Source organism: Coffea arabica, chromosome 7c (assembly GCF_036785885.1).
Source record: "Coffea arabica cultivar ET-39 chromosome 7c, Coffea Arabica ET-39 HiFi, whole genome shotgun sequence".
Taxonomy (NCBI): Eukaryota; Viridiplantae; Streptophyta; class Magnoliopsida; order Gentianales; family Rubiaceae; genus Coffea; species Coffea arabica.
Genome location: NC_092322.1, coordinates 16863855 through 16924522, shown reverse-complemented (window position 1 = coordinate 16924522; position 60668 = coordinate 16863855). Strand labels below are relative to the sequence as shown.

General features: G+C 34.3%; 3 protein-coding genes and 1 non-coding gene across 7 annotated transcripts; 3 read left to right on the top strand and 1 right to left on the bottom strand.

Moving 5' to 3' along the window:
• The first annotated feature begins 9504 nt into the window (after window positions 1-9504).
• On the top strand, window positions 9505-9611 carry LOC113700257 (small nucleolar RNA R71). Its single transcript, XR_003450600.1, has one exon. It is a non-coding gene; the product is annotated as a small nucleolar RNA R71 (small nucleolar RNA).
• A 20603-nt stretch (window positions 9612-30214) lies between these two features.
• On the top strand, window positions 30215-31765 carry LOC113699664 (zinc finger BED domain-containing protein RICESLEEPER 2-like). The gene is made up of 3 exons (XM_027220030.2): window positions 30215-30400; window positions 30507-31604; window positions 31697-31765. Exons 1-3 carry the CDS (start codon window positions 30215-30217, stop codon window positions 31763-31765), a joined length of 1353 nt encoding a protein of 450 aa, XP_027075831.2.
• A 7074-nt stretch (window positions 31766-38839) lies between these two features.
• On the top strand, window positions 38840-46536 carry LOC113697784 (7-deoxyloganetic acid glucosyltransferase-like). Of its 2 annotated transcripts, none has more exons than XR_011817929.1 (2): window positions 38840-39642; window positions 44311-44694. XR_011817929.1 is itself a non-coding variant. In XM_072058298.1 (2 exons), the coding sequence occupies exons 1-2, from the start codon at window positions 39120-39122 to the stop codon at window positions 45921-45923; spliced, it is 528 nt and encodes a 175-aa protein (XP_071914399.1). In that variant the 5' UTR covers window positions 38850-39119; the 3' UTR covers window positions 45924-46536. The 2 variants fall into 2 exon arrangements, 1 of the variants encoding a protein (XP_071914399.1); XM_072058298.1 differs by lacking the exon at window positions 44311-44694 and adding an exon at window positions 45919-46536 and having other exon boundaries at window positions 38850-39642.
• Window positions 45564-55202, bottom strand: LOC113697827 (protein HESO1-like). Of its 3 annotated transcripts, XM_027217416.2 has the most exons (9): window positions 54924-55202; window positions 53927-54115; window positions 53636-53812; window positions 51055-51239; window positions 49974-50069; window positions 49347-49392; window positions 47793-47899; window positions 46750-46851; window positions 45564-46666 (listed from the first exon to the last, which is right to left on the bottom strand). In XM_027217416.2, exons 1-9 carry the CDS (start codon window positions 54940-54942, stop codon window positions 45980-45982), a joined length of 1608 nt encoding a protein of 535 aa, XP_027073217.1. In that variant the 5' UTR covers window positions 54943-55202; the 3' UTR covers window positions 45564-45979. The 3 variants fall into 3 exon arrangements, with proteins under 3 accessions (XP_027073217.1, XP_071914397.1, XP_071914398.1); XM_072058296.1 differs by lacking the exon at window positions 53927-54115; XM_072058297.1 differs by lacking the exon at window positions 54924-55202 and having other exon boundaries at window positions 53636-53829; window positions 53927-54059.
• Between the last annotated feature and the right edge of the window lie 5466 nt (window positions 55203-60668).

The following is a 60668-nucleotide window of genomic DNA, read 5'->3' as shown; positions in this document are numbered from 1 at the left end:
TTAGTAGTACCAAAAATAATATCATCCACATATATTTGTACAAATAAAAGATCATTTAAACTTTGTTTAGTGAAAAGAGTGGTATCCACAATACCTCTTTTAAAAACATTCACAACCAAAAAAACTATCCACTTTTTAAAATCATTCTCAATCAAGAGATTTGAATTTTTGAGAGTTAGCATTATTTCTAACTATTCACATGTATTTTATGTCTTTTCTCATGTTTTTTTTCACATAACAATTACTTTTTATGTGACCTTTTTGACAACAAAAACTACACATAAACAATGAGTTATTTACATAAACAGGTTTAATAAATCTTATTTATTTTCTCTTATAAACAACAAAATCATTTATATCAGAATTTATCTTCTTCTCATAAGAGCCAAGATGAGACTTTGATCAATTCTCTTGAAAACAGTTTTATTTTTTTTTATGCTAGAGAAACTCATTTGAATTGTCTATTTTTCTTTTCAAATCACCTTGTTCCTCTTTGAATATTTCACAAAGTTTTGTTTTTCTATCAAACTCATTTTATAGATCAATCTTATCCTTTTTCAAACAATTATTTTCAGTTTTCAGCTTTTTATGTTCTTGAAAAAGACGTGCATTGTTTTGAAGAAAAAATTAATTTTGTGTTTTAATTTCTTATTTCTATCATAAGATTCTTTCAAAATATCATGCAATTTTTCAATGAAAGATTTAAGATCATCATCAGTTTCATCATCAGATTCAAATTGAGGGTTAGAAGTTGTTAATTCATTATCTCCAATAGCCATAAAAGTCAATTGAACAGATTCTTCTTCATCTTCAATTTCACCATCGAAGTTGCACTCATTCCAAATGAATTGGAAGTTGTTAAATCTTGATTTTCTTTCTTATTTCTTCTTCTTCATTGGACACTCACTCATATAGTGTCCAAATTGGTCGCATTCATAACATTTGTTATCTTACTTTCTGTTGGCCTCTAGTTTTCCATTGTTTCTTGCAAAATTGAATTGATTGGAATTTGAATTGTTAGGTTCTCCTTTTCTGAATCTTTTTTTATTGAGAATTCTCTTGAAACTTCTTGTGATGAGAACAAGATCATTGTCATCAACCTCCACATCTTCTCCATCCAAGAAAGTTGAGTCATCTTCATCTTGAGAAACTTTTAGAGCAATGCTTCTTCTTACCTTTGCATCCTCTTCTTCTTGCACCTTAGTCTTAAGTTTCAACTCATAAAATGTTAGAGAGCTAATAAGAGATTCAATAGACATTGAATTTAAATTTTTTGTCTCTTCAATAGCAGCCACCTTACTCTCCCAATCTTTAGACAAAGCATTCTCTTCTAAGGTGTATTCCTTATCCAAAATCTCTAAATGCTTAATAAGATCATTAAATCTACAATACATTTTATCAATATTTTCATAATATTCCATCTTAAATGACTCATATTTAGTAATTAAGATAGATTTCTTTTATTCTCTAACATTCTCACTACTTTCACGAATTTTTCTCAATTTGTCCCAAATTTCTTTACCTGACTTACAACTTTTGACTCTAATAGATTCATTTGAGTCTAAAGTACTATATAACACATTCATAACTTTTGCATTTAAGGTGAGATGCTTTCTATCCTCTACAGTCAATTCAATCCTTGTTTTTTGTTTAGGTTTATGAGTGTTTTCATCTACTATGGGCTTTCATTAACCATAAATCACAATTCAATATCAATCGATTGCAAGAAAATAATCATTTTTTCTTTCCAACTCATATAATTTGACCTATTAAATATAGAAAGTCTAATCAGAGATTGTCCTTAAAAAATATGGCATTATTGATTGTCATTTTTACTCCAAAGTCGCTTGAGTTTAATTTCTAGGAGACCAAGTTCTAACACCAATTATAAGGATCGAAGACAACCTAAGAGGGGGTGAATTACGTAGATTAAAAAATTAATCAAGTTAAAGATGCTTTTTGCTCAATATGAAATTTACCCTCTTTTTTAAGTGATCACACAATGAATCAATCAATGAATGAATAATATCACTTGAGAGAAGTAGAAGAGATAAACAATTTAAGAATCACAACATAACAATAAATAAATAAGAAGAAAGGAATTGCAAACAAATTGACTACCAAGTTTCTCTTGAGCTTGAAGATCAATTCAAATAAACTTCTTCAAGTTCATGAAATACAACCAATCTTGTGTACAAAGGAAGGCTCACTTCCTTCTTACCCCAAGGTTTACTCGGTCAAATTAGGAAGTTTTACTATCTTTCAGGACAACTCTCACAGAGTTACACTATTAAAATATTTACTCGTAAATGAAAAACTTACAATGAATTTCACACTACCAAGACTACAAATCTTTTTTGGAGAGTGTTTTCTCACTAAAACTACTCTATATCTTTTGTATCTTCAGTGTGCAAAAGTTATTTGAAGATTCTGACCATACTCTATTTATATGAGATCAAGAAAGTGCTTCATTAATACTTTCAACGGATAGAAAGTAGTTGAAGAGTCAACTAGCCACTGGGAGTATCGGACATCCGGTACAACCGTTGTTTGCGTCCGATAGCAGATAGAGAGTTTGAAATATTCTATCGGACGTCTGATGCTTCCGTCTGATAGCAGAAAAAGGGTTTGAAGGATTCTATCGGACATCCGATGCTTGCGTCTAATAGCAAACAGAGTTTGAAAGATTATCTCAATTCTATCGGACGTCCGGTATTGTCTTTGTGAGCGTCCGACAGCTTTCGTCTTCCTTTTCTTCTTTCAAATGTTCTTGTTCTTTGAATCAAATTACTTCAAGAGTGAAAGGATTTCTTATAAGAGATATTAGTACTATTCATTTGTTTTGTAAACATTAAAAGACAGGGATCAAAATCAACAAAACTTTTCAAAGTTTTTTAAATGCACACCTCAAATACCCAAACACATAAAAGAAATTGTTTTCCTTCTTTTGTTTTCTTCTTTCCTACACCTCAGTCTATTACCACCTCCACCATTGGGCACCGCTTGCAACCACCTCTACTAGTGCAGGCAACTCTTTTTTTTTTCTTTCTTTCTTCCCTCTCTCCCTCTCTCTTCTTCTCACTCTTTCCTCTTTCTCACTTTCTCTCTCTTCATCTTCTCTTTTTTCCATTCTGTTCCCCCATCTCCCGAACTCTTCCCCTTCCTTGCTGGTCATGCGAACAGTGTTGGAGTGACAGGAGAAGGAGGGAGGAGGAGGAGGAAGGGGAGAGGAGAGGAGGAAAAGGGATGAATGGATGAGAAAGAAGGAGGGGGAGGCAAAAAAGAAAAAAAAATGGGAGAGTGGTTTCAGCGCTAGTGGGAGAAGTAGGGTGGTGGCAATGGAAAGAGGGGTGAATGAGGGAGGAAGAAGAAAGGAAAAAGAAAAAGAAAAGGAAAAAGAAAGGAAAAGGGAAAGAAAAGAAAATTTGTTTTCCCAGTTCTCAAATATATAAAAAATTTTCTACTGATTCTACAATACATTACAATAAAGTTGTTGTAAAACTAATAAAATGAACTACTATAATAGAAATTGAAATATTAGAGAAAGAAGTAGAAAAATGGAGAATGATTTTCTTATTATTCTAACTAATCAAAAAGTGCACTCAAGAGGTGCCAAGGTACCTCTATATATAGGTATTACAAAATTAAAAGTATATCAATTCTATTAAACATTTATTACTACAAGAACATGAATAATCATATGAAACGGTTCATCCAATACATGAATAGCTCTCATGGATTGAAACCGTTCATCCAATGTAATTCCTTTATATAATGTAGCAATGAATTATGAATTACTCCCTTTGGAATCAATAAATTATGAATTAATTATCTGAAGAATAAAATGGACATCCACACTTTTAGTTGTTTCATAACAGTTTTGTATAAATACCCAAAAAATACACCTTCCAAATAGACCTAAAGTCATGTAGTGCTCAACTACCGAGCTATTTGTTATCTTATTTTCATGTTTGATTTTCTATTATTTTTCAATTTGAATTGATTGATAATGTTAGACTTCAATTTTCAAAGTTTGTTTGCCATTTTTGGTCTAACAAATTAAACTTATAGTAATTGAAATAAAAATTAAACCCAAAATACTAGTTGCCTTTGAGAATTTGATGAACATCATTCCTTTAAAATAATTAGGACAAATATATGAATAAGTAATTAAGCAAGAGCTACTAATGTAGTGTTAAATGAATGGAAGTATGGGGCATGAGAGATAAGTTGCAGAGGAAAACAAAGTACGTGGATTTAAGTGTTAGTAACTCCAAGATCGCAAATGCACGTGAATCTGATTGAAGTGAGCAACTTGCTTTTGGCAAGGTAGCCGCTAGAATGGATTTTAATTTCCACTTTGATAAGGGTGACAAGTTTTCGAAAAATATTGAATTACCAACCAAACTTGAAATCAATTTCAAAAATTTTTTTGGGTTAAAAAGGATAATTTCATTTCAATATCTGAACTGATAGCAGGTAAGTAAATTAAAACATAATACAGATATATAGATCTGAAAATCAACTTATACAAGACCCAAAAAGCAATAAACTTGATCATAATATTGAAACTTCGAGAAACTCCAAGAGTACTTTCCATCAGATAAATATTACTAGAACCCAATACATCTGTGTCCATGTCTTCCAACAGTCAGATGTGATAAAAATTGCTCAAGCCCAAACAAAAAAATTAGATCAAATACATTGGAAATAGGTAATTCGAATTTCCATTGGTAATTCTAGTTTTCTAAAATACAAAGGTTTGAATTAGGATCAAATATTGTATTCATATTTCTTAAATTGAACTTATTGATTGACGATTTCCTACAAGCGCATAGGGTCGATTGTAGTAATAATTTACTTGGAGTATTCCAGGATCAAACCCACATGGACGAGTTAATTTTCTTTTTTAGTTATTCTAAAATAACAAAGTTTAAATTCAAGGAGTGGTTTTTTCTAACTAAACAATAAATGAATAATCAATTTAAATAGAGTAGTGGTGAGAAAACAATAGATGCGAGCCTAAGGTTTCACGTTTTAATCTACACTTTGAATTAATTATTCAGTTAATTTCTTAATAAACCATGAACACATCACATAATTGTATTTTAGATTATTTCTCAATACATCTAAAGTATGCCTAATTAAATCCCATGTCTCTCTTGAGATAGCAAGTATTCAATTAAACCCTTTAAAAATCTTGGTGATATAAGCACGTGATATATATCCTAACATACTCTCGTGATTATGCTAAGTATGTTTATCTATCTAGTGCACAACTGTATCTCCTTTCTCAATTCAATACAAACTCTAAGAGCATGTCTATGATGGCCAAGCATAAACACATAATTAAAATCAAGATAGACAAATCATAGCAAAAATCAAGAAATTAAACTAGAAAAATTAATCAAATTCCTTTATAAAAACCCTAACCCTAGAAACAATTTAGTTCAATATGATTTGAAAATTAAAACCATGAATTCAAAGAGCTACTATAAAAATAAGAAAAAGAGTAAGAAAACTTCACAGTTACTTGCTCTAATCTTCTCCTTGTACGCTTCTTTATTCGCTCCATTTGATCTTGATCTCTCAAGAATGAACAATGGAAAGATGTTAAAACTAACCTAGACTAATGTTTTCCACCCCTAAAAACGTCCTAGATAGCTTCTATTTATAGTTTCTCAAGTAGTTTCCAAAACAGGGTAGGATTGGGCTTATTGGAGCTAAAAAATGACAATTTCATGCATTTTCTAGATGAACACCAGTGCAAACATTGGCCTAAACTCCGGCTTCGATGTTCTATTAGGTGACTTGACCAGAAAAACTCCGGCGTGAACATTGGCGCAAGTTATTGAAGATTTGCGAATGGATTACTTTGGATCAATATGCAGATAAACTTCAATGCCAAAAATCTCCATTAAAGACGCTGAATTAGCTCTTGCTCAACATAAAAGTTGTAGCTTTTGAATCAGCTTTCCAACGCCTCAAGAATCATGTCATTTGGAGGTATAGATACTGAGATATGCCTAAAATACTGAAACTTGTTCGTAAGAGCATTGCAGCGTAACTATACTTCAATAATTTGAACTTTTGACTATGAAAACGTGAGAACCAAACTTTGATTTTTATAACTTTGAATTAAGAATCATCTCAATCCGATTTGTGTAGCTCAAGTTACCGCCAAAATACTGAAACTTATCAATCCTATGAAACCTCTTTCACTTCATGCTTTGTTCTTCCATTGCATCTCCACGCCCCATTTTTTGTTCATTTTCTCTCTAGTTAAGCTTTTGACTTATTAGAACAATATAAGAGCAAAATCAAGTAGTTTCTATTCAAAATCAAGTTAAACTAATATAGTTAATTGGCAACTTATACATATAAACGTAATACAAAAAACGCCGTATCAAACTTCCCCACACTTAATTCATGCTTGTACTCAAGCACAAGAACAAACCTATTAACTACAAACAATTACTATATTCAAGACTATTATTATTAAAGCAACCATTCTAAACAAGTGTCGAATATCAATAGTGAAAACGAAAGGGGCGCTTATTCGAACTTTTAATGCCATAAACCCTTTCAACTCTACCTAACTAAATTAGGAATATAAACTATTTAACAAGCATTTCCTTGCAAATGGTTCAACTATTAATCCAAATCTCAAACATATAACCACATGGATCCACAGGTTATTATTATAATATTTTCCTTCCTTTTTTTTCTTTTCTTTATTTTTCTCTTTTTTTTTCAATTTTCTCCCACACTTAAACCTTTTCACATTTTAACAAGGAGAATACACTTAATTCTTAGCCGTTTAAGCCTTTTGAGCAAACTCTAACATCTCCCAAATGAAAGAACCTGGTTACTCAACTTTCGCTGCTAAAGAATCACACACTCATAGCTATAGTCATTTTTTAATGCGAAAGTCAACACTTTAGGTGAAGACCTTCGGTTACTAGGCAATGACAACCAGCCGAGTATAGTTCAAATTAATAAAATAAGAATATGAGCACAAATAAAAACACAAAACCTTGCTTAATATCCCAATAATATGTAGAATTAAGATTAATAATTAGGCCAAATTCACAAGAAAAATGCTAGAAAAATATTTACAAAGTCTAGAAAAATTAGTCAAAATTTGAAAAAGTCTCAAAATACCAAATATTTATCAAAAAAGCACGGTAAAGCAACATCATTTAACACTTAACACATTCATACAAATAAACTTTAATAATAATAATAATACTTGAAATATAAGCCATTGCCAATAAGGGAATCAACAACAAAATTTTGAAAAAATTTAGCCCAAAAATTTAAAAATTTCACTTCACCCATTTACTCCTCCCCACACTTAAGACAACATTGTCTTTAATATTGAGGATAAAATAAAGAAAGAATAACAAGAAAAGAGATGAAAGTAAAACTCCCTTGATAACAATTGGAGTGCCAAAAACCAAGTGGGGTGAGAGAAGTTGTCCGTTACCATCCAATAGTCAAGCTCAGGAAGCCATCCTGCCAACCTAAATGAACAAGAGAACACTATAAATAAGGGTTAAACACATCACCTAATAACCCAAACTAGAAAGCAATAAAATTGTAAGGAAATAAACACCACCATTAATCCCAAAAATAAGGAAAATATTAAATGAAAATAAAAAGAAATTCAGGTTGCTTGTCAAGAAGCACTAAGTTTTATATCTTCAGCCGGACAAGGCTAGTTAAGCTCAAGGAGGATAAAAAGTTTTAGCCTGTCTCATTGCTTCCACATTAAACTTTGGAAGGCTCCCAAGGTATGGCTAAGGAAACAACTTAGTTTCTTCCTCCACAGCTATATCGCGCTTCCGTACCTCACAATAAGCATACTTGCGAAGATCCTGCAGGAGTGCAAGTACTAGATTTTGTTCCATGCTCAAAACATTTATGGCCTTCATATTTTCATCCTCACCCGAAGCAATGACATCTTCTAATGGATCAAATAATGACTCATGAATATACACTTCATTAGAAATAGTATTAATAACATCAAGATGATAACAAGACTAATCATATGAGAAACACTTTATTGTTTCAAAAACTTTAAACTCTTGTGCATCTTTATCCACTCTTAAACTAAGTTTCCCTCCAGGAACATCAATAAGAGCGCCCCTCCCGTGGCTAAGAATCTTCTACCAGGCATCTAATATCTTCCTTCATATCCAAGACGAGAAAATCTGCAGGAAAATAAAATTTACCAACTTTTATAAGCATGTCCTCTACAATACTAACAGAATATCGAATTGAACGATCTGCCAGTTGTAGAGTCACTGTTGTATGTGTGAGCTGAGCAAATTTTAATTCCCTAAAAAAGGACAAAGGCTATATTAACTCTGGAACCAAGGTCACACAAGCACCTTTCGACTAAAATATTCTCAAAATAACATAGAACTGTGAAACTCCTTGGATCCTTCATTTTGACAGGAAGATGATTTTGAAGTACTGCACTACACTCCTCGGTAAGTGAAACTCTTGCAAATGCCTCTAATTTCTTCATCTTCTGCATAATTTCCTTCACAATTTTGCATAGAAGGGCATATTTGCAATAGTTTCGGTAGCTGGAATATCCACGTGTAGCTTTTATAACCTTTCTAAAAATCTTTGATAAGGACTCTTCAACCATTGAGGAAAGGGAATGGGTGGCACATAAGCTTTAACCTCAGGCACCTTAATGGATTGATTTCAACTCGAAATTCTTTGCCCAAACTATGTATCTCCTCTTGAGTTTCGGCTCTCTTGTCATCTACTACACCTTCCTTCTTGAGTATATTTTTCGGGTCATCAATAGGATCAACTAACACCTTTTCCGAAGAAAGGGCTAATGCCATAGTGAACTCCATATGAGTCACCACTATATTATTGTGCAATCCCCTCTGCTCCCTTTGAATCAATGCCATAGATAATTAGTCTACTTGCTTCTCAAGTTTATGAATAGATACTTGTTGCGGTTGAGCCAATTGATCCTTTTTCTGCATATACTGCAACATTATCTCTTCCATACTGGGATTTCTTTCTTGTGTAGGTAGAGGTTGACCTTGAGGCCCCTATTGGTGATTGAAAGACTCTAGTGGTGGAGCAAGTCCAACTCTTGGAGCCTTCCATGAGAGATTAGGGTGATTGTTCCATCCAAAACTATATGCGCTAGAGTCATGACCTTCTTGGACACCATAAGCTCCATATGAATATAGGTCTTGTGGTTGAGTTATACAATGTGATAACACTTGTACTTGATGATTCAACTCAGTAACTTGTGAACCCAATTCCGCTAACGTACTTATCTCATGAACAACTACTATTCTACCTTGAACTGTCTTTTGTTGTGAATTGCTAGAGAGCAACTCATATATTGCAATCGATTTTTCGGGGATTTTACCTCCAATATATTCTTCAGCTGCAATGTCCACCATAATTTGTGTTGTAAATGTCAAGTCGTCATAAAAGAATTATACCTGCAATGTCAAAGGATATTGATGATGAGGACATTGAGCAATTAATAGCTTGAACCGCTCCCAGGCTTCATGAATCGGTTCCCTTTCCATTTAAGCAAATGTGCAACTCTTATTCCTAAAATCAAGTGTCATCTGAGGTGAATAGTACTTTGTCATGAAAAATTACAAACATCTTTCCATGTTCTCAAAGACCCCTCTGGCGAATTCATGGTTGTTGAATTTGCAATATGGGAAGCACCTCATTTGAAGATCATCCTCGGTAATCCCATGCAAAGGAAAAGTTTGTACCACCTAATAGAATTCACGAATAAAGGAGAGAGGAACATCATTAGAAAGACCATGAGAAGATGGAAACATGGTGAAGTGAATGGTCTTTAACTCATAATTTCTAGCCTCTTCACTTAGCCGAATACAATAAGGAGGTGCTGTAATTATTGGGCATTGGATGTCTTTCAAACGAAATCCTACATTATTTCTAGTATCTACTGCCAACTCGAACTTGTTTGAATTTCTTGATTTATTGAACTCCAAGGAAATAGATGTCTACAAAATAGCAAAGAAAATACAAACAAAAGATTAAGAGTGTGTACAAATAATAACTAAAGTATGCAAATTAATTGTCGTCCTCGGCAACGGTGCCAAAAACTTGATCGATGATTTCATGCAAACGCACAGGGTCGATCATAGAAATAATTTACCTGGAATATTCTAGGGTTGAACCCATATGGACAGGTTAATTTTCTACTTTAATGATTCTAAAATAACAAAATTTAAATTCAAGGAGTGGTTTTTTCTAACTAAACAATAAAGGAATAATTAAGTTCAAATAGAGTAGTTGTGAGAAAACAACAGACACAAGTCTAGGGTTTCACATTTTAATCCAGAATTTGAATCAATTATCTAGTTAATTTCTTGACAAATCATGAATGCATCACACAATTGTATTTTAGATTATCTCTCGATACATCTAAAGTGTGTCTAATTAAATCCTACGTCTCTCTTGAGATCGCAAATATTCAATTAAATCCTTTAAAAATCTTGGTAATTCAAGCATGTCATACAAATTCTAACCTACTCTTATGATTAAGTTAAGTATGTTTATCTATCTAGTGCATGGCTACATCTCATTTCTCAATTTAATATAAACCCTAAGAGCATATCTATGGTGGCCAAGCATAAACACGTAATTAAAATCAAGATAGATAAATCATAGCAAAAAAGCAAGAAATTAAACTAAAAAATTAATCAAATTCCTTCATAAGAACTCTAATCCTAGAAACAATTTAGTTCAACATGATTTGGAAATTAAAACCATGAATTCAAAGGGTTGCTACAAAGATAAGAAAAAGAGTAAGAAAACTTCTCAGTTGCTTGCTCCAATCTTCTCATTGTGCGCTCCTTTATTCGCCTCCATTTGATCTTGATCTCTCAAGAATAAACTATGGAAAGATGTTAAAACTAACATAGACTAATGTTTTCCACCCCTGAAAAACGTCCTAAATAGTTCCTATTTATAGTTTCTTAAGTAGTATCTACAACGAGGTAGGATTGGGCTTATTGGAGCTAAAAAACAACAATTTCGTGCATTTTCCAGATGAACACCGGTGCAAACACTGGCCTAAATTTTGGCTCCGGTCTTCCATCGAATGACTTGACCAGAAAAACTCTGGAACATTGGCACAAGCTATTGAAGATCTGCAGACGGATGGATCGCTTCAGATCCGCACACAAATCCATTTTAAGGCCAAAAATCTCCATAAAAGAGGCCGAATCAGCTCTTGTTCAAAACATGAAAGTTGTATCTCTTTGAATAAGCTTTCCAACGCCTCAAAAATCCTGTCACTTAGAGGTCTGGATACTGAGATATGCTTGACTATGAAAACATGAGAACCAAACTTTGATGTCTTAGAGCATTCTCTAAGCTTCAAACTGAATTAAGAATCATCTCAATCTGATTTATGTAGCTCAAGTTATTGCCAAAATACTGAGACTTGTTAATCCGATCAAACCTCTTTCTCTTCATGCTTTGTTCTTCTATTGCTTCTCCGTGGTCCATTTTCTCTTCAATTGATTTTTTCACCTATTAGAACAATACAAGTGCAAAACCAAGTAGCTTTTATTCAAAATAGAGTTCAAATAATATAGTTAACTAGCAACTTAAACTTATAAACATAATACAAATACGCCCTATCACTTATTGAGTTCGATTTCAACTTTTGATATTTATTAGTAATAAGTCATGTGCTTTATATGTGATTACAATATCGTAAAAGATATTATTCTTTAGATATTGAAAATATTTTTGTGGAATTTTTTATCATGAATACCATATTATAGTTTTTTTGGTTCATTATTTTATTTAGACAGTTAATTTTAAAAATTTTATTAAATAGAAAGAGACAAAAAGGATACCAATATAGTTAACATATCTCTTAACCAAATTGTAATGCCCGGTGCAACCCAATGAGTACAAACAATTTCACAATGATGCACAAAGATATATCAAATTTAAGCACAATAAAGAAAACTTAATTAAAGAGAAAAGATAAGAAATGCAAACCAAATATCAATCCAATAGTCTCTTCAATTGATGGCGATGCTAACCAAGATGTACAAGTGAAGGTTCACTCCTTCCTCACCCCAAATACTCTTTGGTTGAGCCAAGGAGTTTTACAACAATTCTAGTTAACCCTCAACAACCTACACTTGAAAGATCACTCACCCAATTAAGAACTATTTTATACAAATGAGGCAACCTTCACCAAGGTTTTACCACTCCAAGTGATAGGTTCACCTTCACCAAGGTTTTCACTTGAGCAACCTCACAACCCAACTTTCCCAACCCCTTATACAACCAACAAAGAATCTTTCTACTCAAAAATCTCACTTGTAAGCTTGTATTTTGTGTTGGCAAAAGTCTCTTGTCTTCTTGTGCTTTGGGGTGTTTATAGAAGGTGAGAAATGGCTTCAAAAGGCTCTCCAACGGTCAAATATTAAATGCTGTCAAAACTAGCCGTTGGCCTGTCGGACGTCCGAACCCTGCGTCCGAACGTAGGCAGAGAGTCATCAAATCTTTGCGAAATTTCTCGGACGTCCGATGCGATCGATGTGCGTCCGAGGCGTGCGTCCGATCCTTCCGGACGTCCGATGCTTCCTCACGAGCGTCCGACAGAGTTTCCTTCTTGATGTTCTTCATCCTTTCGGACGTCCGATAGCATCCGACATGAGTGCCCTGTTTTTGCTTCTTCTTTTATGCCACAAGAATCTGTTCTAACAAATTACTCACATAAAAATATTAGCCCAAATCTACATTTTGGTTTGTTAATCATCAAAACCAAGGATTGATCGACCAAGGTCAACAATCTCCCCCTTTTTGATGATGACAAACAAAATGAAGATTTCTTTTATCAAATAAGTTCAAATAAAGCTCCCCCTTAGAAAGTGCCAACATACAAAGAAATTTCAATAAATCCTACTCCCCCTTTTGGCATCAATTAAAAACAAACTCCCCCTTTATTTTTTCAAATCAAGACCATATTGAATATCAAAATTTTCAATTGTACTTACAACCATATAGCACTTCTTGGATCAAATCATCATGATGTGCCTAAATATGAGAAATTTCATTTGGTACCCTTTCTTTATAAGGTCCTTGGGAGTTAATACGACATGATCTAGCAATCCACATGAATTTCATGCCTTTTCTCATATTTTTCTTTACATAGCAATCATTTTGCATATGTTCAAATTTGCAACAAAAGTTACACATGATAGAAGTATTTTGCACATAGGTGGATTTAATGCAACTAATTTTCTTATTTCTTATCATAGCAAACTTATTTGTGCCTTGAAAAGATTTGCTTTCTTTTGTTTGAGAAAACTTTTGTTTTTCATTTTGGAGAAACTCGTTCAAGTCATTAATTCTTTTCTTTAACACATTTTGTTCCTCCAACATTTTTTCATAAAACTTTGTTTTCTCTTCTAACTTCCTTTTCAAATTATTTTTGCAATCAAAAACACTTTTTTGTTTTTTTAAATCATCATTTTCCATTCTCAAACATTTGTTTTCTTGAAACAGTTTGGAGTTTTCTTCCAACAAATCATTTATTTTTGTTTTCAAATCTTTATTTTTAGCATAAGATTTTCTCAAACTTTTATGCATTTTAATCATAAGAATTTTCACATCATCATCTTCATTATCTTCATCACAAGAAGAGTGATAAGAACTTACCTCATCTTCTCCAACGGCCATTAGTGCCATTTGGGCCAACTCTTCTTTTTCTCTTTTTGAATTGCATTCATCCCATGTAATTTTGCAATCTCCTCTTGAGCATCTCTTGTTGAAGGTCTTCTTGGAACTTTTGATGTGAGGAGTTGTATCATTGTCCACTTCCATGAATTCATTACCCATGAAGGATGGGTTATCCCCCACTTGAGATGCTTTAAAAGCTATGCCTCTCTTATACATTCTTGCATTTTCTTCCTCTTGCACTTTGAATTTCAGCTTTAATTCATAAGAGGTTAGGGTATCCACAAGAGATTCAATGGACATAGAATTTAAATCCTTTGCCTCTTCTATAGCATTTATTTTGTTTTCCCATTCTTTTGGCAAGGCATTCAAAATCTTTCTATTTTTCTCACCCAAAGAATATTCTTTTCCAAGCAATTTAAGATCTTCAATAATGTCACAAAATCTACTACACATCTTATCAACATTTTCAAGAGGATGCATTTTGAAAAATTCATATTGAGAAACAAGCAAAGATTTCTTTTGTTCTTTAATATCTTGGTTACCTTCATGAAATACACACAATTTATCCCAAATATCTTTAGCTGATTTACAACCTTTAATCCTGCTAGATTCATTTACATCTAATGCATTGTACAATATACACATGGCCTTGGCATTTAAAGAAAGGTATCTCTTGTCTTTTTCATTCAATTCTTGTCTAGTCTTTAATCTACTCAAATTGGTGGTGGAGTCAACTATTCTAGCTTCATAAGGACCATCTTCTACCACATACCATAATTCAATATAAACGGATTGTAAGAAAATCATCATTCTTTGTTTCCACATGCTAAAATGAGAACCATTAAACATAGGTGGTCTATCAATAGATTGCCCTTCTAAAAAAGAAACTTTTATGGTTGCCATGATCTTTACTCTAAGCGGTTAAGCTTGATCAAAAGAGACCAAGCTCTGATACCAATTGTAATGCCCGGTGCAACCCAATGAGTACAAACAATTTCACAATGATGCACAAAGATATATCAAATTTAAGCACAATAAAGAAAACTTAATTAAAGAGAAAAGATAAGAAATGCAAACCAAATATCAATCCAATAGTCTCTTCAATTGATGGCGATGCTAACCAAGATGTACAAGTGAAGGTTCACTCCTTCCTCACCCCAAATACTCTTTGGTTGAGCCAAGGAGTTTTACAACAATTCTAGTTAACCCTCAACAACCTACACTTGAAAGATCACTCACCCAATTAAGAACTATTTTATACAAATGAGGCAACCTTCACCAAGGTTTTACCACTCCAAGTGATAGGTTCACCTTCACCAAGGTTTTCACTTGAGCAACCTCACAACCCAACTTTCCCAACCCCTTATACAACCAACAAAGAATCTTTCTACTCAAAAATCTCACTTGTAAGCTTGTATTTTGTGTTGGCAAAAGTCTCTTGTCTTCATGTGCTTTGGGGTGTTTATAGAAGGTGAGAAATGGCTTCAAAAGGCTCTCCAACGGTCAAATATTAAATGCTGTCAAAACTAGCCGTTGGCCTGTCGGACGTCCGAACCCTGCGTCCGAACGTAGGCAGAGAGTCATCAAATCTTTGCGAAATTTCTCGGACGTCCGATGCGATCGATGTGCGTCCGAGGCGTGCGTCCGATCCTTCCGGACGTCCGATGCTTCCTCACGAGCGTCCGACAGAGTTTCCTTCTTGATGTTCTTCATCCTTTCGGACGTCCGATAGCATCCGACATGAGTGCCCTGTTTTTGCTTCTTCTTTTATGCCACAAGAATCTGTTCTAACAAATTACTCACATAAAAATATTAGCCCAAATCTACATTTTGGTTTGTTAATCATCAAAACCAAGGATTGATCGACCAAGGTCAACACAAATATTTTTTGATTTATAGTTTCAACTCTAACCATCAAATATTGATACTAGCATCTTTTACCAAAACTACTGAATATTCATATTTGTTACATATAAATCACAAAGCAATATAGTTAAGCAATATAGTAAAGCTAGAAAAATAATCATACATGTAACTTGAATTCTTTGTATTCTTTTTTATTGCGATTTTGTAAAAAATGTAATGTACATGATCCACCACGTAAGGTTTTTTTCTGACTGTACATTCTAACAATTAAAATTTCATTGATAGACATAGTTGGACTATTCTATTTTTCTTTTCTTTTTATTCATGTTTTTTTAGCACAATCCAATGCAAAGTAGAAGTTACAATTATACATTTTTAGTAGAAGCACATTTTACTAGTGTTGATATTAGTGTTTTTAATGATCATGGAATTGGAATAGGATTTGGAATGTAGCTAATCAACAATTTTCATCTCAAATTTTAGTATATTGGAGTGTTTATTTTTTGAATTGTCACCATAAATAGGATTTAATTAAGTTTATAGGCAAATGATACTCGACAAGAAAAAACAACCACAATGAAAATTAGTTTGTTTGTTGGGGGATTAAATGTCCCCATATATGTTCTCACATATAAAGTCTGTTGCTTTTCATCTCTACTTCTTGCCAAAACTACAAAGACGAGTCATTTTCATTGTTTTAAAAAGTGTTTTTGGAGCGAGTCATGGCGCTCGCCCAGAGGTGAAGTGAGCTCCAAATACCCTAAGGTGTTTGAATGGGGTACTAGTGTTGTTGAGCTTATTGCTTTAGGGCAAAAGCCCAGGCATGTAGGGTATTCAGGGTGTTTTTGTATTTTTATTATTTTTTAAAATTTAAAACTTTAATTTTACTAATTTATCTTTCTTATCTATCTTTACAATCCTTATTATTGTTTAATAATTTTGAAGAATCATTCCACTTATTTTCTCTTTGAAAATAGTTTGGAAAAATTACAAAATAAAAGCATCCATGACTTTGTTTCCTATAATTTTTTCCTTTTATTCTACTAACATGATTTTAGATGGTTAATGTATCGGTTAGAGTATGTCATGATTTTAATTATTAGACAACAATGATATTTTTGTAATTTTATCAATTTTTGTGTTTATTAGTAACTTATATATACATACATGCATACATATATATACAAACACATGTGCCATATATGTATGAACATTGTAATTTTGTAATATGATTGTATATTTTATTTTTTATATATTTAAAAAATAAATTTTGTGAGACTCCTCGAAACTTTCACCCTATTTGGGTGGACATAAAATGTCTTGCCGAATGACTTTACCTTTTAAAACATTGGTCATCCTCCTAAATTTCTTATTCCTCTAATTATAAAAGTTACCAGCAATCATACCTTCTTTCTTGTTGGTGATCACTACACAAATGTTCATGAAAAAAATGAATAAACTAAAAGGCAGTATCAATGACATTAACATACCTTACTTTTTCAAGGTAAATCTTTATTTACTCCGTATTAAGTAAGTTTTATTCAATCATCTTTTTTCTGTTTGTTGGCTAAGAAACATCGCTGTGGAATGTTTTTTAACCCACTATTTTGGATTCTCTACTGCTTCACCTTCTATGCAGACATTGGTAGAATTCTTCCTTCCATAGGTCCATACATCATATGCTATCGTACCATATTGAAGAGATATTAATCTTATTTCTTAGTTGAGACCATTCTATCATAAGTTTTAGTCAAGTATAACTTTGAAGCACGTATAATAATAATGAGAAAATAAGCATGAGCCAGCACTCAATTATGAAATTCCATAACATAAGTATACGCATTATAAGTTGGCTTGCACATAGAAGAATAAGTAGTAAAACCTTGTGTAAATTCCCAAAATTTGAACATCACACTGTAGGACTTAATTAAATAGTAAACTAAATTTTGGCCTAGAGCTATAAGTCTTATGGTATAACTATTAAGTAATTGAGCTAGAGAAACTCGGAAGCAATTTATTCAAATTTTGTCCATAGTAACCAACATCCTAGTATTTTACACATCAATATCTCAATCAAAACTAACTAGTCCTATCCTATTCTTTTCTATGTTCTCCTATTCGATCAACTAGCCTCTAAGCCTTTGAGAAGGGAGAAAAAATTAAGGCAAAGTTCTGGAGAGGGATTTATCAGTGAGGTGTTTACTAGGTCGGCATATTTACCAAGCAATATCTGATCCCTTCTTTATTAATTTTTTTTGTAAACTTTCTTTTTTGAATTGTTAGTTAAAGAACTTATTATAGTTAGGATTCTCAGAAACAACTTTACTAATGGATTTATAGTATGATAAATTTGTTTGATGGATTGTAAGGATTAATTACAACGAAAGAAAGTAGGTTATCAAATTTTCATGAATGAATTTGACAAAATACTAGTTCACGGTGTGTGTGTCTTGTTAATCTGGTGACTTTTGGCATTAGACAGAATGCATGAGCACTGATGCATTCTTGGAATTAGTTTCCATGCCTGTTCTGTTTCTTAGAATAATAACTCATGGACTTTAACATGTTGAATATTAGTATGTTGGAGTTTGGATGCATGCATACAGACCATGAATACCTGGGACTTATAATCGTCCATTTGTTTGGTTTTGTGGGACAAGTCATAGTGAGGTGGCAATGTTCTGTGATTGCATGCAATATAAACAACAACTTAGATGTTTAAATTGGTTGAATTGCATATCAAGGCAAAAATGAAACAAAGTGCAATTCGATTTATCAATGAATTGTGCACACACTAGCTACCATCTTGGCCAAAGTGATTCCTTAGGACGGAATTTTGGACAATTAGTAATTGAGTTTGGATGTTAGGACTTCATCATTCAAGAGTAGTTTTATTTGTGTCCTGACAATTCATTTAGAATTAAATGTTTATTTTGGGAATATATTTTATACAGCAAGGATTTGAACTTAAGAATAGTGTAATAATGGTATAGTGTCGCCATAAGTGAGGAGGACAGCCGAGGCAATGAATACTTATTAATTGTAGCTTGGATTTATACAGAAATGTAAGTAGTTCTTATTCTTCTCTATTTTTGTAAATATTGTATTCAACTTGTAATTTTTGCCAAAATTGGTATTTTGATATAAAAATTCAATTTGAGCATGTGTATGTGCGTGTTTTAATTGTCTAAATTATAGGTGGCAAGTTACTTTGGTTGCGTGCATGATGTGCTTGTACTAGAATTTTTAACCAGTAAATTAGACTGGCTTATATTTTAACTCAGTGGTGTTGATGGAGAATAGTTTCCATCCATCAGAAAAGAGTACTTAGAACTCATTGGACCCTCCAAAGATGAGTACCTGTAAATCATTAGACCCACCAGACGGGAGTATAGGGAACATACTGGACCCTCCTAAGGGTTAATGTTAGGTTGGATATCGCCAAGTGTTGACATATAACTTGGTTGCTAATGGATGCTTCTTGGCATTAAAATGTATTTGCAAAAGTTGTATATTTAATTGCCTCTTATTTATGAATTGCAATTGGAGTATGTATTTGCATGCTTGTGTACGATTGTATGTGAAATTTATTCTATAGGTAACATGTTCAAATTGGTGGTTGAACTTTCATGGATTTTTAGTAAAGTTTTTTGAGCCTTGCATATTGGGGTTATACCTTTTTATTTTTTTTGAAGCATATATTGGGGTAATACCTAATATGCGGCATGTCATGTCTCAGTTTTGGATTGTGATAACTTAAACTGAAAAGATAAACCTGCATTGGATAGAATTTCATGAATACTATTCGACAAATAAGAGGGCAACTCCCATGGAGAAAGGAAAAAATGTTTAAGTTTTAAAACCTAAGAGACAAACCCAAATATGATAGTATTTATTAAATTCTGGCATGTAAAGTCTAAATGATACTTTGTGGGTAAAAAGGCAATTTCAAACGGAACAAGAAGAAAAAAAACTACTTCGTAATTTAATGTGGTGGTTAGGGGGATTAAATATCCCCATATATGTTCTTATAAAAACTACTACTTCTCAATTCTGCTTCTTGCCAAAGTCGCATAGACTTATATAGAGCCATCTTCCCAAGTCTCTTATTATTTTTGTTGTTGAACATGAGCTCCAAAGCTGCATTTTTTTTTTGTTGGTGATCACTGCACAGATGTTCATGATCACAAAGATTGAACCAAACGGTGGTGTCAATGACGTTAACATGATTTACTTTTTGGAGTATATTCTACAACCAAAATGAAGGATAATGACTAGTACATAGTTATTATACTAAATCACATACATTTTGGAGCTCATGGAGTAGCAGCATTTGTAGGTGCCATGCAATCTGTTGCAGCTCTTTTTCTCTTTCGTTTACTTCTGCACACATTTAGTCCTTATGTTAGAATTCCTCGGTTCCAACCAAGGTCACCAAAAAGGTGAAGAAATAGGTATTGGAGTGGATCACAGCATTCATAACAGTATTGTATGTTTTTCTTGGAGTTTCACTTTGTGTATGAACTCTATTGCTGTGCTTGCTGGTTTCTGATAGGTTGTCGAGTCTGTGCAATAATAATAAAAACCTAACTACCACCAAAAGCAGCCAATAATCAATTCCAGGTATTGGTGCAGAAACTTTAGATGTGTAATGAATTATTTGATTCACCCTCGTTTTGAAGAGTGTACTTAATCCGATATACCATAATTGACTAATTGACAAAAGTACTAACTAGTAGACAGTGGCAAGTAGGGTCATCTCCTCAGGAACTGGGGAAAAGTTCATTTCTTTTTAAGTCAAGACAAACGGGGGGTTTGATAACTAGATGCTAAAGGATCGCTAACTAAACAAATTAATTGCGATAAATAATTAATTCCGAGAAATAATTGGAGAAACTCTAGCCAAGGATACACTTCAGAAATTATTCATGCAACTGATCATCGATTCAAATATAATTTCAACATTCATTAATAGATTGGTTATAGCTGTCATACACGCGATAAACAACTAGTTTTTCCTTACTTTTTCGATAGTCAAGGTATGACCATTAACTATTTTTTTAACCAAGAAATAACCCTAAATACGACCGTAGGATTTAATTTCTAGATTACATTAAAAATTAGAAAAGCCCAACCCTAACTAACAAACATGTTACGAGGGTTTGTTTAAGTTAGATCGTATGTTTTCCTAACATAAACCCAATTATGCCAGTTACTACCGGGATGGAAGTAGTCGAACAATTACGAATTCAACTATCCCCAATTAGCAAATAGACTACATGAATAATTAAATATTACGCATCTATTCAATCATGCACGATAGCTATAACAATTAAAAGCAGAAAACATACAAATACCAATAAATGAATGAAACAGTTAAAATAATTTAGATCTCACAGTTATTGTTGAACCAAATCTTCAGTTGTTCCCTTGACTAGAAATAAGAAATTAGTTCTCCATTAATGGAAAATAATCCATGCACAACAATTGAGAGAAGCCGTCAATTCTTGTCTCACAATTTCGGTCAAAGAAAGAAAAAGTAAAACAAGTAAACAATTGTGGTTTTTTCGTTAGTTTCCTCCAAGATGTGTCAAAAAGCAAGAAAAGTCCAAGAAACCAAAGTACAATGTTTGGATAGAGTATTATTTGAAATATTATTTGGAATAATTACTGTAACACTTTTTGTGATGTGATGTATGTGAGATAAAAAAGTGGTTGGGAATATAAAAATGTGGATTGGAAAATGTGTTTATGATGCAAGCAAAATATTATTTGGAATAAAAACATTATCCAAACAAAATGTTTTTCCCTCTACATTTCTCTCCACCAAAAAGGTGAATGAATGATTGTCTTTTTCAGCTAGACCTACCAGAGAAAGAAACTCTCCCACTTTTCCTAACTTTTTCTTCTAATTAATTGGCATCCAAATACCAATAAATTTCCTAAAAGACAATCCTATTACAAGTCTTTTTGTTCAGCTTTTACTTCCCTTGGGAGTGACCTCACTGATTTCCCAATTTGTAGCCAACTACTTGATGCATTTTTGGAAGCTTCTCATGTGCACTAAATTTCGAGAATCTGGACTTGAATGTGCCACCACCAAATTAGCTGGAAATTGCCCTTTTAATCATATTTTGATTATTTTCCTACATTTAGCACCATTAACCAAATATAAGTAGAATCCATCAATTAATACAATATTTGACTAAAATAAAAGGAAAAAAAACATAAATTGGATGACAATTTCACATGCTATCAGTTTCTTTATTTTCTTCACCTTCAACACAAAGTGCTGCAACATATGAGGTTGTTGATTTATTTTACCTTCTCTGATCAAGGCTAGATAAAGTTTTTAAAACAATATGGTAATTGTTGAAATAAGGTATTTATCTTAAGCATTTAAAGAACCTGGCATATAGATTTTGCTCAAGTATGTATATGCATGATCTTTCTGAATTCTGATCATAATCTGTAATAGGCTACTACAAGCAACGAAGTAACTACTACCTCAACTTTAAGGTCATGGAAATACAGCTGTAGATTATTACCATGACCATCATCCGAATTGAAGTGATTTAACAAATGATATAGTGTCCTTGAATTCTAAATGCGTAAACTCCATTATTCCTTCTCGAAAGAGTTTTATCAAATTTAACACCAAAAGAGTAAATATAAAATGACTGTTATATGTTCTTATATAAGTTCTAAAAGATTCAGCCAGTTAATAGCTTTTTAAGGTAGAATCACGTCACCATCTTAATATAAACAATATGCTATCTCAAATTTGGCACACTTCTCTTCATACATTAGTATTACATGTTTTGTGCTTGCTATATGTATTAGTTTCTTTAAACTGCTCTTAGGCGTCATGCTCGTGCTAGTATGCATACTTTTACTATTTCCTATTGGTAGAATTCGCATAAATATTATATTTTGTATGTAGTTTACTAATTTCTACTTATTTAGTTCAGAACTTCTTAAATATGATCATACATGATTCCTTGAGGCTCTTCGCCATTCATCTCTCTTAGCTGAATTCTTAATGGGGTTATCACTTTCTCATTAGTCAGTTCACTCTACTTTCGCCATTTCCTTTGAGTTGACTTGTCAGTGACATTGTCAATTTCTTATTAGTTGGTGTAATCTAGTTTGACCATTTCAATCATAAAAGTCGAATAAGGACCTATTTGGGGTTGTGATACTTGATGAGATTCTACCATGGACCAAATTTTAATAAAATTTAAATACCTCATTTTTTGCAAGTACACATATTGTTTATTGAGTATAAGGATATTAGGTGTCGATCTCATAGGGAAGATTACCAATTATTGATGGTTTTTGAACTCCTCTATTAGTTAGACTATCACAAATGCAAGAGATAAAATCTACACTATAAATATGAAATAAAAGTAATAAAAATAATAATTGAAATATCCTAAAACTATGGAATTCCTCACTACCCTTGCAAGTGAAATTAACTGTTAATTGAATATTATTATCTTGGTTACTTATGGCTTAATTTCCTAATTCATGTAAAATCAATTCTTGTAGTAAATCAATTATATTTGTAATTAAGCCATGCCTACTTTCGTGGTTATGAAATTAACTATAAATTTATTTCTTCTATGAAATTAAATGAAACAACCTACTAAAGCCACAAAGGTACTTCTCTACTCTTGTGAGTGAACTCCCTAGGTTTAGCACTTCCTTAAACTAATGTCAAATTTTAATTCTCATTGTAAACTTAACACCTTAAGATTATCACAATTAATGGCTAGTTAATCATGATTAGAAAAGCAAAAGTGCTAAATAACTTGTTCAAAAGTATAACTCAAATAACCATGAAAAGATCATATAATAATCATAGAAGTTTATCCATACCCTAGTATAAAAACTAGCAAAACATGAAAGTCATAAAAACAAGATCCAAACTTGTATTATAACAAAACATTAGAATTAATACAAGAAATAAAGTGATAAGAGAAATGTTACCCTTATCACATGAGTTCCAAACTCTTCATCTTCATCCTCAACTTTATCTATACTTAGTTACATGCAAGATATGGATGAAACAAACTATACTAATCTATCCTAATTAATGAACTAAGGAAATTCTAGTGAAAAGCTACATTTTTGTGTAGTTTCTCTAGGCTCCAAAGTTATATAACAAGCTCAACAAAGGTCCTATATATAGAAAATTATAGTTCCAAACAATCATGTTTCAAGTTGTGCAAATTGTGTCTTGATATTTCCAAAAGTTGTTTCTCCAAATTTCCTAGATGTTTCTTGCACTTTCTTACTGAAATCCATTTAGATCCAAAAGTAATAGGAAAGAGATGCAAGTTAAAGTATTGCTAGTTCTAGTTGTAAAGCAGCCAAAACATGAATAGGTAGGTTCAAAATGCTGATTAAGGTCGCGTATTGGGTCACATTTTGTCTTCCCCTGCAGGTTTGCACTTTTCTGATCAGTCTTCAACATTGTTCAGTTTTTGCACTAATTTCAATTGATATTTTCTTGATGATAGAGTTTGAATAAATCGTCTTGTACAAAACATGAAAGTTGTAGTTCTTTAAGTTAGCTTTTCAATGCACTAAGAATCATCTTATTTGGAGCTTTGTAGGCTTTAAAGTGGCCAACTATTTTTTGACATTTTTACTAGGAAAACTCATGAACTGGATTTTGATGTCTTCATAAGAAATGTAGTCCTATGTCTTAACTTCAAAATGGTTCAAGAAAAATGTCAATCCAATGCTTGTAACTCAAGATAAAGCCAAAATACCAAAGTATGTCAAAGCTATCAAACTTTTCTTTTTTTTTTTCACTTGTTTGCATTTTATCTTTTAAATATTTTGCACTTCATGTCTTCTTTAAATCAAAGCAATCATACAAATATCTTCTCATTTTACTTCAATTGATGATTGATTTATTAAACCCAAAAAAACATGAAGTTTTCACCACTTTAGTCAATAAAAATGCACTTTTCTTACTTTAGCCACAAGATATAAATTTCACTAAAACCCTAGTTAATTAGCTATAAAAGTAATTAAAACACACTAAATAGTAAACTACAAAGCATAATTCAAACACACAAAATACATACTGATTAAATTTTTCTACACTTGAATATTTGCTTATCCTCAAGCAATAAGAAATTCAAACTAATAATGATCCAAAAACTTTGAAATAATATATGTGCACATTTTGAATTCATTTACTCAAAACAAGGTAAATAACTATTATGTAATCATTCAATTAATCTCAAGTACTTATGATAACAAGTAAAAGAAAGACAATTATACCATAATTTTAACTAGTTCAATTCAATTTCTCAGCAACATCCAATTTCACAAGCAAAATAAATCATATAGTCAATAAGTAGGTTCCAAATCCTATGATCATTTTCTCAAAAGAGGGATTTATTTATAAATATATCAAATACTTACTCAAGTTGTGAAAAGTGCCTTTTGACGCGAAAATCTATATTTTTAGATGAAGACCCCTAGTTACTCAACATTTCACATTTTCGAGTTGCTTTGTATACTCTTAATTCAAGTACCGTTTTACGTGAAAGTCGACGTTTGTAGTTGAAAACTCTCGATTACTAAATATAAGAACCATTGGAGTAGAACTACAACTTTTATTCTCTTTTTTCTTTTTCTTTTTTTTTCTTTTTTCAAAGAAAAGATAATAAACAAACATTCCCTCAAAAGAATAATCATAGGAAAAGTATTACATTTATTGACCATAGTTATCACTCAACTATGCAAAATTAAGTAAAGAGAAGAAACTTCATCAAACATGCAAAATTTAGACATAATTTCTTCCACTTTACAAGATATATTTTTCTAAAATAGCAAAAATTATAATCACGTAATAGCCTATTTCCAAGCTAAATGAGAAGTGAATTTCTCAAGTCACATATATTTATCTCAAAAATAAAAGGAATTTGAGTTACTAATGGTGTGGAACTTGTTGCCCTTAGGATGAAATTGAATTTTTTTTCTAAATTTTGGGGTAATTTTACAATTTTGGACAAGATTTAGAAAAATTTTGGTAGAGTTTTTCCTTGTAAATGGACGAAACTCTCTACCAACAATCCCAATTTTGAAAAATCCAAAGCACAATAACATTTTTGATGTACAAATCCAATTTTTCTAACTAACAAATCAATCACATACAATGCATATAATCTCAACTCCTTCCCCGAACAGTTAAAATACACCTTGCTCTCAATGTGTAAAACGGGAAGCCAATATAAAGAAAGGAATACTTCCCTATTGATGTGATTAAAATGTTCGAACCATGAAGTTCCATGACCCATTGTTCATTTATCTCCAAATCATCATGAGTTCCACTTGATGCCATTAGTAATAGAAACCCAAAAACAAGTGCGTCAAACCAACTAGCAAGGTTCAAATGATGCAAAAGACACAAAGGCATGAAGAGTCCTTGCAAATAACTTCTTGCCTTTGTTATTGTACCAATATAAAATAGACAGGAAACTACTCAAGATACAAACCGCACAACACTTCCCCAACTTTATGCATTTCAACAAAATTTACACCCTAATTACCTAGAATATGAAGTTTAAGCATGTATCCTTTTTTGGACAGTTATGACATCACCATAGAATAACCAATTTAGGAGTAAAACCAAACCAAGAAACATACATTATGCACAGTAAGGGTGGCCGAGCATATGTCCTAACAGGAAAGGGACTTAGACGATAATTGTTGAGAAAGACCCATGATGCTCCTTGGAAGGTCATCCAGGAGTGGAAAAGATGAGGGCCATATTGTTATGTAGTTTTTGCTAGCCTAAGATGGAGAAAGACATTGAAACATATATGAAAACTTGTCTTGTCTATCAGCAAGACAAGGTTGAGAGGAGGAAGGAGCCAAGCTTGTTGCAGTCGTTATCTATCTTTGATCGATCGTGGCAGTCACACAGTTTTGCTTGCCAAAGATGGAGGAAGATATTGAAACATAAGTGAAAATGTGTCTTGTCTATCTGTAAGACAAGGTTGAGAGGAGGAAGGAGGCAGGTTTGTTGTAGCTGTTCCTATCTCTGATCGACCATGGCAATCAGTTTTTGTGGACTTTATCTTAGGATTTCCTAAAGTTGATGGTATGGCTTCTGTTCTCGTGATTGTTGACAAGTTTTCTAAATATACTGTGTTTATTGGTGTGCCTAAGCCATGCCCTGCTGATGTGGCTACTGAGTTGTTTTTCGAAAATACTATGAAATACTTTAAACTACCTGAAGATATTATTAGTGACAGGGATACGAGATTCACGGGTAGGTTTTGGATCGTGTTGTTTGGGTTATTCAGTTTAGAAATGAAGTTCTTGACTATTACACATCCTTAGACTTTTGGGCAGATAGAGAGGATCAATGCTTTGTTGGAGGAGTACCTGAGTCATTATGTGATAACTAGTTAGAAGAACTAGTTTGAGTTGTTGGATGTAGTGCAAATCTGCAACAATTTGGACAAATCATCCGCAATGAAGATGAGCCCTTTTGAGTTGGTGAACAGACAACAACCTCTAACACCGCATGAAATTGTCCTTCACGGTGAAATTCATTATCCCACAGCATACAATTTTGCTTGTGTCAAGCAAGAAAGTAGATGAGCTGAGAGATAGTTTGTTGCTAGCACAATAGTGAATAAAAAAGTATGCTGACAACATAGATGTGAAGTAGAGTTCCAAGTGGAGGATTAAATGAGGCTGAAATTGACTGCCTATATTTAGAGCTGTTAATCGAACCGGGCAGCTCGCGAGCCGAGCTCGACCCGGCTCGATAAGAGCTCGGCTCGGCTCGTTAACAGAGAGAAACGAGCCGATCTTGAGCTCTAATAGGTACTCGTTTAATATACGAGCCGAGCAGGGCTCGATCGTGTAAGCTCGGTAGGCTCGAGAAATAAGGGCATTTTCGTCATTTTAGTGTGTATGGGGTACTCTAGTCAAAGGCATCTCCCGTCCGTCTGTAGCCCTAATTTTCCTCCTTTGGTCTTTCATTTTCTCCTCCCACAGCCGTCACCCCGCAGCCTCCATTTTCACGCCACCGTACGCCGCATCCCTCAGCCTCCATTCTCACCGCCGTCATTCTCATGTTCCACAGCCCTAATTTTTTATTTCTATCATCTATTTTCCCGTTCCACAGCCGCAGCCGCCATTCTCACGCCGCCGCACCCCGCAGCCTCCATTCTCACGCCGCACCCTGCAGACTTCATTCTCACCGCCAGGCGCCATCCCTAATTTTTGATTTCCCCTTTCTGTCATCTCTTTCCCGTTCCACAGCCGTAGCCACCATACGGAGCCACCTCCTTCTCGTGAATTTGTGAGCAGAGCCATACGGAGCCACCTCGGTAGAGCCAGCCGCCAGGGGCCTCTACCATACCCCGATTCACTGTATTCTGGTAAGTAGCCTTGATGGATTTTTATCGTAGCCTTGATGTTTTGATAATTATTTGCCGTGGTTGATTTCCGTTCACATGTTTATTGTGTCACTGAGTGAGAGCAGATTAACATGCGATGATACAAGGATATTTAATTGTAATTGCAGGCAGTAAAGCTCTTTTGTCTAAGAAATCCAAAAAGGGTTCTTATCAGGAAATTTGGCTGGGGAAATTTTCCATCAATGCATAGAAAATTCTGGGATCAACTAACTCACGAGCAATTAACAACACCTAATTACCATACAGATTGTACACATTGGTGTCTTCCTGGAGTTCCTGATGTCTGGAATGAGTTCTTATATGCATATTTGTTGTATCCACCAAGTTGAAACAGAAAATTACGCAAGTAACAATGATCAACAAATTAATGATTCTTTTTCGGTCAATTTCTATACATGGATCCTTAAAATCTTGGTCCAACATTTTCATTTTTGTTTTGTGCGTGTTTCTCTGTTGATTTCAATTGTTCTGGCTTCCATCCCAGTGAATTATTTCAATGCAAATACGCTTAAAAATCAGAAAGACAAAATGAAAAAAGCTTCAGGGGATTGCAACAGCATGAAAAATTCTTGTAATCTTCGAGCTATTGAAATAGGCCATACCCCATGGGCCAAATTTTGTATTAAGAAAACTACCGGCACATGGTCTTTTCCAGGGGAGATTGCCTCAACCAATGACCTGCTTGCAATCAGTCCTCTTTTGTAACACAAAACCCAAGCCCATTACTAAGTAGGATCTCCTCTGACCCCGTAAGGCTAAGTGAGTAAGTGTTAGTGGCAATATTCCAATTCAGAATGTTTTATTTATATTTTCTTTATGAATCACTCAATTCATCCTACTCATGAAAAATCTGACTTGTCGAGATCTTGTAGCAAAAAAAATGTTGGATGCTTAGTGGTTTACTTCCTTTGCCTTTTATGCAGATGGATTTTTATGCAGCAAATTGACTATTAGAGGCCCTTTTATTATGATTAATTATGGCCTTAGCATGTGAATAAATGTCTACCATCCATCTTGGATAGTTGTCCCCATACAGTTCTGGACTAACCTATGTTATCCATCTTGAATAAATGTCTACTAGAAATGCCACTATACTGTCCTTTCATTACTGTCCCCATGCACAAACTAATTAGAACTATGGATTCAGTATTTCCTTGGAATTCATCATTGTCCCTTGTTTGGATTGCCATTTTAAGAGTTTTTAAGAGCTTTTCTCTGTTATTTCATTAATCTGAATGTCAGCTTGAGAATTGAGATAGGAACAAGTTAAAGAAATGTTAAAATTAGCTTGAAGTGGGCATTATTTTTTGAAATCTGTTTTATTACTTTTGTACCGTATTTCTTAGAAATGTTATTCTAAATTTCTATTTTGACTAATCAGAATCTATATTGGTTATTAAATGTTTTTGATTAAGGAATGTACAGCTCTCCATTCAACTCATTTCAAGGTTCATCATCAAGTCCTACGATGGAGCAAAATAATGAAGACGTGGAACAATTGAATTACAATGAAGAAAGAGCTGATGAGATGAGTGAAGAAGAGATAGAAATAATAGAAGATGATGGCAATGAAGGAGGACAGCAAGTAGATGGAGATGGAGGAACTGGTCCTTTTGAGAAAAAGCAAAGGAAGAAAAAATCCAGCATATGGGATGAAATGACTGAAGTAGTGCTAGATAATGGAACGGTCAAAGTGAAGTGCAACCATTGCAAGGAGCTTTTCACCAAGAGTGCAACCATTGCCACATCTCAGCATAAGAGACACCTGACTTCTTGCCTCCAAAGAAAGATGGCCATTGGGGAGTAAAGCAAACAAAAGCAACAAGTGCTTTCATTCACCGAAGGTGAAAGTGATGGTATCACTTCCATCACAAATTTTTCTTATGATCATGCCAAGGTAAGAGAGCTTGCGTCACATATGATTCTTGCACATGAGTACCCCTTTTCTATGATGGAGCATGTAGTTTTCAACAAATTCATGAAAGCAGTTTCTTCATTTTATAAAAAGATTAATCGGCAGACTGTTAAGGAAGATTGTATGAGTACTTATACAATTGAAAAAAGGAAACTGAAATCATTATTGAAAGGTGCTGGTAGGCTTAGTATTACAACTGATTTGTGGAAATCTGGTCAAAAAAATTCAATATATGGTTGTGACTGGTCATTTTATTGATTCTGATTGGGTGCTTCAAAAACGTGTGTTGAATTTTTGCAATGTTCCTCCTCCTCATACTGGAGTTATTATAGCTGATGCTCTAAGTAAGTGCTTCATTGATTGGGGGATTGAGAATAAGGTTTCTAGCATAACTGTTGATAATGCTTCATACAATGATGTGTGCATTAGGAGACTTAGCGAGGATTTTTCTCTAAGAAAGAGATTAAGTATTGGAGGAAAAATTTTTCATGTTAGATGTTGTGCACATATACTTAATCTCTTAGTGCAAGATCGGTCAACTTGGTAGTGTGATTGATGTTGTTAGAGAAGGGATAAAATACTTGAACAATTCAGAATCTAGGATTCTTGAATTTGCCAAAATTAAAAAACAGCTTCAGTTGCCCTCTAGAAAACTAATTTTGGACTGTCCAACAAGGTGGAATAGCACCTATTTGATGTTAGATTCAGGTTTAGAGTTCAAGGATGTCTTTCCAAGATATGCAGACATTGACCCTGGATTTCACTATGTCCCTACTGATTTTGAATGGATGAAAGTGGAAGAAGTATGCAAATTTCTAGGAATATTTCATGAAATCACTGATATGATTTCCGGGTCTGAGTATCCAACAGCTAACATTTTTCTTGTGGAGCTCTATAGGATTAAAGAGCTTTTAAATGAAAAAGCTCTTGATCCTTTTGAGCATATTCGGGCAATGGTTGGAAGTATGTCTGTTAAATTTGATAAGTATTGGGGGGAAAGTAATGTGCTGCTATCTTTGGGTGCAATTTTGGATCCGAGATACAAAATGTTCCTTATTAATCATGTTTTTTCGGTGATTTATGGTGAAGATGCTGCTCCTAGATTCATTGCTGAAATTAGAGACATTCTTTATGAGCTTTACAATGAATATGTTGATTGTCATGTTGTTTCCCATTCTGAACAACAACAGAGGCAGGTTGTAAAAAGGAGACAAAATGAAAGTTCTACTTCTTCTAGTAAGAAACAGAAAATGACTGCACCCGCCATTTTAACTGGCAAAGAAAAGTTTCACATGCATGTGAGTGAAATTGATAGGGCTCCACCAGAAAAATCAGATTTAGATGTTTATTTAGAGGAAAGTAGGTATGCTTGTGATGCAAAGGCAAATCTGGATGTTTTTGGTTGGTGGAAAGGAGAAAGATTGAGATTTCCCATCTTGTCGAGGATGGCTGCCGATATACTCTCCGTTCCTGTTACCACTGTGGCTTCAGAATCTACCTTCAGCGCTGGAGGGAGAGTAATTGATGATCGACGAGCTTCTATGTCGGTTGAGACGGTGCAAATGTTGCTTTGCGGCAACGATTGGATCCGCAGTCTTCATGGCCTAAAGAATAAGTCTCGTGTAAGTAATTGATTGGATGTTTTTGTTGTTGTTACAGTTGCCTTATTTCTGATTTTGATGAATTTTTTAACTTTCATACTTTTATTCTGTAGGAATCACTTGATGTGGCCGAATCAATCACATTTGAAGAAGTTGAACTTCCTGAATCATTCAATGACTGATTTGGTGGCTGTTGTCCGTTGATGTTGCTTGGTGACAGTTTATGTAATTTTTTATGTTGTAATCTGATCTGGTTTGGACAGTTGATGTTACTTGGTGGCTGTTTATGTAATTTTTCATGTTATAATCTGATCTAGTTTGGACATTTTGGGTTGGACATGTTGTAATCTGATTTGGTTTGGACATTTTGGTGTGGACATGTGGTAATCTGATCTAGTTTGGATTACTGGTGGCTGTTGATGTTGTAATGTGGCTGTTTATATAATTTTTCATGTTGTAATGTGGACATTTTGGTGTGGACGTGGTAATCTGACCTGGTTTGCTGAAGTTTTAACTTCTTGTATTGTCATTTGGTGTAGTTTTAACTTCTTGCTGCAGTTTTAACTTCTTGTGGACATTTTCTTTCTTTATTTGATGGTTTTTGCTGTAGTTTTAACTTTAGACTTTGTCTTGTATTGTCATTTGGCATGGCTTGTTGAATTGAATCAGGGAAATACGAGTATTGTCATTTGGCATGGCTTGTATTGTTATTCTGGTTTCAGATGATAAATCAGAGAAAGTGTATCTTCTTGTGATATGGGCTCTCCCGTAAACGAGCTCGAGCTCGAGCTTCGAGCTCGAAAAGCTCGGCTCGAGTTTTTCGCTAGCTCGAGTTCGAGCTTCGAGCTCGGCGGCTCGATTTCAATCTATCAGCACATCGAGTCGAGTTCGAGTGCCTTGTAGAGCTCGAATTACTAATAGAGCGAGCTCGAGCTAGCTCGATTAGAAGTTCGAATCGAGCTCGATTGTCCAATGCTCGAGCTCGACTCGACTCGTTTAACAGCTCTACCTATATTTGGAAGAAAGTGAGTAGTAAGACAGTTTATCATGGGTTGATTTCTAAGTACGATAGACCATTTGAAGTGATGAAGAAGGTGGATTGTGTGGCCTATTATTTAAAGCTATCAAATAGACTAAAGATCCACCCAACCTTTCATATGAGCTTCTTAAATCCTTACAATCAAGATGAGATGGACGAGGGAAGGAGGCAAGGAAGCATGCTCTACCAGTGATCCACAAGCAATTTGACAAGGACATGCTAACAGTGCTTGATCATTGAATGATGGGGCAGAGCAAAAAGAATAGAAAGACAAATAATCTAATCCGTTATAAGGGTGAGAATGCACTAAACACTACTTGGTAGTGTGATGTGACTGTGTGGCGATTTGAAGACAAGATTGCTGAGTCTCTAAAGAACCAAAGGAAACATACCAATTTGACAAGGGCATCAACCTCTTTAGGTGGGGGTGGTTTGTCAGCCCCTTTGTGTGCAAAGTAGACAAGGACACGCAACCGTGGCATATTCCGCCGGTCATGGTCCAGAAGAAAAGCCGAAATAGAATAATAATGTAGAAAAGGTTGAAATGGTGTTTGTTGTTGTTTTCCATATCTTTGTAGAGGTTTTCAAGTGTTATAGGGTGTAGGTGTAGTACTTAGTATTGTTTGCACTCAGGTATCAATCTACGACCCATTCCAAATTTTTTTTTTTTTGTAATAAGGAATAACTGTAACGAGTTAGTCGTGGCCAAGGATATGAGGTCAGAGGCTGTGGTTTGACTAAGATTTATAGGTTATTAGGTGTAATTCTAGTGGCTTGGAACCTCGGGTTCGGTCCGTCTAAGTGTGGGAATGGAACCTGTGTTTTCAGACTTGGACCGGACCGGCCAATCGAATCGGAAACCGGCCAGGCATCCGGTCCGAGTTAGTTAAAAAGCTTGGGTATTAAAATGACCGATGAACTGGATGATTTTGATCAACCCGATTTTTTTTTTGCCCTTTTTTTTTGCCTTTTTTCAGTCAAAACTTTGATTGATCAACTAAAAAAGTTAAAAAATTACTGAAAAAATTGGACGAAATTAACAAAACTTGGGTCAGCTACTCTTCTTCTCATTCCGTAGTTTTCTTCCTTTCCTCTTCAGCTCCGATAACCCTAAATTTAAAAGCCTCCACCGTTGTCACTTGAAAAAACAGGAATTGGCTTCACTAACCCAATCAGCAAAGGACGCATTGAAAGCTGTTGAGGAATCTGTGAGATGAGAGTTCGCTACTGCAGAATCTATGAAAAGTCACATTAATGCATCATCACAATCTCCTACAAGAGGTGTTGCAGAACAGCCCTCAGATACTTGCCAGAACAGAGCAAAGATAGTTATTACGATCCAGGACAAGGATGGACCCAAGCCATTTAGAGTTTTCGTGAATGATAAATTTGAGAGACTCTTCAAGATGTATGCCGACAAGGTCAAGCTTGATTTACAGAATCTAGTTTTTTGTTTTGATGGAGATAAAATTAGTCCTACTGCCACCCCTACTGGGCTTGAAAATTGAAATGGAGGAGAATAACATCATCAAGGTGCATGTGAAAAGAAAATGATGTAGAGCGGTGGCAGACTGACTTCAGTGTGCAAGACCTTTTTGCTTTATGGAACTTTCCTTCTGTCTGCAACTGTATAGTAAAGAATTTCTGTTAGGAAATGACTGAAATCTTAGGGAAAATGAACTTGAACTTGTTACCTTATTTGGATTGCTATTAGTCAGGGATTAAACATGTATGAGATTTCTATTTTATAAATTTTGTGAGTTTGGATGAATTTGGTGATTTGTTTGATGAATTGGATATAAATTTAGATGATTAGATTTTTAGTTATATTTTATAAATTTGATTTGTATGAATATATATATGACGTATATATGACGTCATCCCCCTATCGACCCCAGTCGAACCCATTGACCCCTGACCCCTGAGCTCGACCGAGTCGACTCTCGGTCCGAGTCTGAAAACATAGAATGGAACTAGAGACAGAATGTTGCAATTGGAGGAAAGCCATATGCGGTAGCCCCTGTGTTGCCGTTATTGTGTGTGCCAAATGCTTGTGAACATTGGAGGCAATTTCTTTAGTTGCTGATTGTTGCTGGATAGGCGGGTGGTTACCTGCCAAATCAGATAAGTCTTATCTTGTTTCTTAAATTCTTGTACATTCGGAATAGACCAATGGTTGGGTCCTATCAACCATAAAAGTAGCTATAAATATGTTTGTTAGGCACCAATGGTTGGGTCCTGTCAATCATAAATATGTTCGTTAGCTATAAATGGTTGGGTCCTAAATTCTTAGAGTTGTTCTACACGCCAAGTATTTATAGAAATATTCCTTATATACTTTGTGAAACGTAAGGTTGGCATGTTCTGCGTGCCAAGTATTTGTAGAAATATTTTTATAAACTTTGTGAAATGCAAGGTTGGCCTTTAGACTGTAAAGTGTATGCGTTGTTCTTTCATTTTTGCCTAAGTATTCTACTGTGAATACTTGTAAGTAGGCATGGCCACGGTTCCAGAACCGCTGGTTCTGGTTCTTCAAAGAGGTAGAACCAGAACCGCACCATCTAAGATGGTTCTGATTCTGATTCCAGAACCGCCGGTTCTGGTTCTTCAAAGAGATAGAACCAAAACCGCACCATCTGGTTCTGGTTCCGGTTTCGATTCTGGTTTAGGTTCTGGTTCCTTATAGTTCTGATTTCGATTCTTTATGGTTCTAGTTCTGATTCTGTATAGTTGTATACAATTTTATTTAATTTTTTATCCTTACCAATTTTAATACGAATATAATAATATATTTAAAATTGTAAATAGAATGTAAAAAATAAATACAAAATAAAGATCATATTTTAATTTTATCATTATTCAACGAAGTACGAAGTAATAAATACATAATACAAATTTTATGAAAAATACATTACATTGTCAAATTAAAAAATACATTACACTATCAAATGGTAATCATTTTAAATGGAAAAGAAAATACTTGATTTTTTCATTGAAATTGAGATGAAATATCAAAACAAACATTAATTATTTAATCATCTTCATTGCTTGCGACGGCACTAGAATCAATTGTATAATTGAATTCTTCTTCTTCATCTTTTTCCATTTCTTGTTGTCTATATTCTGCTCTAGTCCAATCATCCATGCATGCTTGAATTTCTAGTGATTTTGGGCTTAATCTCGATCTTGTCTCATCCAAAATGCTTCCACATGCACTAAAAGCTTGTTCCACTGCTAATGTTGATGCTGGAGTTGCTAAAATTTGCTTAGCAATAAGGGAGAGGATAGAGTAATTCTCTGATTTTCGCTTCCACCAGTCAAGGACTTTAAACTGTTTAGTTAAGCTACTATCATCATGCTCAAACTTGGTAGTTAGATATGATTCAAGTTCCGTATTAGTATTAAGTGAACCCTTTTATCGTTTCGACCTTTCAAAAAGTATTCTATCACCAATTTTGACAGCCCTTTTAAGACTATTATCAGTGTTACTAGAGGGTTCCAAAATACTAGTAGGAAATCGATCACCATAAGTAATAAAAAATTCATTATATAAAGAACAAATAAACTCTTTAACTTCAAACACTTTTTTATTAACATCGTGGGCATAATTTTCACTACTATATATTTGTTCATAATATGATGACAAATACTCATGCAAACCATCTAATCTAACACGAGGATCAAAAACAGAAGCAACTAAATATATATGTGGAATATGTTCATAATAGTTAGTCCATTTCCTAAACATTTCCCTAATAGGTTGTTTCAGAAAATCATCATTTTTAGCTTCATTTAGACAACCAACAATATTACAAACCTCGGTAAGGAATAAATGGGTGGTGGGATAATATACACCGGACAAAGTATAAGTAGCATCATTAAAAACTGATAAAATTTCTAAAATTTTATTACAAACAATCCAATTATTTTCATGCAACATTATTTCGGTCATGTTAGTTGCAAACAATGCACATAATAATTCACTATAATTGTGTGATTCTTTGAGTAATTCAAATGTTGAATTCCAACGAGTAGGAACATCTCTTGAAAATCTTTTTGGATTTTTTCCATTGACTTTACAAAAAGTGCTCCACTTTTTCATTAATTTAGGGTGTGCCCATAAATAAGAAATTGCTTTTCTAATAGGTTTTATATGATTTTCAAGTGCTCGCAAACCATCTTGTACGGCTAAATTTAAAATTATGCACATCTAATATGAAACAATTTACCACCTAATCCGGATTGGCAAAGATCTCGCAACTCTCCAATAGAAGCGGTATTTGTGGATGCATTATCAAAACCAATTGAAAAAACTTTTTTACATAGACCATATTCTCCCAAAATAATACTAATCATTTTAAAAATATTTAGAGCATTGTGAGATTCATCAAAAATACGAAAAGCTAGCACTCTTTCTTGTATATTCCACTCATTATCAATCCAATGACAAGTTATGGCCATATAAGAATGTACTTGCCAATGGTCACTCCAAATATCGGAACATATAGATACACAACTATCTAAATTTGAGAATAATTGAATTAACTCTTTTTTTTTTCTTGATTATAAATATTTTTAAGTGTTCGTCTAAGAGTGGTTCTAGGAACATTTTTGAATTGAGGATTTAAAGAATTTTGACAATATTTCTTAAAACCCAACTTTTCACCAAAACTAAAAGATAAATGTTCAATAGCTATCATTTTTGCTAATTCATTCCTATGTCTTTCTTCACTAAATCGAAATAGAGAGAGTTTAGAAGTAGCAAACCCAGTAATTTGTGTTTGTTTGTTGTCGATGCCAAATTCTTGAGGATGAAACTTTCTCAAATGCTTGTGATACTTTCCATGGCCATCTCCCACTTTGTATTGATAACTTTTTTGACAATAATTGCACTTTGCTTGACTTTTGCCATTGACGTCAATTTCTTTGGTGAAGTGCTTTGTGAAGATTTCAGATTTAGGAGTTTTGCTTCCACTTCTTTCCTCGGCTTCAATTGTTTGATCTTCAAGTATGGTTGTCATATGTTGACTTTCTTGAGTTGGACAATCATCAATGTTGAATTCATTTGAAAGAATATTGCAAAAAATATTTTTTTGCTTGCTTGATTTTGAAGATGAGCTACTACCATCAAAACTTGCCATTTGATAGCAAATAAGGAAAAAAAATTGTAAGTAATAATTTAATACTTACAAATTATAATGATAGATATTAGATGAATAGAAAGAATTAAGTAATTAGTAAAATATATAAAAAAGTGAACAGGAACAAACTAGAATAAAAGTGAAAAAATTAGGGAATAGATGAAGAAATTGAGAGTAGTTTAGAGATAGAAGAGAGAAGATTGATTTTGGTGTAGTAGAAAATAAAATTTCAAGTCCTATTTATAAAATGAAATTAAAAATTTGGAACGTTGTATTGTAACTTTCCAGATTTGTAACATTCCAAATTTGTAACGTTGTATTGAAAATTTGGACAAAATTACAACATTGTATTGTAACATTGTAATTCACCCTAACCCCCAATTTGTCAAATTTAGCGGGCAGCCACATTTTGCTTTCACACTGACTTATTTGTTAAACTACTACTTTAATCGTCAATTATTACGTACTAGCATTCTACTATTAACTCTCACTTTGGGAGGAATCAAAGCCTTTTAGACAAAATAAAGTGTGCCTTGGATGCGTAAGATGTGGAATGGATTCTTTTTAGAGACTTTTCAGCTTTTTCTCTTGCTTTGCGGAATCATTCTTTAGTGCTTAAGTGGATAAGCAAGTGCTGTACTTTTCAGCTTTTTTTTGCTGAAATGTATTATGTTTCCATAAAGATTCCATGCCAATCATTGATGGCTAGAATAGGCCCTTATTGAACCGGTAATTCTATTTTTATCTCATTATTTATATTAATTATTTTTAATTTTTTTAACGGTTTTGGAACCGGCGGTTCTGGTTCAGGTTCTATTTTTTTAGAGAATCAGAATCGGAACCTTTATTCAAGGTTCTACCACGATTTTGGTTTCAATTCTGATCCGATTCTAAAACGGTCCTGTTCCGGCCCAGTTCTCGGTTCCAAATGGAACCATTTGGAACCATGACCATGCCTACTTGTAAGTGTGCTTCTAGAAGGCTGACTAGTGAGTGACTTACAAGTACAATTACTTGTGTAGGTGAGACACCTTGTAACACCTATCCATAAGCCATAATAATGAACGCATAATTTATACACATATACCATAGACTACTCTTTCTTCCATGTAACAAGTTTTGACTTTTGCAAAATATGTACCTTATTCAAGTACTAATTATTAATTAAGACCATGTGCCGGATCAGTAATCTAAGGACGGCATCTCTTGCTTCTGAAAAAAAAAAAAGGAAGGAAGGCATCTTCTGTTCATCTTGCTTGCGCATATTCCTTCATATTTCTTCGCTTCACAAGAATTCCTACCAGTAACAATAATATATGCAGAACCAAAACCTGGAATAAGGGTGCAAGTCAAACAATGGATCATCAAGATGAACTTGTTCCCCATGTACTAATATTCCCTTTACCCATTCAAAGTCCGGTGAATAGTATGCTGAAGCTAGCTGAACTTTTGTGCCTTGCCGGGCATCGCGTAACATTCCTCAACACAAAGCACAACCACAATCGTCTTCTGCGTTGCACCAATATCCAGTCCCGTTTAGATCAATATCAAGGAAGATTCCTCCTGGAAAAAGTCGATGATGGCCTTCCGGATGAAGATCCTCGTACTGCTGAACAGTTTACAGAGATTCTCGATTCTTTGCAGAGTGTGGCCGAGCCTTTCTTAAGGGAGGTACTGTGCGGTGAACGTTTTAGTTGTAACAGTAGTAAACGGCCTCCAATTACATGCATCATAGCCGATGGATCGTACTACTATGTTCTTGATGTTGCTGAGGAGATGGGAATCCCACTCATTTTTTTCGAAACTATCAGCCCTTGTTGTCTTTGGGTTTACATGTGCGTTCCCAAACTCATTGAAGCTGGTGAACTCCCCTTCAAAGGTAATTATCAGTTCACCTCCTCAATTTCGTGTTTCATGGCGCTTAATTCTTAAACATCTGCCTCCTCCCCTTGCCTAGGGATGGCAATGGGCCGGGTGCCCGCGGGGGTAGAAATGGGGTGGGGGTGGGGGCGAAATATTTACCCCCGCCTTAAAACGGGGCGGGGGATGGGGCAACGTACACCCGCCCCATCCCCCGCCCCGTCCCCCGCATAAAATATATATATATATATATACATATATATTTATATATATAAGATGTTTGTCTAAAAGCCTTAATGAAAATGTAAATATGAGAGCCTAATGGAACAAGAATTCTTTCTATGACCTATGATATCGTTTATAAGCAGTTCTAACAACCATGAGTTTGTTTTTCCCTTCATTTTGCTGATTTTCTCTTTTATGTTTTCCATTGATCTTTGTCTCTTGTTATTTCTGGATTTTAATTGTTCTTGGTATTTTTGGTTAATGTTTGGGAATTCTTTCTCTCTCCTATTAGTTCTAAAAAATGTTTGAACATATGAGGAGAGTTTTGCTTTTCATAAGTTAATTTCTTTACTCGCAGGGAACCGCGGGGGACCACGGAAAAACGGGGCAGGGGCAGGGGCGGGGCGGGGGATGGGGGGGGCAAGGGACCGAGGGGAGTTATTTGACAACGGGGCGAGGGATGGGGGAAGGATCCCCCGCCCCATTGCCATCCCTACCCTTGCCAACCCCATCACAGAAAATTTTGTGCTAGATTGTGTGCATAATTAGTAGGCCAATTCGATGAAAACTTTTTGCGTGACTAAGGTGGTGTTGTACATTTTATTATATAGAAGAACCTTTTCATGATGATAACATCTTCAACTCTTCTCTTCTCCCGTTTGCTTTTCTGATAACATCTTAATTTAAAGTAAGACACTCAATTCAAGATAAAGAAAATCCTGGCTCTAGTTTGGACACGCATTTAAACCGAAACAACAAATAAATAACTCATTCTTTTTTATTTGTTATGTATATTCCCAGTTGAATTATCCATTAATTGTGCATTACTATTCTGAAGTGAGTCACATGAATATTTCCTGAACCTGCAAGATTGAGCCAAACCTAAAAGGTCCATTATGATTTTTGATGAAGTTATACATGAGATTCTAAGCCAAGAAATTTTATCCAAACAAAACATAATTTATACGTTATTACTACATGAATGATGCACGAATTTGGCAGCCAAGATGAACCCGCCAAATGCAGATTAAATTTGTCTGAACCAAGTTAAATTCATCCAGGCAGTAATGCTTATTTAGACGAAGATTAAAGCTCTAATCTTGAGTTCATGTAGCAAAAAGGAAAAATCGTTCAAAATATTTTTCATATTTTGTCAAATGAATGTTTTCCTTTTCACTTTTAAAATGATAACTTTACGTCTCTTATAAAATATTTAAGCCACTAAAATTTGGCTCCAAATGAATTTTTTCGTCATTCACTTTTAAAATGATAAATTTTATGTTTCTTACAAAATCAATTTAGTAAAATTTGACCCCAACCTAAAATTTTGACCACTTTTTATCCTGAATCTATCACATGACTTATACATGGTCATTTTTTTTTGGAGGCAAAAATGTTTGATACCATTTGCAATTAAACAAATAACCCGATTCATATTCATTTTTGGCCTAAAACAATAGGCTCTTACCTGTATCATATTCATTTTTCCTAAAAAAGTGGGATCTGACATTTTTGTGCATAAAAAATAATGCATGTGAGTAGAGCTGGCAATTTGTCCCAAGTCCCAATGGGCTACCCATGCCCAAAGGAATTTTGGGCGGGATGGGTATTATAATTTGGTATTGGGTTTAAGTTGGGACACATCCCAACTATACCCATTAATGAATGGAAAAGGATGGGAAATACTTGGGTACCCATTGGGCTCAAATGACAAGGGCTCCGTTTGGATTAACTGTTTTTGGGGGGTGTTTTTGAAATATTTTATTGTAGCAGTGTATATGAAAAATTTTTACTATAAAATTTTTTTGAAATATTTGATATACTAATATGGATGGGATGTTTCTTGAGTTATTGTATATTACTGTAACATTGTATTTGAAAAACTTATTTTTTTGAAAAAATAGTCAATCCAAACGGAGTCTTAGATTCAAAAATTATCTTTAACAATTTTTATAGTCATATCAGCGAATATAATCTAGTAGTCTTCCTAGTCATTATCCATAAGAATTTCCAACATTTCAGTTAGTTTAGACCTGTCATCCTTGGACAATGATGAGGATAAATATTCAACATCCTAAGGATCTTGGCCATCTTGATATATGTTGGAATATGGCTGTATATCTATCTTTTCTTTTATTTGTTAATCCAATTTTTTATGGGAATCTTGAGTATAAAGCACTTGCATGTTTATTTAATAAAACTAAAAGAAATTTAATAAATCAAAAATATTAAAATTATATAAAAATAAAAAATGAATTAAAGGAAAAAAAATATGTAGAAAATGGATTTGGGTATTGGGCGGGATCAATCTAAACTCATCCCAAACTGATCCCGCCCAAGTTAGTCCCAAAACACATATGGGTAATGTTGGGTCCAAACCCATATGACTCGGTTCCATCTCAAACCCAAGCAAATCCCGCCCATCCCGCCCATTTTGCCACCTCTAGTTAGAACCCTTATAAGCAACTTTTGGTTCTGAGGGTATGTTCTGACCCATGATGGTGATCAGAATCGAATCTACTCAAACTTTTATTTATCAAAGAAAGGTAAAATACAAAAAAGTCCAAATTGTTAAAACTAATGGAGGCAGACAAAATGACACAATTGCTCTAATATATATATATATATATATATATTATAAGCAACTTTTGGTTCTGAGGGTATGTTCTGACCCATGATGGTGATCAGAATCGAATCTACTCAAACTTTTATTTATCAAAGAAAGGTAAAATACAAAAAAGTCCAAATTGTTAAAACTAATGGAGGCAGACAAAATGACACAATTGCTCTAATATATATATATATATATATATATATATATATATATATATATATATATATATATATATATTTATATATGTATGTATGTAGGCAAAAACAGACCTTCTAACAACCATCTTGATTAAGCAGACTTACGGAAAACCTCTCTATTGTTAAACTAACCTACAGAAAAGTCCCTTATGGATACCTATTGCTGCCACCACTGCTCTCCACCTTCTACCATCACCCTTCCTTCAATCACAGTCACCCTTCCTCTCATTTTTCCTCCTCTTCCTTGCCCCTCCCTTTTTCTCCTCCTTTCCCTCTCTTGCACCCTTTCCCTTCCTTTGTAGCCCTTTTTCTGCACCTCCTCACCTCCCTCCTATGACTAGATTTGTCGTAGAAGAGAGGGGGAAGGGGGCGAGAAAGGGGTGATCGGGAGAGAGGGTGTAGGGAAGTGACCGTGAGAGGAGCAAAGAGAGTAAGGCATATGGGAGAGCGAAAGCGAAGGGAGATAAGGGAGAAGAAGAAGAGGGAGGGGGTGGTGATGGAAGGGAGAGTGGTGATAGCAAGATGTGGCGGGTGATGGCGAAGAAAGAGATGAGGGTGGTATTTTATTTTTATTTGTTTATTTTTGTATAGAAATAAGGTGAGTTGTATTTGAGAGTATTTATTTATTTATTTGGTGTATAGAAATATGGTGAATTGTATTTGGGAGTTTTAGGTTGTTTTTGAGAATTTTATGAGCTCTAAAGGGTATAATATGTATATTAGCTAAACATTGGATTTAAAAAATTATTTTTCAGGTCAAGACTTTCAATACAGTTGCGTTTATCTCAAATTCGTTAATTTAAATGATTGTCATCGAATTTTCACATTAGTTCAAACCAAAAAGTATTCGATTGTAAGATTTGAAACTATAGAGGAACTTTTTTATAGGTCTATTTAACCATAAGGGGCTTTTCTACGTTGTGCCCTTTTATTTAACTCTAAGGGTATAATAGGCATATGAAATTTTGTTTGTTTCCAGTACAAATATTTGCAAAAGAGGTGCGTGTATCTCAAACCTGTCAATTTAGTTGATTTTCATCATTTTCTAAAATTAGTTCAAACCACGAGATACCAGAGGGTATGCTTTAAAACTATAGGGGACCTCTTATAGATTCTCTTAACCATAGGAGGTTTTTCTATATTTTACCAAAAAAAAAAACTTTTTACTTGAGCTTAGTTCTTAGGCCTTATTTGGATTATAGTTTTCTAATAGAAAATTTTTATGTTTTTCATGAATATATCTCTCAATCACTATTTTTAACTCATATACATCAAATTAGTATAATATATCTTTATACAAAAACTTCAAAAAGCGGCAGTTCAAATGTGACCTACCATCATCCATGCCTTTTCTTTTCTTTTTTTTTCCTTATCTGTTTGTAAAATTTTTGGATGTTGATACTATAATATGGTAGCTGCAATTTGAAGTTACGTTGATAAGTGACTATTTTATGCTATATTTGGATGATATTTTATATTACTTTTAGTTACTTTTCTAATATTATAAGAAGAAAATGGTCTATTTTGATTAGAATTAGTTCTAAATGATGCTTGATAGGGTGCGTTTGTGTGTATTTTTCCCTTGATTTTAGTCAAATATTATTTTAATTGATCAATTCTACTTATATTTGGTTAATGGTGTTAATTGTAGGAAAGTGAAACAAAAAATGGTTACAAAGGCAATTTCTCAAAAGATTATGAACCGGTTTGACATGTGTGCGGTCAAGATATGCTGTCAAGTCCACAGACATAGGATTCCAAACGACAAAGAAAGTTTTCTATTCGAAACCAACTTCTAATTGGGCAATTAGCTGAGATCGGCGATCCTTATTAGTATCGATATTTAGTTAGGAAAGTATTATGTACTTTTCCCAGAGTGAGTAGGACTCAATTTCTTTGGAAGAGATTTATAAGTAGCAATAAAAAAGTGAGAAAAGCCGTCATTGGTCCCGAGATATTGATCTCTCGGTTTTAGCCAGGGCGCGAAAATCAACATTGAGTGTGTCTTATCAAAAGAACGAGTAATTTTGGTCTACTATTAATCGTCTCTTTTATATATATATATATATATATATTTGTATTTCACCTTCTAAGAAAGAAAAGAAACAAGAAACAGCATTGCCCAAAAAAAAAAAACAGCTTTGCCCGATCTTAGGATCTTGTTTTCAAATTTGACCATACATAACCTTTTTTTTTTTTTTTTTTTTGTCGGCAACGGTAGATGTCCTGTAACCTAATCTAGCCTAATCTAGGGGGAAGGGGTAAGGGAAAATGGTCAACTAAGACCAGCCATATACTGTGGCAAATTTGAGGAAGGCAGGGATAGAACCCCTGACCTCCAGCATCACCAAAGAGCGTGATGATCACTGGACCAAATGGCCAGTGGCGACTATACATAACCCATATATAGACTTTTGAGGCTGATATAGCAAATTGATAATTTTCATAATTCTAGCCAATGTCGTAGTCAATGATACAAGGAGTGTGTTTGAATAGAGTATTATTTGAAATATTATTTAAAATAATAACTGTAACATGATATGATGTACCTGAAATAAAAAGATGATTAAAAATATAAAAAATTAAGTTAAAAAATATATTTATAATACAAACGAAGTATTATTTGAAAAAATTTGCTATTCAAAAAGAGTTATCCACACTTGTACGGTAAATATCTTATATTGAGACAAGAAGCCATTATGGGCTTCTCACAGGATTCTTTTCAAGATATGTGATGCAACATGTTTCACAATTCATTTCATACCAATTAAGGGGGTGGAAGAGGGATTCACACTTCAAAGATGCTGCTAGACCGGATGTCAGCATAGCCACACGTGCAACTTACTACAGAATTTGAGGGTTATTCAGGAGTTTTGAGGTCTCAGAAAGTTGCAGATTAGCGCAGAAGGGAAAAAAAAATCATGAATATTGAGAACTAAGTGATCAACAGAAGCACATGGTTTCTTCTTAGGAGAAATCCTATGCCTTCTCAGTATCAGTCTACAACACTATGACTATTTACAAGCTGAAGCATAGACATTCAACCCTTGGCATTTCATTTACACCTACCTGCCCCCACCTAATTGTACAAAAAAACACCCACAAAACAGGAGGGAGCTAAAGAAATTTAAACCCTGAATCACTCGAGGAGACTGAAGTGCATGGATTCTTGCTCCAATCCTTCAATTTTGCTGTTGACTTGTAAGAATAGATTAACTGTGACGTCTAACTCTAGATGATATACAAAATCCTGTTGCAGGATAGAGCTGGGTAGAGATTCATTGGGTACCTTGAGGAGGTAAGTTTGTTGTGAAAGAGGGTCACGAAGTTCCAAAAGTGGATGGATTGGTCTGAACAGAATGAAGTCTCAATGAAGCAGGGAAAAGCTGGTTACTTGAACTCGAAGAATATGGTCCAGCATGATAAGATGGAGCTTGAGTCTGCCATGTTCCATTCCAACCTCCAGCATTAGGTTGCTGAGTACCTCCCCAGCCAGTGTTTGGCAATATTCCCCAATGTTCCGGACGTTTTTGTGCCTGTTCCAACTCAAAATGTGGAAGTTGCTGTCCTGCCACCCAATTTGCAGATGACGTTCCTCCCCAACTGCCAGGAAGAGTTCTACTCCAACCATCACCATACCGCATCTTTTTGGTCAGGGTGGAATCAGCAGGCCTCTCATGCTCTCTCTTTTGGCAATGTATTTTATTTTGGGCCCCTTTTGCCTGGGCCAATTGAGTATTAGAAGGAGGCAGTGCTCCGTTTGTGTTAACAGCACCGACTGAGGGTGTGACTACCTTCATCTTAGAATTAGCAACTCCAGCACTCACTAGCAGCTGTTTGGCAACCTGGCCAAATAAAAGTTCCCCCAACTTGAATCCGTCGATTTGCCCATTCATGAATGCAAAAAGATGCCGGATAGACTGATGAATGCATTCGTAAATAACTTTAACTTCTGGAGCCGCCACTGCCCTTGATACATTTTGAGACCGATCAGTAAAATCTTCAACCTGCAAGCTTGACTGTCAGAGTCCAGAACCTCCTAAACATAAAGAAAGAAGCAGCAAAAGTTTTATCACATGCGAGAAATTACACTAATGGCGCCAACTTTAGAAGCCCAAGTTTTTGATGTCCAAGAACCTTCATAGACACTAGCACAGAGACCTTTGGGCCAAAGTTTTTCAACTGATGATAACTGCAAAAGGGGAAAATGAAAACCGAGAACAACTAAAACATAAAAGATGAAGGTGATGCAAATATTTACCCCAATATTGTCCTTCTAATTTGAAATTAAAGAAATGTTGATCTTTTATTTTCCATAATAATAACGTTGAACTTCAGAACCTGACTACATAGTCAATTTTAGACAGATCGACTTTATGCTGTTACTCTGCCTGCTCCAATTACAATGAGGTTGATTCAATCAGAAAGCAATTTGTAGTCAAATTCTTAAAAAAATAAAATAAAAAGAAAAAGAAAAAACTACACAGACCTGAGCATTCTCTTCTCAGACCTTCCCTTCTCAATCCTTACAAATGTTTTCCACTCTTCCCTCCACCATATCTGGTCCTAATCTCTCATTTGCCACCGTTATTCTAAACCAAAAAACCCACACAAGTTGGGACTGTTGATCCCACAGCACTGCTGCTACCATCACCAAAGGTGTCACACTGCTGCCCACCGTCGGAGTGGAGTCTCACAACTGCAGGAGGGTTTCCTTTTGTTTTTTCATTTTTGCCTCTAAGAAACTCACTGGTGGGGTTGTAAACAAGGATGGACCGCTCCTACAACTAAAGGAAAAGAAGGATGCGCCCTTCCATCACACCCCACTCCGCCCCCCCCCCCCCCCCCAAACAAAAAAAACCCAAAAAAGTGTTGGGAATTTGACAAGAAGTCAACCTCTGAGAAGTCAGAAATCAACTTCAATGTAATCTGGCACAGTAACTGCTTTAGAGTTGATTGTAAAATTGACTTCAAAGTTAATTTTCTGAAGTTCAACTTCCATATTTTTAAAAAACAATGAAAAAGATCAGTATCTCTTCAAGTCCAATTACAAAGGACAGTATTCACTGTAAAAAGGACAGATAGCACTTTGTATAATTTAATTTAGCATCGAATGGAGGTGAATAGCATTACCTTCATCAGTAGAGAAACCAGGAGCTCAGCTACACTTTCTTTGTTACTTTTTCCATAGTTCACAAAGTTACTCAGCAGCTTGGCCACTGATGCAGGATCAGTACCATCTGAAAGATGTCATTATTCTTCAGCGATTAACAATTACCAAGTAACAAAAGGCCTCAAAGCAAATGAGTTATTCGAGGTTTGCCCTCAATCATCATCTAGTCAACAGGACAGAAACAAAGAGAAAGTACATCAACATACAATTAAAGCAGTGGAAAATAAGCAGCAGATGTTCTCATCTACAGAGGTAAGATTGCCACTCTGGAACAATTATCAATGGTTTTGATTTTATAAAGTCAAGTAATTAAACCATGCATAATCTCATCTCAATTTTCAAACAAAGTCATTCTCCAAAGTCCTCTTCACTTTTCAGATTCGAAAGATAGGCCTCTAGATCATAATATTTTCTCTGCTTGGCTTTATTATTTTTTATTTTGGTGGGGCCAGCGGGGATGGGTCGTGGGTATATGAAGAACTACTGACTTTGTTCTAGCCTTTTGGATCGTCTTTTTTCTTAACTGGTTTCCAATACTATATGTTGTTAATGAGACTGTTTTGGTGTACAATGTCTCTCTCTCTCTCTCTTAATGTCACGTCTTATAATGGCTGATTGATTTCCAGCATTCTAAGATGGATTAGGTGGTGGGATGAAGAAATCCTGTCTTTTGTTTTGGCCTTTTGGATAACCATTGCTGAAGTCGGTTTAGGACTACTGGTGACAAAGCCTCCTCTTACAAACATATCCCTGAGGATAATATCCTAACAAATAAATTTTTTAGCTTCACGACTCGCAAGTTAACAGGGCCATGAGATGTTGAGCTATATGTATTTTCTAGAATGTTTGTAAAATGAACTACATATCTTTATCAACCTAAACTGCAAAAGAACAGCTCACAATAACAACAAAAACACCCCTCATGACATCCACAAAATATAACCTAGCCCTTAAACATTTATATGTATGACCACATAGTTTAGTATAACCAAGTTATCTTGGCCTTCCTACTCTAGTTCAGAAAATTGAGTGAATCATCATCCAGAAAAACACCCTCTCTTATAGCAAAGAATTTTCCCTTTAAGTTTCCAAAGTTTGACTTTATCATCTTTGAACAAGCCTAATGATGAAAACAGTTAACAAATATGCACACCACAAAAGAAAAAGGAAATCAATAAACATCACAGAAATAGCATAGATGAATGTGAAAGTCCTGTACTACTCCCTCCAATACATCATTGAAAAGAATGCAGCCTCCAAGCCGTCAAGAGTCATTAATCTTTTTTTTTTCTCAAGTTCTCTCCCATTTTAGATTTTCCATTCAGTTGCTTACTACTCTCCCATTTCATGTTTCATAGCTATCATCAAATACCACATCTAATCTTCTAATTCTGATAACCAGATTCATCATATTGCCGACTAAATTACCACATCCATTTTCTGTTCACATGCAACAGATGAACAGAACCATATTGTTAGAACATTATCCCACATTCTTAAAGGATAACTGTTACCTTTAAATAAGGCAGAAAATGGAGGTAGTATAGGAGGATTCCGTGTCTGCAGAGACAGAAACAAGAGTAAAGCAGAACTTCATCAAAGATGATGCACACAGTATTGAGCAGGACAAAAGTATGTAAAACATGACAAACTCATTTCAAATGTCAACTGTTGAAACCTAGGTACAAAATGAAGGAAAAGAATCTACCAACTAGACAGCAAGGAAATGTAATTCCTGTTACAAAATTCACTCTGAAATCAAGGAGCAAGAAGACCATCACAAATCTTTGTCATGAAAGCATTGTGGTTGAGTTGCCACTTGCCAAATGTCTACTATTGGTTAATTCTCTCGGTTCATCATCGAGACTACAGTTGTCATATCTTATCCGTCTGAAGGGTAGTTGATACCATAGCTATGAGATTTCAACTATAATTTGACTGACAAGGTATGGCTAGGAAAGGTGTAATAAATATGTAAAGAGAATGAAAAATAAGCATGGAGAATGTAATATTGCGAAAAATTACATGATTATTACATGGGTAGTGCTTGCCAAAAAAGTTTTTGCAAAGGTACAATTAAAGTGCTACAGATAATCCAATAAAAAGGCAATAGAGAAATTAAATTGGAGTCACAATCATACCTGCAAATGAAAAGCAACCAACAGTATTATAGATAAAGAGTTTAATGTTCCATCTTTTGAGCTATTGATCTTTTGTGCCTTTGCCCATGTTTTCATCTGCAATGATATATCAGCTTTTCAGTGAGATCAGAAGTAAAAAGTTCAAAAAAGTCCAGGTAGCATGCAAGCAATGCAGTACAAATTCTAACATTGAGATTCACCAAAATATTTGTGGACCAAGCTGATGATAAGAACAGTTAAGAGATACTCCAGCATGCTGTTTAAAATGACAAAGGATTTCTCAATGTCATTTGGACGCAGACCAAAGTGAAAGTGGGACTTGTTAGTCAGTTCCAAAACTAGTCCACTTTGCATCAAGTAAGAGTTTAGTCCTTCCTAGAGATAATAGATAATCTAGTGTCCTCCAAATTTCACTTCCCATGTGTCATCTTTCTAACATCTATCCAAAACTATTTAATTTCCCTAATATCCCCTAATATTCCCTACTTAAAGTTTATATATTAACAAAAGGAACTTTCAGTTCACCTCTAAAAAGTAGTTTGAAGTTGTGTAATTGCTCAGCAGAGAACTTCACTTAAGGCACTTAAAAGCCTCCATGTATTAATAACACAATTCTACCATTTCGTACCGTAGCTTTTCATTATTCTATGTTTGTAGTAGCTGTACCTGTAATCAAGAGTTATCATGTTTATGCAGAGAACTCCTAGAACAGACACTGGTACATCTAAAGTGTTGGAAAGTATCATCAATCTCTCCATCTCTCTCCTCACAGGCCCACATCCAACATTCTAATTTCACACCAAACCTTCAAGTACAATATCAAAAATTACTTCCTAAACCTGTTCACTTGGGTAAATTCAACTATGAAGTTTCAGTTCCACATAACAATTGAAGCATGATAATTAACTTGTTCCATAGGAAAATACAAATTCTGCTCATCAGTCCAAACAATAACTAGAAAACTAGTAAAATAGTAGAGAAGTAATATTAAAGGTTTTGTGAAACTGTAAAGCTAAGAATATGTAGCAAAAATTAGTGCCCAAATTGAATATAGTGATGAATTCAAGTATATAACAATTACCAAAAAACTTAGCTTCCGGAACCTTTCATCTATAGAACAAAATATTCGAATTAACTGAGATTTCAAAATCCCATCTCTGTTTTCAATTGATATATCACACTCAACACCAGTTCCGCGGTCAACAACTTTAAGAATAGGAACTTTGGCAGTAGTAATTGGATGTACGCCATAAACATGCCCGCCACCTAAAGCACAAAGATGCATATATCAGAAATATCCCAACTTGTGAAGCAAACATCCTCAAATAGAAACTCATTCCTATCTTTATCTAAACTTCAAAACATATTTGGCTTCCAAACAAGAGTGCTTAACTTCATCCTAAACAAGGGGGAACAAATGAAAAGCAGCATAAAGTCTTCTTATTTTCTTCTTTGTACATTTGTAAGAATAAATCCGGCAAGTCAAGAAATGACACATTAGCCATCCAAATATCCTGAGCTTTATACATTGCAAATTGCCACTTAAATGTATCAAGAAGTCCCAATAAGTAAGTTCAGCTAAATCACATTTACGCCTACTGTGGTAAAACTTTATGTTAGATGAACAAACAGCAGAATCAATTGATTCTTACAACAACAGCTTTGCCACTAGAAGAGTGGCAGGAATGAGCTACACTTCCTACGCCCAAGTCATTCTTCCTTTTTTTTAGCAGGGAGCGGTAGGATTTAAGGAGTGGGGAGAGGAAAGGCGGGATTTGAACCGAGGACCCCTAATTCTTGGAGCATCAACACAAGGCCTCCTCGGCTACACCTATGTCATTCAAAATAATCACATATGCTAGTAACAAACAAACACTTGCCTGGACAAGCATTCAGTTAGGTTTTGGGTTTCATGTTCGCAATCCTTTAAATTGTTTCTGTTTATTTTTTCCGAACTGTGGTCTATGCAGAACATTTGAACACGTCTCCAAGGAATTTTACAGTACTATCCCGCAATTGCCTACTCACTCTTGCAATCATGGAGAGCAAAACAAAAATCAAAAAAGAATTGAAAGAAAAGGAGCAATAAGTTTGAAATCAAAATCTAATCAAGAACAGGCTGAAGCTCTCTTCTAACCCTCATGATCGGCATGCTTACGCATTAACTCTTAGGTTGTGCGGCTTATATCCTGAGATCCATGTCTTAATTAGGGTCCCATACATTTTTAATGACAAAGAGGGACTTTCTCGCTTGTTGACTTGAACAGTATAATACGTAAATCTGATAACAAACTACAATTCTCCAAGTAACCCAATTTTTTCCCATAAGAAAATGAAGTGACATTTTTTCACCCCAAATTAAGTGTATAAACAACAAAAATAGCTAAAAAAAGTCAGGAAAGTCCCTACGAGGCAAACTGATAAATAAAAGTGTGCTTGTTACTGACACTGTCATGTCCAACTGCATGCTTTTTGTGTGTGTGTGTGTGTGTGTGTGTGTGTGTGTAAGAGAGAGAGAGAGTGAGAGGAAATATCATCTCCATTCATTAACACAATAGACTGTCCACATGTAATCCATTTAAAATTCAAATGACACGTGATAAAATTGCAAATATTGGCGTCATTTAAAATGGTGACAATGCTCTGTTATTTCTTGTATTTCTAAAAAATTCTCTAACCACCTAGGCCATTGATTGATGGAATAATGAATATTAAGTTACCCCTGTATTGGTAACCAAAAACAGCTATGGACACTGAAATGTTGCAATTTATACAATAAATATACTCCAACATAGGTCAAATTCCTAGGTCTTGGTAACTTCCTTGTCGAAATGGGATAAAATTTCCGGCACTCATAAAGCAATTAATTGCATTATCTGTTAATAGTACATACAACATAACATATTTAACACAAATTTTCTGAACCTTCTTCTTCCTGGTGTTTCTAATTGGCTTCATCATGCTAGAATATTCTGTAGAAAACCATTGACCTCTATAAGAATTTTAGCGGCTGCTGATACTCCGCAAGGTTTTAATGAGGTAAATGGGAATTATCCATGCATGAATTGAAATGACAGGCATTGGCAATAGTGTAGAGATGCCAAGATTAACAGGGGTCTTTTCAAGTGAAGTAGTCTTAAGTAGAGAATTTTGATGGAGCAGCAACAGTAGCAGCATGGTCAGGAAAGCAGGGCAGTGATCACATAAAATGTTTGTCAAAATTAAAAAAGGAGGGGGGGGGGGGGGGTTCTACTCTCCTCTTTTCCAGAATTCTCATGATTTTTATGCATCCTTTCATCTTCATTAAATGGAAATTCATAACCTTTTTAGTTCTTTGAAATAATACCCTGCTCCTTACATACTGCCTTCAACCAAGTTTTTCCTCTATGAACAACAATCTACTCTTTCTCATGAAAAGAAGATTTTAGTTAAGATTCCTCTTTTTACTAACTACCAAGCTCAGATTGAAAAAATTTGCAGCTTATCCATTTCATCTCTAACAAAAGCAGAAGTTTTAACCACAGTTCAGCAATGGCAATACTCAGAGGGAATTACAACACAACTAGGTGGTTAAAAACACTTTTCTTTCATGTTTTATGAAGCTGGCAAAGATGAGGTCAGATTCCAGAAAAAATTAAATAGATGAGGTACATAACACTTACTTTGCAAGGCATAAAACTTCTTTGCAAGCTTCCGGAGCGTTTGAATCTTCTTCTCCCGTGTAATCTGAACGCGACTTTGGGTAAAGTTGAAAGAAAGATCTAAATCACTTTTTGCATTGAAAAGATCCATCACAAAAGAACCAAATTCCTCCACAACAGGAATGTCAGTAGATTTGCCTGAAACAAACAATAAACTATGCAAGGGTAAGAAATTCGCTGCATGAAACTACTTAAAGGTTCTAAAAACTAGAAACTAGTGCACATTGTAGAAAAACAACAGATAAAAATTACCAAAAATTTCCCTTGAGATTTCGTTAAAAATCCGAACCAAGTCTTTCCGGACATCATAATCATGAGGCTTAGGACGAGAGACATCAAAAACATCATTAAGTGTGGCTTCTAAAGCGGGCACTCTTTCAGGGTTAAGTTTACAATTCTGCATGCCCCTCCGTTCAAACTTCTGCACTTTCTTACTCAAAACTGCAACCATCCCGTCAAGAATTAGTACCTCTTAGGAGGTGCCAGAGCATCAATACAACAATCAAATACATCTGAAGGTAATTACAGATCCAATGTAGTCAAAAACAAACAAGAAACTAACCCTTATTGGCAGTAAGAACTTTTTGCATTGAACGTTTAAAATTCACAAATTAACAATATTTATCGACTTTTATCCCTGGAAAGGGGGTAATTCAGAGTCCAAGTCGAACAAGGCCACATTTCATTTCTCATTAAGAATAAGTAGAGCAAAACTGAGAACTGCAATCAACAAGATTCTAGGTATATTCCTGTATAGTCCAAACACAAACTAACAAAATTCTTCTGATTATAAAATCAAAAACCAAACAGATCCTAAAGTATACCTAGCAGCCATTTCATCCCAAGCTGCAAAACCCAAATTTCAGAACTTTTAATTACAAAGACAATACCCCATTACCCCTCTTCCCCCCTCCCACCGCAAACACAAAAAGGATTAAAGAAAAAGAAAAACAACCCAAATTGGAGGCAATTTTTTTTTGCAAGATTCAATCTTTTTATCACAGAGCTCGTCATCCTACTGAACCCCAAAAAAATGAAAAGGACAATTTCCAATGAGAAAAATTCTTACTCTTTTCTAAATGTACTAATTTGCTGAGGCAATTGGACTAAACATGCAAAGATAAAAGAAGCAAATAAGAGATTCTTAACCCACAAAAAAAATCACCAAATAGTTAGGAAGTATAACTTGGCAACAACATATATGAAAACAAATCTATTAACACAAAGGTTGGGGTGACAACAGACGGACCTTTTAAGCGTAAAGCCATGGCGGAGAAATCTGATGTGGAACTCGGTTGCTTTAGCAAACTGGGTGGCGTATTTAGTCGCTTTGGGGCGGGTGATGCTACCGATGGGTTTAGACTTTAAGGCCCAGCCTGGGAGTTGGAGATTTGGGCAGTAAAAAAAAATGAAGATAAAGCTCAGATTTCCGTTCTTTGACCGTTTTCAGCGGGAGGGAAAGGAAACGAAACCGAAGGGGTTGGAGCTCTACAGTAGCAAAACATGATTGACTGTTGATCAAATATGATCGACGGTCGGGTTTTAAATTTGCAGAATTTTTTTTTTATTTTGAATTATGTCGCCACAAATAAAAAAAAATTGGCGTACAAAAAATATTTTTTAAAATGAGGTGTCAGAAATTGTTGCATCAAAAAATGAATGTGGCGAACGAGATTAGGCGTTGACCAAGTGCAATCAATGGTCGGATTTAAAACTTGGCTGAAATTTTTTTTTTAATTTTTGAATAGCCAAATTTTAGCTATTAAATGCAATGAGATCAACAATTTGGATTTTACGATACACACGATGCAAGCTTACACATCGATACAAATGAGGAAGTTTTGCAATAAAAGATACCCCAAGTTCATCAATTTCTCTCGCACCAACCCCAATTTTCTCTGTTTTCCACTCCCAAATCCCCCCTTCTCCTCCAGCGTCTTCCAAAAGAAGTGATTCTGCAAGTGTCTCCCGAAAGAAAGCAGGCCCGAAAGGAGTGTTTTGTACAAGTTATATGTTTCGTCGTCACTTTGCGAAAAATCATTAGGTATAAACACGTGTAGGTACATGTGACTCGATTGATAAAATAATATCTCTTCCTCTAAAAGCATGTTTTTTTTTTTAACCTACGCACAAAGAAAATATTTTGTTGCGTGAACTTTGTTGTTATCAGGAATAAAATTTATTTCTCGATGAAATGAGCTTTAATTTTTAGGAAAACTAATTACAGCTAAGTACAGCATTATAGGCACATAAATTTTTATCAAACAAATAAATTCTAATTGAGCAGGAACCATGTGTCCCCTTACTTGATATGACAAAAAAAGGAAATCTGCTTAAATCTAATGTTGGAGCATAGTTTTTGGGGAAAAAAATTCAGTTGCCAATCGTCAAAGTGGCAGCAATTTCCAAATGATGTAAATGGATGCTAATCGTTAAAGTATTAGCCATGCATTTTCAAATTATGCAGGCACATTTTTGGCAGATCTTTTAAAATGGTGTATTTGAAAATTGGAACATTTTAGAGTATGAATTTAATCGTTGTAGGTTTTTCTTCCGGTGGAAAGGAAAGCAAATGAGTCATCACCAATAAAGAAATTCCTATTCATTTTTTTAATTTTGGAAAAAAAATATGTCGAAAGAGTTAAAAATAATGCTATGAATCAAGAAAAAGAAGTCAAGCGATCAAGTATTGACTTTCCTAAGAAAATGAGAATAAATTATCACCAATAATTTCAAATTCCTCGTTGGAAGCTCTCTTGCTTCTAAACAAGCACAATTTACTCCAATGGTTAGAATGTTCTTTGCTTTTTATATTCTAAATTTTTAGCAATCTAAAACCTAAACATGCATGAGCCCTTTTTTCCTAAAAGAAAAAGATATGATATCAAAATTTTGAACTCTTTGGTGGTACAATTTCATTTTCATATGTCATATGCCTTCATATAACAATACAAAATTCAGTGATAAATAACATTATCAAATATAGTTATTACGGAAATTTGAAATAGTTTGCACACGAGTCCAATAGCTCGCTAGTTACTCGATTAAACCTATGCTCGAGCTTAATGGCTACCAAGTTCAGCCAAGTTAGAATAACTTGAAATTTTTGAGCTCGAGCATGAATGTGGTCGCTCGAAAGCTTATTAATGTTAATCGAGCATCAATTAAATAACTACTTTACTATCTTTAAAAGTTATTATTTTAGTCTAAACTTACTTACACTAAATTTTACACTAAAAGTCTAGTCTTGAGCTTTAGTCTTACACTGTACAAACTGTACATGTCCCCTCTGCTGTGGCTTGCACTGTTATCATGTCACATAAAAAATAAAAGCGTAATAATCTTTGTGGAATTAGACATATACCACCAAAACTGCACGAGTTTATACTGAATATTGCAAGAACTATACCAGGATAGAACTCAACTGGAGAGACCGGTTTCCCCCCTCTCTAACAACAAAACTTGTTATGCATGCTTCATGCTACTTCAGTAATGAACTCAAGGGATTCCTATGACTCACAAATTTATTATTCAAATGCACCATCAGGTTGTTGTCAACATTGTCTCCCACCAAACTTGTCACTCACCTTCGGGTGGTTTCCTTCGACGGGGTTTCCACGGTTACATAAGATTAGTAAAATTATAATTTACTTGCAAAAATTACAATTTGATTACCAAGGATTACCAGGTTCTGAAAAGTTTGTCATGTTTTCTACCAAGGTTATTAAGACAATAAGAAATTTACTATTTGAGTAGCAAAATTTATCACTTTTATGTTTAAAAAAATTATCACTTAACTAAAGGTTCTGGACCTTTTTTTTTTTCCTAGGAAGGGGCTGCTAACCCTTTATTTTATTACTGTAAAAAATAAAATTACATGTTGAGGTTACCCTCAAGTCTTACTCCCTTATAAAATTACATGTTGCAAAAGAGGCTAAGCGCAAATGAGGAGTACTTACTCCCTTATAAAAATATGGAAAACTAAACTAATACTACCTAACAAACTTCAAGATCTATTTTTTAACCCCACATGAAAGAGCACAGGGCCTCCGGTACTCACATAGCAAAATTTATTTATTTTTTTGTGATAAAATTTATACTTTGGCAAAATAAACTTTTTAAAGCCAATCTAAGTATATCACTATGTGCCAGAAAAGTTTATTTTGCCATCCAAGTATATCACTATAAGCACATAGATTTCTTATCCAGACCAATCAATTCTTGTTGCAGAACAGGTGGTATCAAATAGAATAAGAACCACGTTTCCACTTTGTCGACGCCAAATTTTAATTTATCTTTATTTTAATTTATTATTATTATTTATTTTATTTTATTTTATTTTTATTGATAATTATTATCTATTTTTATTTATTAATATCATGATTTTGTTGTTAGACATTTTTTAGCATTTTAGATACCAAATTTTTTAATTTAGCTTTATTTATTATTATTATTATTATTTTTATAGATTAAATGATAATTATTATTCATTTTTGCTCATGAGTCTCTTAATTTTTATTTTAAGACATTTTTAGCATTCAAATTTATCAGAAAAAGAAAATTGTTCACAAAAATATGCTTTATTTCTTTTAGATTCAATTTATGAAAGTTATTGTTGGTTTACCTAAATTAAGTAAAATTAGGAAAAAACCATCAACAAAATCAACAAATTTTTTAGCATTTGATTTTATTTGATTAATCTTGTTTTATTTTTATTTTTATTTTTTGTTGTTAAAATTACTTCATTATTTGTTAAATTAAAAAAAAAAAAGAAGTAGTCCGCGCGCGTGCAACCATCCCGCTTTTGGATCCGGGAGCTGTCCAATTCAATTCTTTCCGGTCGTTGTGATTTTTATAATATTTGGTGTAAACTCGTAAAGTTTTGATATAATTGTAAATTTTGTCAATTCATATGATTAGAGGTGTAAAATTTACTATTACACCCAAATTGCAAGAGTTTATACTAAATAATGTAAGAACTATATCAGGAAAGAACTCAATTGGAGAGACCTGTTTCCCCCTCTTTAACAACAACCATTTGGCAAATAATTTTTTTGGATGTTTGTCTAAAACTTTACTATAACTCACTGTAGAAGTTGTAGAAAAATTTTTGAAATGTATAAATTTTTTGATATTTTGAAGTGTTTAGTTTAAAAATTTTGAAGAAGTTTTTTGAGATTACTGTAATTAAAATTGTTAAAAAATTTATAGCAAACAAATTTGGCAAAAAACTTTTTTGCCAAACAAGCCCTTGTTACGCATGCTTCATGCTACTTCTGTAAAAAACTCAAGGGATTCCTATGACTCACAAATTTATTATTCAAATTCACAATCATGTATTTGATCCCCCGACCTAGCAGGGGCGGATGCTCTCTGCCCTGGCCACCTGGGCTTTCCCCAGGTGGTTTAATTACACAAGGTTAGTAAAATTCATCAGTTATTTAATAAATTATAATTTTTTTTGCAAACTTATGAATTTGTTTGCAAAAATTACCATTTCATTACAAAGGATTACCAGTTTCTGAAAAGTTTGTCATGTTTTCTACCAAGGTTATTAATTCAATAAGAAATTTACTATTTGAGTAGCAAAATTTATCACTTTTATGTTAAAAAAAAAATTATCACTTAACTAAAGGTTCTGGACCTTTTTTCTTTTTTTTTTTTTTCTAGGAAGGGCTGCTAACCCCTTATTTTATTACTGTAAAAATAAAATTACATGTTGAGGTTGCCCTCAAGTGTTTGAAAAAGATGCCAAGCGCAAATGAGGAGTACTTACTCCCTTACAAAAATATGGAACACTAAACTGATATTACCTACCAAACTTTAAAAAGATCTATTTTTTTAACCCCACATGAAAGAGCACAAGGCCTACAGTACTCTCATAGCAAATTTTATTTTATTTTTTTTGTGATAAAATTTATACTTTGGCAAAATAAGTTTATTTTGCCAGCTAAGTATAGCACTATAAGCACATAGATTTGTTATCCAAACCAATCAATTCTTGTTGCAGAGCAGGTGGCATCAAATAGAATAAGAAGCTCGTTTCCACTTACTACAAAAGAAATGACAAAGAAAAGAAGACCACTCGCTTTTCCCTGTTAAGACAATCTTTGCACAATCGAGATATCATATTTGTAATCCGAAGACGGTGTCAAAATATCCTTTTGATCTAGTTAGATTTATGTGCCTGCTAATTTTTTACACAACTTTTTTAGCACAAAAAAAAGAGAGATATCATATTCGTAATCAAAGAGAATATTCTGGTTATAACAACATGAGTGAAAAAAAAACCGTATATTTAATGCATTTAAGCTTATCTACAGTCTCAAGCTTAACTACAGTCTACTATCATCCATAGGAACTGTAAGAGATTTTTTCTATCTAATATACTGTTCGTGCTGATTTTTGGGAGCTTGAGGAGTTGATCAGTCCGGTATCGCAGATGATATCCATTTTGGTGGGCAGACTACTGTTGAGCGTGCCACTTGACTTATGTCAAGAAAGAGATGAAGGAAAGAAATGGCACGCATGACTTGGACAGGTGACCTTTAGGTCCCGAGTTCGAGCATCCGTTTTGCTGGATTCCTTCGCGCATTTAATGTGCTTGGGTCGGGTTGGAACATCGGGGTCGGATCGCAGGGAATTAGTCGAGCTCCGTAAGAATTGATCCGGACACCCCTGTATCGATAAAAAAAAGAAAAGAGACTTGGACAGACCTTGTAATATAATAAAAGTTTCAACAAAATTGGTAGGCCTAATTAAATTACATTATTATTGCTATTATTAACTTCTTTGTATTTCTACATATAACAGTAAGGAGCAGGAAAATTTTACAAGGCACCTAGCAGAACATAATAATGATCCCAAGACAAGAACTTGTGGCAAATTAGGGACCAAAAAAGGCTGATTGGAAGTGTTTTCGCTGCAAAGAGATATTAAGCTTGCCATGATTATGAGGATGAAAACGCCTCCAAGAAACCCTCTTATCACCCTC

What these genes read in the sequence shown, in the direction of transcription:
- LOC113699664 (XM_027220030.2), top strand. Translation starts at nt 30,215, where the DNA reads ATGGTTGTGACTGGTCATTTTATTGATTCTGATTGGGTGCTTCAAAAA. An exon ending in ATAATGCTTCATACAATGAT is followed by an intron (nt 30,401 to 30,506) that starts GTGTGCATTAGG and finishes TTAATCTCTTAG; the next exon opens with TGCAAGATCGGTCAACTTGG. An exon ending in GCCTAAAGAATAAGTCTCGT is followed by an intron (nt 31,605 to 31,696) that starts GTAAGTAATTGA and finishes TTTATTCTGTAG; the next exon opens with GAATCACTTGATGTGGCCGA.
- LOC113697784 (XM_072058298.1), top strand. Translation starts at nt 39,120, where the DNA reads ATGGATCATCAAGATGAACTTGTTCCCCATGTACTAATATTCCCTTTA.
- LOC113697827 (XM_027217416.2), bottom strand. An exon ending in GAAGTTTTATGCCTTGCAAA is followed by an intron (nt 51,240 to 53,635) that starts GTAAGTGTTATG and finishes TTTGTGCTTTAG; the next exon opens with GTGGCGGGCATGTTTATGGC. An exon ending in TCCGGAAGCTAAGTTTTTTG is followed by an intron (nt 50,070 to 51,054) that starts GTAATTGTTATA and finishes ATATCATTGCAG; the next exon opens with ATGAAAACATGGGCAAAGGC.